Raw genomic sequence first — 72089 nt, 5'->3', positions numbered from 1 at the left:
TTGAATTCCATGAGTAGAACTTGTAATTCCTCTATTCAGGGTTGGCTTTTCAAAAACATATTTGATCAAACCCAATCTAGACAAAATCTTGACTTGACATGCTAGAATATAATGTCTTAATTTTTGAGTTGCCCAAATATGAGTTACGTATATTTTCTCCAACCTATTATATTTCTTTTCATATTTCATAAAGGTTTTACTTATGTAATAGATGACATATTTTGTCTTCCCATCAACCTCGAATTGGGCAAGTAGACATCTTAGAGCTATCTCATTGATAGATAGGTATAAGAGCAATGGTTGGGGGTTTCAATACAAGAGGATTAGGATGTATTGCATGAGACTGTCGAAAGATTTATGACATTCCTTATCCCAAGCAAACTCAGCAGGAGCCTATTAAAGGGTTCACACCTCATGGCTAGGTTAGAAATATATCTCCTAATAGCCTTTTTTTGTATAGGCCCCTCAACTACTTGAGATTGGTGGGTGGATACATGTTCACAATGGCCTTGATCTTAGTAGGATCTATCTCAATACCACATTTGTTGACAATGAAGCCAAGAAGTTTACCTGACTAAACATTGAAGATGCACTTTTAGGGATTCATCCTGAATTTATATTTTCTAAGACATTCAAAAATCTTTCTTAATGACTTCAATTGATCTTCCCTAATCCTAGACTTGACCAAAAAATCATCTACATAGACCTCTATGAAATCATGGATTTGATCATTAAAGATAACAACCATGGTCCTCTGATAGGTTGCCTCAACATTCTTGAGACCGAAAGACCTGACAATACAACAAAAGGTGCCCCAAGGCATGACAAATAAGGTCTTGAGCTAGTCAACAATAGTCAACTTAATCTAGTTTTATCCTGAGAAACCATCCATGAATAACAACATTTCATGTCCAATGGTGCTATCTACATTGCGATCAATGTTAGGCAAGGGAAAGTCATCCATAGGTATAGCCTTATTTAGGTCCCTAAAGTCTATGTAGATTCTTACCTTATTGTTTGGTTTAAATACAACATCAATATTGGCAAACCATTCAGCATAGTCTATTGGTCTGATAAATTCTACTTTTAACATATCCTCTAGGCTCACTTTTACCTACAATTCTACCCTCTGGTCAATCTTTTTAAGCTTTTGTTTAATAGGCTTAGAGTTGGGATGCAGGATAAGGCGCCATTCAATAAATTTTGGATTTAAACCTGGCATGTCTTGGTATGACCATACAAACATGTTCTTATACTGGATTAGGAACTAAAGTAAGGTTTCACTCTCTATTGGACTCAATGAAGTTTCTATTCTAATAATTTGAGGGTTCTCTATTGTGCCTAGGTTGACTCTTATACATTCCTCTCGAACCATAGGAGAAGGGTTTTCTTGCTTTTAATTTTTTTTTTTAAACTTAGAGAGCTCTGTGATATCCTCCACAGGCTCTCCCTCATCCATGTAGTACTCATGAACAAAGTTATCTTCATGTTTATTTTAAAAGTGTTTTTCAGAAGTGTCAGTATCAGATTTTTCAAAATTTTGATTTTGAAAATATCCATTTTTTTTTAGATTTTTGAATAAGTGATAGAAACATTGACGAAAAGGGAGATTTGACACAAACTTACTGATTCCCATCCTCAAACATAGAAGAGTTCTGAAACAAGGAGGAAGATATGCCATCTCTAGATAAGAAAGCATAAAGATTTTTGGGTTTTTCAGTTTTATGATATAGTACAAAACCATGATCAGGATCACATACCTGAGGTTTGGGTATTGCTACCCAATTCTTTATCAGACTTATGGTTGTCTTCCTTGGAGCAAGGTTGTTCTTTGAATACAAAAAGAGAACTTGCATCAATAGAATGCCAGAGAACAAAACATCTAATTCTAAGGTTTCAAAATCTGAGTCCATAGCCATATTCTCTCCTAAGATTCTTGAGATTAAGAGCCTCTTAGTTACCATGGGGTTGTGATCCATTTTATTGGATGATTCAGGTAGAGTGGTGATGGATCTCATCCTTCAAAGAATTTGCTAAAATCTTCTTAAAGGGACATGGATTATATTCATATCAACTTGGAAGAGATCCCGCAATGCAAGTTAGACGACTCTGAGTCAAAGGGTCATGATTGATTTCTCTATAACTTTTTATATGAATTTTGGTGGACAAACCTACCAAATAGTGTTTCTTCGAAGACTGTGTACCTATATGACAATATTTCACTAAACTTAATGCATTCTTTTCAATGTCATTCAATTATTGTTATCAACCTTTAAAGCTCTTCTTTTAGGTTTATGCCCATCTTGAGTATATGTCTCTAGCACCATCCTTGAGTTTCTAAGTAGGCAAGGCAGTGATTTTTGGGTTTCAGAGGCTTTTAATTTAACTAGGTATCATCCAAATCAGGAGGAGAAAGATGAAACTTTCTGTTTTCCTTCTGCATGCAGTCCAATTCCCTCTGGATATGCTCTAGAGTTTTTGCTTTAGTGGAAAATCATGCCCTCTATTCTTTGACCCATTCTGCATACTTAGCTTGGATTTGAATTGCCTTATCTAGGTAACATGTCATCCCATATGTCTGGTATTTGTTTATGTCCCAGACACTGGCCGCATTGAAGAGGGGGGGTGTAATGCCTCAAGATTTTTAACCACTTGTAAACACATAAAAATTTAAAACTTTTTCTTTTATTGAATAATCATCAACGAAAACATTTTTAACTTTGGTTTAAAACCTCAGACGAGTTACATTCCACACAAGAACAATTAAATTAAATTTAATATGGATAACCTTTTGCATTCAAAATAATATAACCCAATAAACGATAACATTTTTAATAACATATATTCATAATTTAGTGCTCGAGAAAGGAAAATGATTGGCTCTTAATGCTGCGTCAGCATCCCGCATTTGCTACGCAGCTATACATCACCTGAAATCCCATAAAAAGGGTTAGACTCATGAAAGTTTGGTAAGTCTACACCAAAATACGTAGTGAATGTACAAAGCTAATACATATAACACATTAATGATAACATAATCCATTTAATTAGATATCCATGATATACATCAATCATGGTACACATACATGACATATTTCAATAAGGAAAACATAATGTATTCATTTGCAAAATAACTAAGTAAGCGTGATGTGCCATTCACTAACATGTTTAACATGTTCAATCATAATCTTATGTCAAGGTCCATAGTTGATAAGGGCATGAAACCTCAAGGACGCATGCAATATATCATACTAAACCTTCTATCATAATCAACATGAGTAATCACAAACATACATCCTTAATCTAGTATATCAGTATTTACTTTAAGTATTCATCCTCAAAGATTCACCATATCTTGAAAACAAGTTTAACTCAGAATCACCTGGTCTTGCAAATGTAAAACCTCACGAAGATTTTTTGCCCTAGTCTGATTACTTGGTTTTGGACAATGCACTTTATCATAAGGATCTTAAATCCTAGCGGGTTTCCTAATCTTGGATAATGTACCTCCTCATAGAGATTTACTACCCTAACTGAATCACCTGATCTTGGTCATGCACACCCTCACAGAGATTTCCTTTAGAACAGTTCCTCAATGGATCTATTGTCTTACATGCATAAACACAGTTAACCACTCACAAGGTCAATGACCACCAATTCAAGTATAAGCATGTATACATTCAATTAACCAAACACAAGATTATCGGCTACTACTTTGGGGACCAATACATATCAATTCAGATGACCATACAAAAGGTCAAGAGTCATCTGTCTGAGCTTGATCAACCAGTTGATCTCATGTCAAAAGTAATTGTTACATATTTCATTTCTATCATGATGTAATTCAATTATTTCATACATGCATCACATTAGATATCATATCATAACATTGTATTTTATATTATTCATATGTTTATAAATTGAACCTCGAAGCATGCATATTTAAATCTTGTAATTTCATGCATGCATATTCCATAATATGAAACATCTAAACTTCAAGCATATGTATTTTCTATGTACGTCATTCAAGTCATGCATACACAATTCAAAATATGTATTTTTAGTATTAAATATATATCTCTCTATATATATTTTCATCCTTTATGTACTTTTTACATAGTTTCAAATCTTGTATATACATATACATATATTTTAATATTATATAACTATAAAATCCTATACTACATGCATGAATTAGAATTTAACAAACACAAGAGTTAGTGTCGATTTTCTTTTATATCAAAATTTATGTAGTTTTACAACGAGCAAAAAAATCTAAAAATGACAAACTTCTTTAATAGTGATCTCCCACACTTGAGAGCTACCATAATTTTGTGGATTTAGAGAATGCCTAATTAGAGATCACTCCCAAAATCGTGAAAAAACTCTTTTACTCTAAAAAAATTGGCACGAAGGGGAGGAGAGAGAGAGTGAGATATGAAAAAGGGACAGAGTGAGAATCATTTTATAACCAAGAGAAGGGGTGAAAACCCATGGGAGGAAAGCCACGGGTTGTAAAACAAATGGTGAAAACCATGGGTTGTAAAACAATGAGTGAAAACCATGGGGTTTGGGCTTTGGATTTGGTGAGACCCATTCAGGTCTTATCAAATCCAACTCATTATATATATATATATATACTTATATATATATATATATTATACTTAACATGATTCTTTTGGGTTCCAAATAGACCTAAAATATTTTTACTTTAGTGAAATCCATTTGGGTCTAAAATAGATCCAAATCATCATTTAGTATTAGTGAAATCCATTTGGGTCTCATATGGATCCAAAGTCTTATTTACGAGATTTGTTTTGGTCTTTAGTAGATCAAAATCCTTAGCAAGACCTATTTGGGTCCCGAATGGATCCAAAATTTTTTTATATCCGATTTATACCTCAATATAGGTCTAAACCCTACCTAAACCCATTTAGGTTGACCCAAATCATTCAGAGATCCAAATCTGGATAACTTAAGATCCAGTGGATCCAATATGCTTATTCAGACAGTTCAAACTTGCGTTAGTGTGGGTTGATAATCTTGGATCTCTATTGAGATCCAGATCCAAATATCTTATACAGAACCTCATAAATCTTAATTAAATTTGCTAATTAATAATAATTTGTCATAAATAAGAATAACTCATTATATCATTGAAATTCATTAGTGTAGATCGATATCCAAATAGGTAAAACCCTTTATATTTTATTAAAATATTTGATAAATTTTTTGGATATTATAGGGTGAGGTTTAAAGAGAAGACCTTGGGATTCTTCCTTTGATTCCGCATTCGATGATTCTTCTTTAGGCTCCTTTGCCTTTTTCAAAACACCTCTATTCCAAGGATATGGGTTGTCCGACGAAGATCTGGAATTGATATCAAGGTGAGAGTCATTCTAGCAATATTATGCCCACCTTTTATGCTTGTACAATTCTTATTGGAAGAGTTCAGGTGACCCGTACCACTATTGATCATACTAGAGAGTGCTTCTGGGGCTATATCTCAGTGTCCACTTGTCCATTTTTGGCATGCCATATACCGTTGAAAAGATATTTTTATTTTTTATCTTTTTTGAATTCATGCATTTTTTGGGTAAAAAATCATTAGCAAAGTCTGCTAACTTGAATCATAATTCAATAAATCCCCTTTTTCAGATCATATTTTTTTCTTTTGGATCCTGGAACCTCGTTTCCTCAGACCCTTACTTGCATCCTGATTTTAAGTGTTGTTTGTGGCATTTGGACCGGGGTAGATCTTTTGGATAAGGTGTATATCCAGATCCAATATCCATTTTTTCGCGTAAAAACTATTTTGGATACAAAATCATAGTGTTTTCTTGTTTGTTTTCCTAGATAGAGACCATAGGTAGTCCGCTTGTTTACTTTCTTGTTATAGATCTAGGAAAAAATAACCTAGACAACCTTGTTAAAAAAATTTATGTCACAATTTTCTAGAAAAATATCGAACCTCCAACAAGTTAGAAAATCATTTGCTTAGGTAAATTCTTGTTTCACATTTGCTTTTCGATTTTTATTCTCATTTCTTAGGACTTTGATTGTAGAGCCTTTATTTAATTATGTGGATTTTCAAGACCCTTAACTTGTCCTAGCATTTTGGATCTATAGATTCTCTCACTAGTACCAAAAGTCATCAACTTGGGTATACCGATGGTAGACCAAGAAGACTGTAAAGCCGCTCGTAGTACCAGAAACCTTAGTTCAGGTATATCATGAAAGATTCGTTAAAAAGAAAAAACCATCCGATTAGAACCTATTTAGAGAGATAGATCCATGGAGCTTTCGAGGAGACCTAGGAAACCTGATTTTCAAAATCTTGATCTATGTATTATGTGATTTTGTTTGGAATCTTGTTTGTATTTAGATCCCAAACCATGGTTCAAAAGAAGGATTCCAATATGGATCCTCTTAAGAACCCAATCTCATTTGATCAGGGGTAGAGTTCTGAGAATCCTGAACCAAACCTACAAACTGAATCCTTATATAATGCTTGCAATTGGCTCCATCAAAGCTAGGACATATTCTTTCTCTTGACTGGGGATGAAGATGACTAATCTGTTGGGGATGGAGAGCTCATGGTAGGATTTTTGGTTTAAGCATCCAATGTATAACTAGCCTCTTACAAGTGAAACCCCCAACAACCCTTAGGAGGTTTTGACATGTATTGTTCTCTTAATTCATCCTTCTAGTACCTATAGTAGAATTTCATTAGATATTTTGTGTACGTGTTATCCAACAATTTGGGATACCGTCTCCAATGGACATAGATTTGGATTGTCACTTCAAGGTAGTGCCCACTTATGAGTGGTGATTCAGTGATACCTTGAAATTCAGCTAAGGTGAAAAATTGCAATCTTCTTCGGCAGTAGTTTTTCCAAGATGGTTAGGACACATCTCTATTGAAGTCCTTGATGGAAGCTAGCCACTATTGGAAGGCATATTCGATTTCTGCATCATGCTTCAGATCTTGACCCCAATCCTCAAATCTGACTCTTTTTGCAAAGAGAACCATCTCTATGTACGTTGGGATCAAACTTGACTTCTCTGGATATGAATGCACAACAAGAAAATCTAGGTTCATTTGCATGGGGTCCCCTTCTGACTCATTTTGAATCTTTGGGTGAAAGGCGGCTATCATGTTGTCTTGTAAACTGGTATTCTAAAACAAGGAAGTCAGACCTTCAATGCCCAATTCTTCAAACAACTCTTCTGCCTCTTCAAAGATGATTTCTGAAATGACCTCATTATTCAAAGTATAAAAAGACAAGGTTCCAATCTTTTCTCAGAAGTAACCTTCTTCTTTCTTTTCTTATCATATCATAGGTCTTCTCCTAAGTTGGGTTTAGAGGCTAGGATGGATACCTTGATCATATTTTTCCAGTCCTTTGAAAGGCTAGCATCCCATTCTCAATAACATTGGTCATCCCTTAGTAAATTTGGTGAATCCAGGTTATTCATCATATTTTTGAACTCAGAATCATCGAATCTTTCAGACAGTTTAAAGAACTTGGGCTACTTTGAACAATCAACATTGGCCACTTTAGATGTCTTCCTTGTGTGACTCTATGAGGAATGGCGAGGTTTCCCCTTTTTCCCAAATGAAGGGGAGATTTGTTATCTTGTCTGATCGTGGAATCATGGGTTGTGCTACCCTAATGGACAAGTCATTGACAAAGATGATGATAATCTGATCTTTTCAAGGAGATTTTTATGCACTGATGATATGTGAATGAAACCACCTTCATGTCATGGATCCATGGTCATGCCTAAAGTAGGTTATAGAAGGCGAGTATGTCCACTACGTGGAATAAAGTCTGATGAGATATGAGATCGATCTCCACATCCAATATTATTTTCCCTAAACTTACAATGACATTCTCATAACAAGCAGTAATTTGAATGCAGTGGTCTCCAAATTTTGAACTGTTAATGTTGAGTTTCTAGGTAATTATGTAGAGACAAATGTTCAAACCTCCACCACCATCCACTTAACAATTCGGAATGGAGAATCCCTTTATCTAGAAGTTGATGTGCAATGCCCTGGTATGGAAAAATATAGACTTTAGTGAGTCTTCTTCTGAGAAGGTTATGGGCACTTGGGTCCTGACTTAGGACACCAGTGCCACCAGTCTCTTTGGTTTTGTAGCTAGAGGAACCTTAACTTTGTTCAGAATGTCTTCTAATGCTTTTCGATGCTCTGCCAACACCTTAATTAGTTTCAGTATGGTGATAGGCGCAGTGATCTTGGACATATGATCTTTGATGTCGTATTATCCTTCCTTTAGAGAATCTATCCTGGCAGGAGCAAGTTGGGCTTTGGTTTCAGGTACTTGCTATGTATGAAATCACATCTGATGGGGAAGAAGAGGAGCCCCCTTTTATGGGTGCTTCGATTGGTATATCCGTCTGGATCGGGTGAGGTGGTTGACCCCTTTTGCTAAGGCCTAATCCGAGGAGATAGTGAGAGAGGGTAGTGTTTGCGATTCCTTTTGTTGGGCACTACTTTGTGTGGTTGGTTCAAAGATCTCCTCTGTGGACTGATCCAAGTAACATTGACTTTTTTTTAACTTTCCCGCTCCTTTAGTGCGGTTTGTCCCACCTTGGAACTGGTTGATATTAGTTTATGTCCTCATTGACAAAAAACTGAGGGAGCACCTATGATGGGAGGACTACTGTAAGTGTTCTCCTTGCTTGGTAATCTCGATTGCCTTGAGACTATTTGTTTGTTCATGGTTCATGAACAAGCTGATGTAAATCCCCAAGTCCTCATTTCTTGTGGCATGCTCATCTACTCCTATAAATTTGAGATATCTTTGATCCAGGAGGTCCTGGATGATGTGCCTCAAAGTGATACACCTCTTTGTATCATGTCCCATGGTCCAATGAAATTTACAGAACTTGGTGGGATCCTTTCCCTTAACTTGTGAAGGGTATATTAATGAGCTGACTAAAGAGGCAGAGCTGCCAATGGCTCCCTAAAAGAGAAAACCAAAGGTTCGTCTCGAGGTCAAAAGGTTCGTAGACACATTGGTTTACCTTTATTAAACTAACCATTCAGAATGTCAGGCCTTGGTGGAGACTGACTATTATCAATGAGAAAAAGAGACCTGGGCCCAATTCAATAATGATTTCATAGCCCTAGAACGAGAATTATACTTGGATAGTGCACTTAGGGGCTTAAAACTAGTTGGAGAGGAAGAATGTGAGCAAGGAAATGATAAGAATGTTTTGACATATCCAGAACAACGGACAACAGGGCATGGATAATTCAAACCTGAACCACTCATGCCCATCAATAATCAATGGGAAGATGACCCAAGCAGGAAAGCCTAGTCAACCAAGACTATGCAGAATGAGAAAGACATTAAAGAGCATACTGGGCTATAACGCCCCAAAAATTTTAACCTTAATTATTAATCAAATATTGAAATTTTGAGACCATTTTTTTATAATTATAAGTAAATCAGATCTTATAATGTATAAACAATTTTAAAAAATAGTTAAGACTTGAGCAAGGTTACACTAAAGATAACAATCAAATCAAAATGTATGGGATATACACATTTCAAACCATGTATAATATAAGACTGAAATACAGAGAGTTTTAATTTCATTTTCAATCAGAGTATAAAAACAACAATTCAGTTTATACATGATCAAATACTTAAAACAAAAAGATCATGTCCACCAAGATCATATGTAAGACCCACGAATTTTCTGAGAAAATTCAATGCATGATAAGAAATTTTAGATGAATGTTTTTGTATGTTTACGAGGGCCTTCACACACACACACACACACACACACACACACACACACACACACACACACATATATATATATATATATATATATATATATATAAATGAAACCCTAATATGAACATATATATATATACAAATTGAAACAAATGCAAAATTGTAATGCATTTTTCATCGAAACCTTAAGTTCTATTCAAATTTGCATAAGATCAATCAAATTGCACATTGAAGAATTTGATTGATTTAAAACCCCTTCATTTTTACGTAATTTGACAAAGAATATGTTTTAAAGAAGTACGGGTCTTAGCAAAATTTAAACAGAGCATTGTGGTTTTCACGAAGAATCATAATATAGAAAATTATATCAAATTTCTGAATCATAAATGAATTTTGTTGGGGTCGCACCTTCATAGGTGGGATGGGGTCCGACAAGGAGGTCGACCCTAGCCCAAGTTTGACCCCCCTTTGGACGTCAACTAGGCATGGAAGACCAGCTGGTCACATTGACTAGGCTGGGCAATGGCAATATGGTAAGTAAGGTGTAGGTTTTGAAAAAAGAAAGCATGGATTGGCCAAGTGGGAGGCATCCCATGGCATCCATATAATATCAACAAAATGTCATCATGGGAGGGGTGAGCTCATTAGGTGCATGGGGCGGCAGCCCCATGGCACTTTTGAAAATTTAGTAAAGCATTTTGAAAAGAGTTTGTTGAGTGGCTCACTTTGGGCGGCCATGCAAGGGTATTACACCCTTGCCACCGCCTAGAGGGGTGTGTGGAGCATCCCCAACTGTTGGATCTCCCTAGAAGATCCTAGCCATCCATCTTGCATGCATTGGTATAAAAACTTTTGAAAAAAAGAGAGAGCAAAAAACTAGACGTTTTTGGGCTCTCCCTCTCTCTCCTCTCTCTTGCTCTCCTCTCCTCTTCCTCTAGCTCCACCAAATTCTTCTCCTTGTGTGTGTGTGTGTGTGTTGTGTGGGGTGTGAACCGAAAACTTGGAAGCCCTCCATTTTCAAGTAACGAAGAAGCTTTTCATCTCCTCCTTCAATCGGGAAAAGGTGAGATTTTCGATCCGTATGGTATCCATTTTTGAGGTTTTTGCATTTCGATAATCATGAAGCCCAAAACCGTTTTGTATCCATTGTATGCAAGAGGTTTATCGGTGGATTAGTTGCTTTTCATTTGTTGCATGATTATTTAAGTATTAGAAATACATGTTCCTCTTCCATATTCGTCGTTTTTATTGGTGTGAATGTGTTGTTTCCTTCTTCGGTTTCCCCCTTTTTGCTTCATTTTACTTGTTCATCTTTCATGCATGTCACAGTTTTTCTCTTTTTGGGGGTGTGGGATGCTCGGTTGTAGTTGCCTCCCACGGTGGGGTATTTGGCAGCACGCTGCCTTGCTCCACCAGGGAGGGTTCGAGGAGCCGGGCTGGGCCTTTTCACAGCCAGTCGTCACCTCTTAACCCACCTCCTTCAAGCTATTAAAGCGTCGGTCTGACATGGTCTGAACCATTCATTGTTCAGACATGTCAGGTGGACACCCGGTCTGAGCACTAGGCTCAGACGAGGGTGTCCCTTGCCGAGTCATGACTAGCAACCAAATGCTTACAACATCGGTCAGTTGGGTGCGGGCATCCCAGCAGGTGATGTTGTCTGCATCGAGCCCTTCTGTCATGCGGTTATGGTCTGGTGCGGCTTGCACCAGGGTCGGTCTGGACACCCCAGTCCAGACTGTGGCTAAGGGCCCGAGCTGAGGCCTAGGTCTGAACCAGACCCATGCCATTCATGGCAGCACCTGAACCGAGTTTGGTTCAGATGTGCTGTCGGGTGTGGCAGTTGTGCCCAGGCTGGACCAGAGTGTCCAGACCGTGCGCACAGTTTGTGCACTCCCTGTCCAGCAGCACAGGTTTGGACACTTTACACAGCCTGTGCACGTCTAGACCTGTGGGTTGCTTGTCTCCAGGGCCGCAACCTGCACCTGTTTGGGTCGGCCTGGGATTGCTGCAAGTAGGTCACCTTCGACCGACTGCATTGGTCGGATAGTTGTGTTGGCCTCCGAGGCTTTGCCATGGCGCATCCTTGTTGTACTGTCCTGGCAGCAGGGTGGTGAGCAGCATGCTGCCCACTCCATTTGCTCATTTTCACAACACCTTTTCTTTTGGCCGTCTTAGCTTTAGGTTCTTAAATCGCCCTTAGCTCATTTCGCAATCGCGACAATGAACCTTACTAATGCTAACATAATTTTCACACGTATGTTAATGTTCTACTTTGCACACCATGGCACTTGTGTGTGTTGCTGTCACGGTTTTTGCATGCGAATGATTATGCTACAAATTTTACTTGGTAAATTATCACTATATATGGTGTCTTAAATGCGGTGCTTGGAATTTGGTAGTCTTGGCTCGTGTTCGATACGTGTAAATGGCACGTGCACAGAATGTTTCGCTAAACTGCCTTTTTTGATATAAATGCAAATTATGATGAATTTACCTATTATGATTCAGATATCGAATATGGATGTCAAATGATACACTCACTTGCACATATTCACATGTTGCAATGTGTTTGCATAGGTATGCGAAATTGCCATTAATTATGTTCGATACATGTGTGAATAATTGAAAATTTGTGTGGTATGGCTTCACACTTACACCTTGGCACACCATGACACATGTACGAACTATCCATTTCTTACCTCGAGTGTTATGTTGAGTATTGTGCACTATCTTATCGTAAAATGCACCATGTCACTACATTGTTGCATGTTGCACATTACACACTCGATGTAATAAGGGGTTGAGACTTAAACACCATAGGGTATTGGCACAAACACCTTTTGAGGTTTTGTGACTCTACTTAAGTCTTTGAACGATTGACCCACGTTAGTGAGTGAGCTCATGAGTCTTAAAACTCTTAAGACATAAATGATGTCATGTCGCCTCCACCGACAAAATGATCATCTTAACTTTTGTTGTTTTAAAGCACGTGATTGGGTGGGCTAGATCTTTGTACGTTGTTCGTGTTGCCCTGCGGGAAACACACAGTCAGATGGGCCTAAGTACCTTGGAAGGAGAGAATGTTGCTAGATAAGCATAATTATGATAACTGCCCGGTTGCCCATTTCACGATATGGTTTGCCTTAAAGAATCTAGATTGAATGCAAGTTTCTTTCGTGTGCCCGAAAGAGTAAGCAAGAAGAACATAATTACTAACCAATCACATGTTGACTTACTTAGATTAGTTATTTATTTTGTACATTAAAACTATAAAATGTGTTTCCTTTCTTGTTGTACATATTGTAGTTGTTTTGTCTTGGTTGTATGTTTCTTACTATCTCATCATGATGTTTATTGCTTGTATTGCTTTTTGCTAGTTCTCGTATTTGTCATACATTTCACATATATGTATGTTCACACACACATTTACTTTGGGTACCTATTGTTGACTGCTCTATCATGTTGGTCGTAGTTCTGTTGTTTACTTTTGTTTCATGTCATAACTGCTATCATGCTTCATGCTTTCCTTTAGAATGATATTATATGGATGATTTATCTCACCAACTCGCAAGAGTACTGACCCCGTGTTATGGGGATATAGGTGGTTGTCAGGTTGTGCGATGGGGCTCGATGTGCTACGAGGATTGGATCCCACACTTCTAAAGTTCTCGTGATTCTGATAGTTATTTGGGGAAATGTCCCATCCCTTCTAGAGACATTTTGTAAAGAAATAAATTATAGATATTCTGTCTCATTTGGTAAAATAATGACAATGTGTTGTTTCCCTTTTGTTGATTCCTCCTATAACCCGCTCAGAATTTCCAACTATTTTTTCTTTATGATTTTTTCCGCTTGTGCAATGGTTTAAAAAAAATTACTCTAAAAATCTATGGATTTTCCAACTTGGGATTTTGAGGCGTTACATCGTAGGGTAAAAGTGGACCCTCAAGTATGCAGCTCGACCAGTCTTTCACTTTAGGTAGTCATCATACTTTACCTACATTACCTGTCCCCCATAAAACAAGGCCAAACTTGCTAAAGTTTGGAAGAACAACCCAAACTCAAACTTAAAAAAAACATATCAAGCATTTAAAGGTAAAGACATGATATATTATTCATCAATCATCAAGTGACAGACAAGGGGAAAACATCCCATAAGTTATCCATTCAAGCATTTAAATATAAGGTATTTTAAAACATTTCATCACTTAATATTTTATTCAACATGAAGTCACATCATAAAGCATAATTCATATGCATTCAAGACATACAAGTCACGCTTGAATATATATATCTAAGACATTCAGGTCATTGCATCATTTTTACATGCATTTATAATTTTTATAAACAATAGGAAAAATCATATTTGACCATGCCAGCGTGAAATACACACATACTTTCTAAGTAAATCAATTAGATATTCATGATACACATCAATCATATTGCATAGGTGTGATATATTCAAACAAGATAATATAATGCAATTATTTGTAATAAAATTATGTAGGCGTGATGTGTCATTCACTTAATAAGTCAATCTAGTCATTTGTAGGCATGATGTTTCATGCACTTATACACTAACATAAACATCACAATCATAACCTCAATCAAGATCTAAAATCAATGAGGATCTGATTTTAACATATGAGTTCAACATATAATCATGCTACAATAAAAAAAGCCTAATCTATAAATCTATAATTGGCTATGCCAATCAACTTAGAAGATCATCACAATTCATCATAGCACTTCATTCAATCATAATAAAAATTTACAGGATCCGTGTCGGTTCACCTGGTCTGGAAAATGTACAACCTCGCAAGAAGTTATCGCCATAGATGAATGGTTTGCTTGGTATTGGACAATGCACTTCCTCACAGGAATATACCGTCTTGGCGAGATACCCACTCTTGGACAATACACTTCTTCACAGAGACTTACCACTCTAGCAAGATTACCTGATCTCGTCATACATAACCTCACAGAGAATCCTTTGGGAACAGTTATTCAACGGGTACCATATTCAATAAAAACTATTGTCATACATGCATCAATACAATTGACCATTTTCAGGGTTGATAGCCACCAACACGAGCACAAGCATATATACAATCAATAAGCATCTTATCATATATCACTTCATATGATATTAAAATCATAAAATTATATAATTAACCAAATAAGGTTCCATAAACCATAGTTCACTATTTAACTTAAACATTTATCGCATGCATTCATAATTTCATCATATGACATTTAAATCATATCATACAGAAGAATATTATCCTATGCATCATATCATCGCCACAAGGAACATTGAATTTCGTAAATTGAACCTCAAAGCATGCATAAACAAAAGACGAGTTTTATGCATGCATGTGTGAACATGCATAATTCATAATACAAAATAACTAAACCTCAACATACGTAGCTCTTACGTAGTTCGAGTTATATACGCAGGATTCAAGTCATACACACACACACACACATATATATATATATATATGTGTGTGTGTGTGTGTGTGTGTGTTACCACATGAATCGATATATTACCTTAGATATAATTGCATAAGAAAGGTAGGTCAAAATCTCATAGCCCATCCCACCATACATCATGCACACGTTTCTCAAGCAAACAAGACATACAAGTTCAAAATAATTTCTAACATTCAAAATATGCATCGAATATGACTTACACCTATCCATAGTAGTTATATGTACATCATGTATCAAATTCATAAAAACACACAAAATAACATAGTATGCGCAATCCAAAGTATGATGACACATTGCGTACATATTATACATTCATAAATGCAAGGACATTCAAACCCATACACAGTTGTACCTGCAGCAAACACACTCCATATTCTGCTAACTACAATCATGAGAAGCATGATCTCTGAACTACAATCACAAGAGACCTAGATATCCACAACTAAGTGAAGTGTATGAGCATGAAGGTGTTGTATATAATAAAATAAATTATTATGCGATGCATTTGCATCACGTATACTTACCACGTGTGTTTACCCGATTTGCTTTGCATTCAATATACACTGGCTTATAGCCGTTTTGATACTTAGCATAAGTACCCTATTTTTAGTATGTCCTGCACTCAAATCAGTTAAACATATAGACAATCATAGCACCCCTAGATATCCACAACTACGTATGGTGTATGTGCATAATTTATATTTATAATTCAGTTAAGAATTTAACACCACACATCATGCTTACAAGATAAATGCATAAACATGTTTTCTACAAGTCCAGTTACGATATCTTACCTTAATAATATGAAGAATAATGAATCGAAACCCAAAAGACCGAGGAGTTTTGAAATCCGCAAAGACCGCTACCCAAGCAATACAACGAACCCTTTGTGTGCGATCAAAATGCCAAAATAAATCCAAAAATATCAATTATACCAAAATTAGCCAAAAATGATAAATTACCCTATAAACCATTACCAAGAGCCACATAACGCACAAATACACTATAATAATTTATAAACACTATATAAAATATATTTAAATATAATTTATATATAAATAGTGATTTATTGGTTGATATAGTTCTATAAATGTAAATTATGCCCTTATTGGTCAGAAATGAACAAATAAACATGTAATATATCAATAAATGAAATTCAAAAGCTAGAAACACATTTCTAAATTGAGAATAAAAATGAATTCTTTATTTATTAATAATCCTTAAAAATTATAGATTTTATGTAGGCACAGAGCAGAATGAAGAAAGATTCAAAGCAGTTCCTAACAAAGTTCTCAACGAGCTCCGTCTTGAGCGATTGTGATACATATCACATAAGCTTTTTCGCCAAGACTTATACAGTCAAAAGAGGTGGATCAACTTTTGTCGGCACATATTCTAATTTGGATAGCCACCCCGACCTCTTTAGAAAACCCATATCCTTGGAGCACAACACTCCCAAAGAAGACCAAGGATCCAAAAGAGAAAACTGTTGATGACAATCCCTAAGAACTACCATTCAAGCTTGACCCTCTTACTAATGAGGCCAATGTTTGAGGCATTGACAAATATCAGTCTTATGGTCTTACTTTTTATCTAGATATAGCCCTCAAGATCCAAACAAAATATAAAGAATGGATAGAAGAACACAAAACACAATTTGTCAGAGGCAGAGCCCCAAAAGCACATCAAATAGGAATTGGATTGAATAGAGGAAAACAAAGAGATTGTTCTTCTCCCACCATATCCAAATGATACTTGGATAAGCGAGCAACCTCCAAAGCCCAGCGATCCTTGGAGAAAACTCACATATTCTCATATTTGGGAAGAAAATTGCATATGTGCATATTTGGGAGAAAATTCACATATTTGGAGGAAATTCATTTGTGTGAAGAGTAAAAAGTTATTTTAAAGCCAAGAAATTGCGAATGCGGACATGAAGGGATTTTGAACATTGTGGGGCATTTAAGAAAGCATGCCATTTTTGTCGTATAGTACAGTAGGATCATTTTTAGTGAACCATTTGTCTCATGTAAATGAATAATTGGAAAACACATATTTCTTGTTGTTTCAAGATGTGTATCTTGTGTACCAAAAGATCAAATTCTATCACAAAAATTCACTGCTATATCAACAATTCACTCCTAAGAAATCATAAATCTATTGCCATCGCTAAGGTGTAACATGTGACCTTCTCATCGTGCTCTCAAAGTAAGCCAAGCCCAGTCAAAATGGGCCTAGTTTTGGCCAGGTTAATATCAATCTTGCATGGACAAGTCGGGCACAGTATAAGGGCACGTCAAACCAATCCAAGGCCTTCTTTAACCTCTCACAACAGCAATTGCATTTACAACATTTCTAGTCTGTTTGGAAATAGGTAACTAGAGAGGGAACTGTGAATTTTATGTCATTCAGACAGTTTATAAAAACGGGTTTTGCAAAGTGCTGGCCGGATTTATGATGGTGCTCCCAAACAGGTAGGCGAGAAGTACCAAATCCACAGAATTTGTGGATTCCCTAGTTCCTTGGCCAGCTACGGCTTCTAGTTTTAAAAAAGGGCTCAAGTAATGCTAGCCCCACGCTTTTCCCAGGAGATATCACTTTTCATATGAAAATACTTTTCTATGTAGGCTGACGAAGCCTTTTTCCATCGAGAAAAGGCACGTGTACGTTTGAGCTGCGTGCCCTTTCACACGTTGCCAAATCCACGAGGACCATACTGACTGTTGGATTCCAGAGTTCCATCCCCAAACTACCGTCTCTCAATCAGAGCCTGGCTAATCCCCTCTGCCAGGAACATCACCTACCCTGAAAGCGTTCCTTTGGAAGAGATGAAGCTTCTGGTGGCCGTTAAGAGAGTTGTGGATTACGCCGTTAAAATCAGAGTCAAACCAGACAAGGTATGCAATTGGTCCACCACCACCACCACCACCATCTTAATCATTGATCACCACCACGACCACCGGACACTACCATAATCATCTTCATCAACACCATCAATTTCACCATCACCACCATAACCATCACGCTTTGATTGGTCATGGCAGACTGGCGTGGAGACCACCAACGTGAAAATGTCCATGAACCCCTTCTGTGAGATCGCCCTCGAGGAGGCCCTTCGCATCAAGGAGTCCGGCAACGCCTCCGAGGTGGTGATCGTGAGCATCGGAGACAAGCAGTGCGTGGACACCCTTAGGACGGGCCTGGCCATGGGGGCGGACCGAGCAATCCACGTCTCCGTCGATAAGCAGCCGCTCTTTCCACTCTCGGTGGCGAAGCTTCTCAGGGCAGTCGTCAGTGTCGAGAACCCCGGGCTGCTTCTCCTTGGAAAACAGGTCCTCCTCCACTTCCCCTTTCTTATTGCGATGATTTGACGTTTCAATATGGTGGTTTCCAGATGCTTGTAATGTATCATATTTGATTTCTTCTTTTCGAATGGATTTGGAATCACAATACCAATGTTCATCAGGAGTTGTATTGAATTGGGAATGATTTTTTGGGTAGATTGGCATCTAAATTTTTCATATTTGGGATGTCTTGAACTTGGAGTTTAGCAGAACTGGGTATTGAGTTGGCATTGGTAAGCTGGGAATAATAGATAGTGAACTTTGCGTGCTACGTTTGGCCTAATCCCAATGAGTTCAAATCTTCTTGTATGGCATGCATTTCTAATGAGATGGTATCATCTGAGAATTACTTAACCATAACCACAAATTGTGTCAGATTATCTATGTCATACAGGTACGAGTGTGGGTACCGGGTATGACCAAGGTTGCCAGACTAGGAAGCAAAAGCGGGAAACTATATGTGAAACGTAAGCAAGAAGCGAGACATTTTAAAATGGATAGGAAGCTAGAAGTGAAGAATGATTTGAAAGCAAAACATATATAAAAAAGAAAGGGATATGAGAATCAAATGGGAAGCGAAATAAGAATAAAAAAAAATGACACTAAATTTCATGATTTTTTAGTGTAAGAATTAGTTTTTTCTCAAAATCTAGAAGTAATGATACCCATTTAGAGAAAGCACATTGAAAGTAAGTGGATCATGAGAGGATGCACATGAAAAACATGAAAAGCAGTACGAAAGAAGCATATATGAAGCATGAATGAAGTGTGAGGGAAACATAAAAGAAGCATGAGAGAAACAAGATTCCCATCAAGTTTTGGTAGCCAGGAGTATTGCACTTCTGAAGCGAGCTTAAGGAAAGCACACTTTCCATCTAAGAAGCATCTAGCAACTTTGGGTATAACTCACATATAGAAAAATGCACAACTATGCTATAATTTACAAAAAGCTTTACACATAAAGTTGTATACAGTGAATACCTTTAGTATTGTGAGTGTTAACTACGCATTCATTGGATCATTAAAATGAAAATGGACTGAGTGAAGTTTGAAGCTCAGTTGACCTATAGCTGAAGTACCCAAGCATCAGCGTGAGTATGACACAGGTACATGGTGCTGTCAGAAGTACCCATATTACATGGCTAATTATCTACGATGCATATATTTGTGAAGCGTGTCATTTAATTTTGTTTGTAATTTTGAAAAGTTGCTCTTTTTTCCAAGGTTGTAAGTAGCATATCGTTACCCGTATCGGTCGAGCCAATAGTAACACCGTATCGTATCGTAAATGTATTGTAAATTTTTAATAAAAAAGTTTAAAAAATTCAAAAAAATCAAGAAAAATCAGAAGAAATTAGTAAAAATTCTAAAAAAATCGTATCACATCAAATAATGATGAATTGCACAGAATACAACCATAAAATCACATATGAAGTATGTATGTCTCTATGAGCTCGATAAGACATCATCAAATATCAACTATCTCACAAAAATAATGCAAAATATTAATTATCTTGCAATTAAGAACATGCCACAAGACTCATACTTTCATACTATATAAACAAAAATATTATGACAATAGTTGCACTCGATTTTCAATCAGTTTCTACTTATTACTTGAGTGCCCCATTGCTATACCGGATCATCTGATGCCATCTTTGTTGGAGTGTGGAGCCTAATTTCTACCTTAATATAAATTTTTAATTTTTGTGGATTCAACTTCGCGGTAAGTTGGCGAGAGGTTGTAATGAGCAGCGCCCCCGAGGCAAATTTTTTTTGGAGTAGCTTTGTAATTTTACTCATAATAAAGATTTTTTACCTTAACCTATTTTCTTGAGTGGAAAAATGGTGGAAATGCATTTTTTTTTATATTAAGCCATTTCTTTGGGTGAAAAAATAGTGGAAATGCATTTCTAATGGCCTCTAGACAAATGGAGAAGTTAGCCCTCAAAAGGCATTTAAAATCCAAAATGAAAAAAATTGATTTTTGGCATTTTTAAAGTGCACCAAAGGTGTATCATATGTTACGTATCGTATGATACAACACGATATGGGGGTGTATCATACGATACACCCGATACGGATACGATATACACTCGTATCGTGATGCGAGTGTGTATCATATCGTAAACCCTAAAAGTAGCAATACGTATTGTACCGTAGCGTACGATACGGCACGATACAGACAACCTTGATATAAACTACAAAGGTGATGTCAGATCTAGATATAATAAAGTAAATCATACTCCCAACCAACTGCCTATATTACAATAGAGTCCTCAAGAAGCTCTCTCTGTCTGAGTGCTTTAATTTACAATTTGCCTCCATGAGAGTATCCAACCTTGCCTTGCTGATTAAGTTTGCTGTATATTTGTGCTCTGTCAACAGATATCCTCTCTTAGAATAGTCCACATCATGCAAAAAGAATCATTTCAGCTTCTCCACTTATTGCTTGTTGCCACATAACAACTTCAACATCAGTTTTAGGCTCAAGATACAAATGAATCAAGGCTAGAAAAACTTGGTGAGTAGTGGAGAAATATTCATATGAAACAAAGCGAGTTGGAGAATAGAAGGATGGGTATGTTAAAATGTATTGATATATATATATACATATATATTTAAACTGTTTTTTATTATAATTGGTTTTTCCCTTATAGGGGCATTTTAGTCCTTTTTGCAAATATGTAATAGGTACTGCCCATTAGGGGCAGTTTTGTCTTTGTATATTTTTTTAATTGTTTTTTTGTCTTTTCCCTCTTGTATGAGGGCATATTGGACAATGTCCAATATAGTCTTTGGGATCTCCCTAACGTCTATATTTATAGCTGTTGGGAGCACCCCAACGACTATATGGGTCCTTGTATAGCCTATATAAAGGACTTAAAATCTCTTGTTCTTTAATGCTTTTTCTTAAGCATTTAACACCTATGTCACATGGGTGCGGGTGCGGGTGCGGCGCAATTTCAAAAATTTTGGACACGGGGACTCGGCTATATATATATATATATATATATATATATATATATATATATATATATATATATATATATATATATATATATATATATATAAGCAATAACATAGCAACAGAAAAAAATTATTAGCAATTTCATTGTCATTTATCAGTACATGAATATATAAAAATATCAAGTTTTTCAGTAGAGAAAATATGACTTTCATATTAAAATATACATCTTACAGGAAGATGGCACATTCATGTTTCAGTTACCTTTGCTCTGGCTAAATCCTGGTTGTATTGTATTTATATTCCTTTAAATTGATAAATTGAAAGATATTTCAAGAATATAAAATTATGCATATACAACTACTAAGTATTGGTCCTGAACACTAAGAAGCAATTTCTAGTAGGCAGCTCACCCTTCGTTGGAGGAATCACGCTTCCCCTTAAAGATCACACATCCCCAATCAAATGGACTGCAGTTGCATAGACTGTGCAATGCAGTCTGTGACTGTGCACAGTCACAGACTGTGCAGTTGCAGTTGCACAGTCTGTGACTGTGCAATTGCATTGTAGTCTGGTTATATATATATATTTTTTTAAAAAAAGTTATATAAAAATTGATTTTTTTTGTTTTTCGTCTTAAAAATGGACATTTTTGGACTCGGTCAAAGTTGACCGAGTCCAAAATGTGGACGGACTCGGCCTCGACTCTTTGACCGAGTCCGACTCGGCGTTGACCGAGTCTGGGCCGAGTCCGAAGCCGCACCCGTGTCCGCACCCGTGTCGGGGCGTGTCGACTCGGGTGCGGCGCCTCCCTAGCCGAGTCCGTGTGACATAGTTTAACACTAATAAAAATCCTATTTTTATGTTCTTGTGATTGCCCTTAGTGGCTATTGTATGCACTTGTGCTCTTCTCTGTGTGCCATTGATTGGCTTTTTGTGTTTCCTCTTTGTGGACTTGTGGTTGTTCTTTTTGCTCTTTGTATGCCTTTAGAGGCTTTATTACTTTTGTTTGTTTGATTACATGGTATAGAGCCTTGGGCTCTTGAAGTGTGTTGATTCAAGTTTGTGTTCGTGATTAAAGAGCCTTGGTGATCTTAAAGTGAAGTTGCTTAGTAAACAAGATTGCTTGGAGGTGGATCATGTGATTAGGGATTCTCTTTCTTTGGAAAGCTTGCCGCCAACTCTCTTATCCATCTAGCTTCTTCTCTTTTCTCTTTCCCACTTATCCTCTTCTACTATCTTATATCTTCTCTATTTTTCTCTAAAAAGATGGGTGAAATAGAACCCATGACGGTGGTCACATTCAAACTCAATGATTCAAATTATCTAATGTGGGCCGTTGCCATGAAAAACCATCTTAAAGGTAAAAAGCTATGTCACATGGGTGCGGGTACGGGTGTGACACGGGTGCGGCGTAATTTCAAAATTTTTGGACACGGGGACTCAACTATATATATGTATATATATTTAAAAAAAAAATATATATATATATATAACAATAATAAGACTCGGTCAAAGTTATGCCCATTAGGGGACACGGCTATATATATATATATATAACAATAATAAGACTCGACTATATATATATATATACATTTAAAAAATATATATAAAAAAATTGATTTTTTTTAGTTTTTTGCCCTAAAAAATGGACAAAAAATAGACTCGGTCAAAGTTGACCGAGTCCAAAATGTGGACGGACTCAGTCCCGGTGCGTTGACCGTGTCCGAAGCCGCACCTGTGTCCGCACCCGTGTCGGGGCTTGTCGACGCAGGTGCGTCCACCCCCTAGCCGAGTCCGTGTGACATAGGTAAAAAGCTATCGTGGTATGTAAGTGGAACTACATATGAGCCACAACTCATACTTTCCAAAAAAGATGGTGACCAAATTAAAGCCCTTGATGGTGAAGAAAAAGAAAAAGCCCTAAAAGAATATCATATTAATGTGGAGGATTGGAAAGCAGATAACACTCAAATCCTATTTTGGTTCCTAAATATCATGGAACTTAAGATAGCCACCAACATTGTTAAATTTAAGAAAGCGATGCATGAGTCTTTTTAAAGCATATGTTCTTGCAAAAAGACTTGGCAAGACAATATTTCCTTCAAGAGAAGGTTCCAACAACAAAATAAGGTGATAAGAGTGTGAGAGATTACTTTAAGGGGGATACAATAGACGAACAAACAAAAGGCATGAATGACTTGGTGAGATACAACCATAAAAAAAGGGCATGATACACCAAGGGGGAGATTGAACTGCAAAAAATGTATACTGACATGCATTGGAGAGTTTAAGTAGTCATGACCTGCCGCCAGGCGTGTATTGTACTAGAAATGTATCATTAAGTTTCATTTTTCATTTTTCATTTTTTAATTAGTGTGACTTGGTTGGGATATTCTCTTGGAAACTGACAATGGTTATTGGGGAGATTTTTTTCTTTTGAGAAATAAAAGAAACCAAAGTCAAAGCTATTGAGTGGATAAAACTTATGTATCATCCTATTGCTTTGCTTCAAAAAGGTTCTTGGCCTTTAGACACTTAACCTAAAGTTCACTTTTTTATTGTTCTTTTTAATGTTTTCCTATGAACAAGAATCTATTTCAGCGCCTTGACAGTTGAATCACTGTACTAAGTAGTTGAAATAATTAATTGTCATTGTGGGGCTTCTTGGGATCTTGACTATCAAAAAGAAAAAGGGATGAAAAAATGGATCACTCATAAGCAACAATTCTACATGATTTTAGCCCGTGAGGCTTGCTCTTCTGGTTAGGGAGTGGGTTGTTGCATCCCAAGTTGAAGGATGCCACGAGTCTGATACCTGGAGTCTGCATTTCTCACTGCAAGGCTGAAGCTGGGTGTACTTCCTGGTCAACTGATTGTACCTTCTGGCGAACAGAAAAGCAGTTGTTTTATCCCTGACTATCTAAAAAAATTCCTACATGATTTTTACCATATACGCACCATCTAGATGTTTGTCTATGGTGCCATTTTTGACTGTTGTATAATCCATATTTTGGTTTTATTGCAGGCAATTGATGATGATTGCAATCAGACCGGACAGATGGTAGCTGGGCTGCTGGATTGGCCACAAGGAACCTTTGCATCAAAGGTGAAGTCATGTCAGATGGATGTTAATAAAAGAGTACTGCATATTGTTTATTTTATTTTAGTGTTCTTTATGTCTAAAGTTTCTCATTGAATTGTACATTGGAATAGCTCAGTTATTGTATTCGTGTGGCCATTTTGTTTTAACTAGTATGTTTTATTTGTGCCTAGTAGCATTTTGATATATTAGTTTCTGAAAAGTGTGAACCATTAGGCCCTTGTATCTCTTGTCTTGTTTTCATATGAACTTGATGGTAACAGGGGTCCTTGAAAAAGCTGGCCTCAATATACATTAAGAAAAAAGAAAGAAAAGAAAATAAGTTCATGCCTTCATGGCCTGATTATGGTACAAAATACGCCACCTGCTTCACAACGAGACACTGTAGCGATAAGCATGCAAAAGTGCTTAAGAATACTATGCATATCTGTAATCTTTGCTTTACACTTTTCCGCATGAATGTTGGCTGAACACATTTTTTTCTTTACGGTTATGACACTAGAGAATTTAGGAAAAGGCATCTCACACAATGTTTTCTGTTGTTTAATAGTAATTTATCATTTCTTTAAATAATTCAAAATCCTGATACCATAAGTTTAAAACTAAACTTCTTTGAGGGAGAAAACTGGTGAGAAAAAAAAAGATAATAAGGGGAAAAGAAAAGTAATAAAGGAAAATGAGAATATGACATTGACATCCTTTTTATTTTTTATGGCTGTGGACATTTCCTTTAAAGAGGAAATCATAAACTGGTTGAGCTTCTATTGGCTGTTACAGATTCTCGGCTCTTAGAAAATCATGATATCGATAAGTAAATCTCCTGGCAAATACATTGAAAGTATCATAGACAAGTATCAAAAGTATGGTCAAGGAGATTGCTTGTGGTTTGGTTGTATCATGTGAACAGCCAAATTAACTTCAATCAATGCACATCATGGAACTCACATGCAGGATTTTAATGTATTGGACTCTATAGCATGGTTAGGAGGATTAGAGAAAGAAGCATGAAAGAGAAGAGGAAGAATAGGAAAGAGACGTACTATTTTAGACAAGAACAAGACTGTAAAGGCCAACTATACTAAGATATGCCCCCCAAATTACAAATAACATTAGCTTCATTGATTTTCAGCTGTTTATCGGAGATGCTAGAGTGTGTACCAGTTTGCAGTCTGTTATCCAGCTTCAATTCAGCAAATGAGTGATATACTTCATTGCATTATGTAATCAATCCTATTGATGTCTATGTCCTGAAAATAGTTAAGGTGCTCAAGAAAACTTGCCTCTTAACAAGTTTTTCACTTCTTTATTTGACTTGATGCAATAACAGTAATCTTCATCCAAAAGAGAAATGTTGTTGCCTTGAATCACCAGGATTGATGAATACTGAGTACTCAAGTGGACTTCAATCAAATCTATATGATTTAGAGGCTTGCTAGGAATGTACTGGATTCTGTGCATTTTATTAGTCTACATTCAATTGTATTAGGCCTTTGGTGATGTTATTATTTGGCTCAAAATTATACCCATTTTGAACCAAGGTCTTTGGCAAAATGACCCTTTCTTTGCATAGATTTTTGAGAACGCATTTTGGAGGGAAAAGCCCAATTTATGAAAAGTGTTTAGTCCCACATTTATCATCTTTGAAAAGTATATTGAGTTTAAAATTTGTAGAGTTGCCTTAGAGGGCAAGGTCCTCAAGGGGCTGGTCAATTAAACTTTAAACTTTGGGCATTGGACTTGAATTTGGCTTTGGCTTTGGATTTGAATTCAGATTCGGATCCGGCTCGGTTCAGGCTGGTTTAGTTTGGTCCTGGTTTGGCTTTGACCAAACTTTTTCACTTAGTTTAGACAAATTTGTACCTCATAAAACCACTTAATAAGTTTTTATTTCCTTAAATGTTTTGATGGTTGACCAAGGCAATGAAACGTCATTAGCGACCTTATTGGGGGGGTGACACCTAGCGTTAACGGCTAGCCTCAATGTATCGAAGAATGTTGGGACGTTAGTGGGTGCAGGCAGCCCGTTGTAGGTGGCCGTTTGAGCCATAATGGGTGCATGTTGGCCGTTAAGTGCATGCTACCAGTTTGGTCCATAATGTGCCTTTATGGACCATGCATATTGGGGTCTGTATAAACTCCAGCTGCCTCAAGTCAGTTCATAAGCTAATTTCAATTTCTCAAGCTCTCTCTGTTTTTTGTGTGAGGTTGTTCTGGGTAGCTGTGTCGTGGTGACTAGCCTACTCAGTGCTAGGAGTAGCTTGTATTTCACTGGAGGTGTAAACTTGATTGTCTCCCAAAAGCAAGGTTGTGTTCAACCTTACTGCACCCAAGTTCAACCCTGGTGGGGCAACTGTCGCTTTTAAGAAAGTGTCATTGTTGCACGCCTCCAAGTTTTGGTCCCACTGATTACTGCATAAAAGTTTCAAAATTTTCAATAATTTAAAAGCTACAATCTAGCTCCATGACATCAACTGTGAAGTCTGGGAACCAGGAGATTCCTAACTCTCCCAACTCGATGGGACTAATTTCAAGCGCTGGAATAATAAAATAATGATCTTCCTTACCATTGCCAAGGTGGTGTACGTGGAAACTGAACCCTGTCCTCTAGAATGAGAAGAAACCATTACTGAGAACAGGAAGCGTTGCAAATGGAAGGAAGTGCTACGTGTGTACTTTAAATAGGGGTATTTTAGTCTTTCAAGTTATATCAGGATATGTTTGTACATGTTGTATATGTTCAAGAGTATTTTTGTACATCTAAAATATATTAATATAAAAAGAGAACTTTAATCATTGTGGGATGTCCTCTCGTTCTTGGCTGCCATTCTATTGCATCTAGTACTCCAGGTTGCACGAGTTTCAAGGCTTCTTCTTAGAAAGATGACTATGTGTGCTGAGGGCACATTCTAAATGCCCTGTCCGACCCGTTGTTTGATCTCTACTTTGAAGTAGACTCTGTACAAAACCTCTGGGAAGCTCTTCAGAATAAATACAACACAGAAGACACAGGAAACCGTAAGCTCCTTCTTAGCAAATATATGGATTTCAAGCTTTTTGAATACAAAACACTTCTGCTTCAAATTAATGAAATGCAATTGCTGGCTCACCAACTTAAGGTAGAAGACATGAACCTTGATGAGTCCTTCCAAGTGGCTGCAATAATTGAAAAATTACCCAATTCAATAAAAGACTACCATAGCATGTTAAAACATGAAATGAAGATTTCACTTTAGAGCAACTTTTTTCTCATCTTTGAATTAGAGAAGAATCTCGTCATAGAGATAAAAAAGTGGAAGTTAAAAAAGTTAGCTCCAAAGTGAATATGATGGATTGCAAGCAATGTTCAAGCCGAGATTGAAGTCTAAAAACAAGAAACCCAATATTTTAGGAAATCCAAACGTGAGATTATTTCATGCTATGTATGTGGCAAACCTGAGCACTATGAGAGAGAGTACCGTCACTGCAAAAGAGAAAACACCAAGGCAAAAGCTCTTAAAGAGAACCTAGTGGTTGTAGTAAGCTCTATTTTTATGGTTTAAATGGACAAAGGGTGGTATCTGGATTCAGGGTCTACAATTCACAAGGCAGAAGCTCCCGAAGAGAACCTAATAGTTGTAGTAAGCTCTATTTTTATGGTTTAAATGGACAAAGGGTGGTATGTGGATTCATAATCTACAATTCACACTTGTAATGACCAAAGTATGTTTAAAACATACGATGTCGTGGGGGAAGACAATCGAGTCTATATGGGAGACTTATCCTACAAGGGTTGAAGGAAAAAGGACTGTGAAACTCCAATTCACATAAAAAAAATGTCTTACTCTCATGAATGTGTATCATGTATCCATCATGACTAAGAACCTCGTATCAACTTTCCTACTAACAACACATAGCTTTATGCTTGTGTTTGAATTCGACAATTTAATATTATCGAAGAACCATATGTTTATTAGAAAAGACTTTATTTCTGATTGTAAGAAAATAGAACCCCAAACAGAACTTCAAAAAGAAGCTCACAAAAGATCTTTCTCAATGAACACAAAGGTTCATTCAACACACTCACACGAACCGAAATACTCAAAAGAGTGCACACACAAGAGAGAAAAATTTATCTCATTAAGATGGCATTGGGCTTATAAATTATAATCAAACAAGTAAAAGCCCATATTTATAGGGCTGAAAAGAAGCTAGAGAGGGGGAGTCATTGGGCTCCCAACAACTCTAATTAGAGTCGGCTGATATTTTGAGAGGGGGAGTCATTTGTCTAAGAGAAAATGGAACCGGGGAGCAACAAAGGGTTTGGTAAAGAAATCGGCTAGCTGATATTCTGACGAGACATATGGGAGATCAATAGTGCCGCTAGAAATTCCTCTCGTACATAGTGACAATCCCTCTTTATATGCTTCGCTCGTTTGTGGAATGTCCGATTGCTAGCAATGTAAATAGAGCATTTGTTGTCGCAACATAGTTGTGATGGTGCTGTAGCCATAACCCCCATGTCTTGAATTAGTCGTCCTAACCATACTATTTTCATAGCGGTTGTAGCCATGACTTTGTACTCAGCTTCAGTTGATGAAAGAGAAACCTTTTGTTGCTTCTTGCACCGCCAAGAAATCAAAGATTTTCTTAAAAACACACAAAGACCAGTAGTTGAGTGTCGATCATTGGGATCACCCTCCCAATCTGTATCAGTATAAGCAATTCGTTATAACGAAGAAGTAGACAAAAAAAGTCATCTACAAATGGAGGTTTTAAGATATCTAATAATTCGTAGTAGTGCTTCCATATGCACAGTAGTGGAAGCATGCTGGAATTGACTTGCGGTGTGGACAACATGTGCGATGTCATGTCGTGTGATGGAAAGGTAAGACAATGCCTCAACAAGCTGTCTGTAGGGTGTTGGATTCTCAAGCGGTTCTCCATCATCAATCTTCATTTTGGTATTTACGACTTCAGGAGTGTCAACATGTTTTTCATCTGTGATTCCGGATCTGTCAATAATATCAATAGCAAATTTTGATTGAGTTAGTAAATAACCTCTAGGGGAATATGCCACTTCGATTCCAAGAATTTTTTTTAAGAAACCCAAGTCACTTATTTCAAAGTTAGTTTTTAGAAATTCTTTAATGTTGACAACTCTTTGTTTATCTCTTCCTGTGATGATTGTCGTTTACGTAAAGTAGAAGAATAATAATACCTGCATTAGATTTCTTAATAAGCAAAGTTGTGTCACTAAGACAAAATTGAAAACTAAAAGTCAACATAACTTGACTAAATTTGTCATACCAAGCCTTTGGGGCTTGTTTAAGTCCATACAAGGCTTATGTAAACAAATAACTTTTCCTTGAGGAATCTTAATACCAAGAAGTGGTTCCATATAAACCTCTTCAGCTAGACTACCATTAAGGAACACATTCTTGACATCCATCTGAAAGATATGCCATTTCTTTATAGAGGCAAGAGCAATTAAAGTTCTTACAGTGGTCATTCGAGCGACTGGTGCAAAAGTTTCCTCAGAGTCTATTCCATATTCTTGAGAATAGCCTTTAGCGACTAGCCGAACTTTAAAACGTTCAAGAGTGCCATCACTCTTGGTTTTGACTTTGTATATACCCAACAACATCCTATAGGTTTCTTTCCTGGTGGGATATCTTGAATAGTCCACGTATTTGCCTTTTCTAAGGCACTTAACTCTGCTGACATAACTTTAACCCATTCAGAATGTTATTTTGCAATATCATCATTAGAAGGTTCTATGTAGAAATGTAATAGGGAATATATGCTTGGTACTTTGTCGAAAAAGACTCATAAGATACAAAATTTTCAGGTACTTTTGATACCCTAGATGATCTTGTTTCTATATGATCTTGTGTTTTAGTATATTTTTCTAGAGCACAAGGTTGCTCTAGGTTACCCCGTCTGAAGTATTAAATGCATTCTGGATGAGATGATTCAGTACTTATTACATTTTGTTCTTTTTGATCAATATCTTCCTCATTAATCTCTGGAACTAAGTCCGGTAAGAAAGAATATTCATCAATTTCAGTAGAGTTTTTAATTTCAAAAAAACTTTCATTTTCTAAGAAGGATACGTTTCGTGACACATATATTTTTCTGGTTTTAAGATCAAGGCATCTATAACCTTTTTGATTGCTTGCATAACCAAGAAACACACATGGAATAACACGAGGTGAAAATTTGTCATTTTTGTTGAAGAAAACAAAACATTTACAACCAAATACCCTTAACCTTGAATAATCTGGGATTTGTTTGAAGAGTTTTTCAACAGGAGAAATATTGCTTAACAAAGATGATGGCATTCTATTAATGAGATATACCACATTTAGAGTGTCTTCGGCCCAATTTTTTTTTGGTACTAGATGAGTAACGAGTAGGGTTCTTGTTGTTTCTATAATATGCCTATGTTTTCTTTTTGTCATACCATTTTGTTGTGGGGTATATGGGCATGATCTTTGATGTGAAATACCATGTAAATTTAAGTAATCATTAAATTATTTAGACAAAAACTCTCCTCCTGAATCAGTACAAAAAATAGATATATCATTATTAAATTGATTCTTAACCAGTTTATGAAATATTTGAAAATAAAAAATACTTCGGATTTATGTTTGAGAAAATAAATCCAAGTATGCCTTGTAAAATCATCTACAAAAATGACATAATATGAAAACCCCTTCGGATATAACAAGAGCAAGACCCTATACATCCGAATGCACTAACTCAAAAGGCCGAGAGGAAACAAATTTTTTTTTCTTGAAAGGGTAATCTCTTCATTTTTTTCAGAATACATTTTTCACATTTAAATGTTTCAGAATTACAAAAGTTTTTCATATTTGAAAAAAAATGAATTTTGGACATGCTAGGATGACCAAGTCTCCTGTGCCATAGATTCAAGTTCATTTTCTGAACATTACAACAAAGCGTATTATTGAGAGTTTTCAAAAACTCCATGTAGTATAAGCCTCATTCTCTATGGCCTTCCCCAATCAGCTTTCCTGACTGGTGATCCTGCACTCGACAACCACGAGAGGAGAATGAAACGTTATATCCATGGTCAGATAGTTGAGAAATAGACAAGAGATTGAGATTTAATTTGGGAATATATCTAATTTGTGGAATATGAAATCCTTTTAGGTTTTGAGAAACTTTTTCAAAATTTTCTATTGCTTCGATTTCTAGTGATGTTCCATCGACAGTAAAAACATTAGATCCATTTGAGTTATGACATTCAGATAATATTTCAATATTTGGAGTCATGTGAAAAGAAACAACTGAGTTTTTCCTAGATCAGAGGTGCTCATAGAAGAAACTGTTGCTCCCTTAGATGAAGATGCTTCCTTGAGTAGTGGTCCGAGTGCTTCCACCAATTGTGCAAGAGACATGCTCCCAATAAAAGTTTCGCTTGATTTTTGAGGTGGTCTGACGGCGGCAACCTTTTTCTCATAGGGTCTCTTTAATTTTGGACAGTGAGTTTTCATATATCCAGGTTCACGGCAATAATAGCAAATGATTTTCCTTCTCTCAAAATCATTCCCTTGTTTTTCATCATTTCCTCTTCCATAGTTGGGAAATTTGTAAGTCCTGACAAAGTTTTTAGGTTTCGAGACGGCTAGAACTAAGTCGTCATTGCTCTTGGAAATTCTACTTTTTAATCTATTTTCTTTCATACTCAACTCCTCTATTGTATCTTCTATTGACAACATTTTTCCACGATGGAGAAGAATATACTTAGTGGATTCAAATTTCGATCTTAATCCACTAATAAAATGAAAAAAATGCTCCGCATTGATTCGGTTTTGGCGAAGTTCAATATCTTGTGGACAATGCCACTTTGGTTCAAGAAGAGCTAACTCTTCCCATATTTCCGACAAGCCATTATAGTACTTTTTAATGCTCTTGTCTCCTTGAACCATATTCCGAACTTTAATTTGTAAATTGCACACATGTACAATATTCTTAAGAGAATACATTCTCTTAAGGTAATCCCACGCATCATTAGCATGCTCGAATTTTGCAAGACTCGAGTATTTATTTATGTCAACACTTGTGATAAGCCAAGACATAATCTTGGCATGACCCATTTTCCATTCATTCCACTTTTCTTCATAAGTGGAGATGACCTTAATCCTTTCTACTTCCGTGAGAGGTATTTCTTTCTCTCCTTCATCCTTGGTTGGATTAGTGTAGGTTCCATATCGGTCTCGTCTACTAATCCCCATAATCCCTTTCCCCGTATAAGATGCTTCATGATTGAAGCCTATGTGACATAATTGGAATCGTTGAGTTTGATGGACTTAACGGTGATATTATCATTATCATCAATTTCACAATTTTTGGAAAAGAAGAGATAAAACGAAGTTGAATAAGGAAAGAACAAGAAGAAAAATAAATAAGAGGATACTCTACCACAAACGGTGAATATAAGTATTCCTCTAAGCTCTTAAGTCTTTACACGATCACAACTTCAAAGGAACTTTACTTTCTTTAAAAAAAAACTTGGGTGGCACGCTTCCCAATGCACCGAAGGAACTTAGCTTGATCGCTTCAACCGTTAGCTTTGATACTATGTAAGAAAATAGAACTCCAAACATAACTTCAAAAAGAAGCTCACAAAAGATCTTTCTCAATGAACACAAAGGTTCATTCACCACACTCACAAGAATCGAAATACTCAAAAGAGTGCACACACCAAGAGAGAAAAATTTATCTCATTAAGATGGGATAAACCCACCAAAAATTATAATCAAACAAGAAGTAGAAGCCCATATTTATAGGGCTGAAAAGAAGCTAGAGAGGGGGAGTCATTGGGCTCCCAACAACTCTAATTAGAGCCGATGGGAGTCCAACGGCTCCTATTGTTGCTTTATGCTTTATTGATTGAAAAGTCAATAAAGGCATTAAGCCTACTTGAATGTCCATAAAAAAAGTTGCTTTATTCTTTATTGACTGAAAATTTAATAAAGGCATTGAGCCTATTTGAATGTCCAAAAAATAGAAAGTTATTCTAACTAAACTAAGAAACTAAATTAAAAAAAATAAGATTACATATGATGGAGATATCTCGCATATGAGATTAACAATGGGATTACAATTTTTAACACTGATGGCCTATTCAAATTGAATGTGATCAATAAGAATGCCTTTGTTTCTGCTTACTTGCTTGCTCTCTTGAAGTATGGCATGCTAGACTTGTTCATGTGTATTTTGGTTCTATTAAAAAAATGTTAAATTATGATTAATTCTTGTTTGCAAGCATGATCATTATAATAAATGTGATGCGTGTATTCAAGCAATTTTTTTTAAAAAACCTTTTTATGGAGTGGAAAAAAGTTCTAAAATTCATGAATTTATAGTGATGTTTGTGATTTGAAAAACACTCCAACTCGTGGGGGTAATCTGTATTTCATAACTTTCATTGATGACTTTTCAAAATTTGTTTATGTTTATCTTATGAAAAGAAAAGATGAGTCCTTAAAAAAATTCAAGATTTTTAAGGCTAAAGTTGAGATTTTTCACAATTGAAAAAATATTTGTCTTGTGATTTTATCAAATTTAGGAAGAACATGGCATACACAAACAAAACTTTGCACCTTACACTCCTGAGCATAATGGTGTTGCAGAACAAAAAAGTAAAACTTTATTTGATATGGTAAATGCAATGCTTATTAGTTTTGGCCGTGATTTTAATTTATGGGGAGGAGCTTTACTTAGTGTATGTTATATATTATAGATCGTGTACCTTACTCGAAATTAGATGTTACTCTTTATGAATTATGGAAAAATAGAAAACCAAATTTAAGTAAATTTAAGGTTGAGGTTGTATTGCTTATGTTAGATTGAATTTACCTAAACAAACTAAGTCTTTCTGTAATTTGGTCTCATGGTTACTCTCTATTTAAGAAGAGATTAACCCTAATATGAAAACACAATTTCTATTCTTCTTCTTCTTCTCTCTCTCTCTCTCTTGTTTACTTGAAAACCCTTGCCGCCGACTTCAACATGGTATCAAAGCGGGTTGCAGATCTGGGCGTGTGATCCGATCAAGTTCCTCCTCGAATAGGCCACAACTACCTAGTTGCTCAACTCATCTGTAGCAACTAGGTTTTGTAATGAAATATGCGGAAAAGAAATGTATGTCCTACAATGAACATTCACACATAGAAATCAAAGAACAAGTCCAAAAGAGGACATACACAAAAGCCAATAATGGCTAGAAAGCATAAAATCTTATAAAGGCACTAAGAGGCTTGAAGAAGCCACACATTACAAAGGGGGAGACCCCACTTATTTATAGGCAAGAGAAGAGTGAGGGAGAGTTAGAGAAAAGAGAGAGAGAGGGACCATTGGGAGTCCCAACAAGGAGTCGTTGGGCTCCCCAATGGCTGTGCATTTAATGCACAAAAAGTACACAAAAAAGAAAAAAAGAAAAAAGAAAAAATAGAAAAGGAAAAAGAAGAAAAGAGAAAAAGTCTATAATGCCCCTATTGGGCGAGTTTACAGAACTACCCCTTATCGGGTAGTGTGTGATATATATATATATATATTGATTACATATATTTTAACACCCTCTCTCAAGCTTTACGGGGATACAACCGAAAGCTTGTTGAGAATAAACATGAAACGAGGAGCAACAAGGGATTTGGTGAAGAAGTCCGCCAACTGGTGCTCGGATGTGACGTAGGGCAGCGCTATGGTTCCTTTTAGGTATTCATCTTGAACATAGTGGCAATCCATCTCTATATGTTTAGTACGCTCATGGAAGGTGTGATTGCTTGCAATATAGATAACACTCTTGTTATCGCAACACATCTTCGAAGGAATTGAGATGACGATGCTCATATCACAGAGGAGACTTCTAGGCCACACAAGCTCCATGGTTGTAGTGGCCATTGCACGATACTCCGCTTCTGTTGAGGATAATGACACTTTGTGTTGCTTCTTGCATATCCAAGAAATCATAGAGTCACCTAAGAAAACACAAAAACCAGTGGTTGAGACTCTATCATTGGGATTTCCTCCCCAATCAACATCCGTATAAGCAATTAAATCAAGAGATGATGAAGAGGAAAGAAAAACTCCCTTAGTTATGGTGTTTTTAATATATCTGACAATCCTTAAGACTGCACTCATGTGCACAGTTGTAGGTGCATGTTGAAACTGACTGACGGAGTGAACTGCATGAGCTATGTCTGGCCGAGTGATGGATAAGTATGTCAGAGACCCAACGAGTTGACGGTTGGGAGTAGGATTCTCGAGAAGTGTCCTATCTTCCAGCCTTAGCTTTGCATTGATAACCTCAGGGGTTTCTGTCTTCTTATCATCCGAAATTCCAGACTTGGAACAAATGTCAGCGACAAGTTTCATCTGAGAGAGTATACCCTCGGGGAGAATATGCAACTTCAATACCTAGAAAATATCTTAAGAAACCAAGGTCAGACATGTCAAAATTTTCTTTTAAAATTTTCTTAATATTATGGATTCCTTGCTCATCACTTCCAGTGATGATCATATCATCAACATATAGTAGTAGAATAACTACAGAGGACCCTGCACTTTTCACAAACAACGCAGTGTCAGTATAACATGAACGAAAATTTAAGCTAGTCATTACATTGCTAAATCTGTTATGCCAAGCCTTTGGAGCTTGTTTTAACCCATATAGTGCCTTTTTCAGTTTAAGAATTTTATTTTCACCAATAGATACTCCTGATGGAGGATCCATATAGACCTCTTCACTTAGTTCGCCATTAAGAAATGCGTTCTTAACATCCAATTGATAGATAGGCCATTTTTTAACGGATGCAACCGCAATAAGAGTCCTAACACTAGTCATTCTAGCTACGGGAGCGAAGGTTTCTTCATAGTCTATTCCGTACTCTTGAGCATATCCTTTGGCTACCAACCTAGCTTTATAACGTTCTAATGACCCATCACTTTTAGTTTTTATTTTGAAGACCCATCTACATCCAATAAACTTCTTTCCAGTGGGTAATGAAGTTATTTCCCAAGTTTTAGCCCTTTCAAGGGTACTAAGTTCTAGTTTCATGGCTTCAACCCATTGAGGAATGTTTTTGGCTTCATTATAGTGTGATGGTTCATGATAAGAGTGTAATGCAATTAGGCATGCCCTATATTTAGGTGTTAGAGACTCATAGGAAACAAACCTATTAGGAGGATTGGAGATTCGGCTAGATCTCCTTAAAGAGGTTTCTTCTATGTTGGAATTTTGAGAATATTTTTCTAAAGCACTTATGGGAGTTTCTTGACCACGCCTAGCATAGGTTTGAATTGACCTATTCTCAAAATTATTACTTCTATTTTTAACATTACTAAGAGGAGTATCCTCTAAATCATTAGGAACTTCCTCTTCGTGAGGAGTCACATGATCAAATAAGAAAGCATATTCGCTTTCATCAATATCTTTATTTTTCTCAAAGCCGTTCTCATTTTCTAAAAAGGTAACATCTTTGGATATATATAGTTTGTTGCTTTTGGGGTCGAAGCACCTAAAACCTTTTTGATTTTCTCCGTATTCTAAGAACACACATTCGATAGCTTTTGGAGATAACTTATCTCTTTTATGTGTAAGGACAAAACACTTACACCCAAAAATTCTTAATCTATTAAAATCAGGTGTTCTTTCAAAGAGTTTTTCATATGGAGATATATTTTGTAAGGATGAGGATATCATTCTATTTATCAAATAAGTGAAAGTTAAGGCGGCTTCGGCCCAATAGCACTTTGGAATTTCTTTGGAAATGAGAAGAGTCCTAGTGGTTTCCACAATGTGTCTATGCTTTCTTTCGGCTAGACCGTTTTGTTGGGGAGTCCTAGGACATGACCTTTGATGACAAATGCCATTGGTTTCCAAGTATTCTTGAAATTCATTTGATAGATATTCTCCACCGGAATCGGATCGAAGAATGAAGATATTACTTGAAAATTGATTTTTGACAATCATATGAATTTTTTTAAAGAAATTAAAAACTTCGGATTTTAGATTGAGAAAATAGATCCACACATATTGAGTGTAATCATCAATGAAAGTAACATAATATGAGTATCCTCCTTTTGATATGACCGGAGAAGGACCCCAAACATCCGAATGGACTAATTCAAAGGGTCTTTTGGACACAAATGTTCTTTTTGGAAAAGGGGTAGATTTCATTTTTCCAAAAATACAACTGTTGCAAACAAAATGTTTCTCATTACAAAATTTCTTTCCAAAAGGAAAGGAGTACATTTTTGAGAAGCTTGGATGTCCAAGTCTTTGATGCCAAGTTTCAATATTTTTATCTTGGACATGATTACAAAATGAGTTAGTGGGAAGTTTCAAATTGTTTATGTAGTAGAGATCTCCCCTCCTATGGCCTTGCCCAATCTGCTTCCCAGAGTGAAGATCCTGTATAGAGCAATCCTTGGTTGAGAAGGAGATTTCACATCCATGATCACATATTTGAGAAACAGATAAAAGATTTAAATTAGGCTGAGGTACTACCTTTACGTTTGGCACAAAAAAATCTTTTGAAAAGTCTAAAGTTCCAAAACTTTTAACTTGTAAAGAGGCACCATCGACGGTGGAAACAAAAGAATTTTTGGAGTTGCTATATACATTGGATAGTCCATTTTCAATAGGGGTCATATGAAAAGATGCTCCAGAATCAAGAATCCAAGAAGGCGTACCTGGAGGAGAAGAAGAGGCAATGGCGACTCTCAAAGTTGACGGCGATTTGAGTAGAATTTGAAGTGCTTTGGATAGTTGAGCAAGGGAAAATGACTCTTTCCCTTTCATTGGCTCCTCCTTCTTTTGTGAGATTTCTTCAATAATAGCAACTTTACCTTTTGGAGGTTCATTTATCTTCGGACAATTAGGTCTTATATGACCCGGTTTTTGACAATGATGGCAAATGACTTTCCTATAATTGCCATTATAGTTATTTTGCCTCCCAAAGTGTGGAGGCTTATAAGCTTTCATATGATTGCCGGGTTTAGACACGGCTAGAACTTCATCTTCTCCTTTAATCATGCCAAGACCCGTTTCTTTTTGGCATATTTCGGCTATGGCATCTTCCAATGGAAACGGTTTAGATCTATGAAGAAGGGAGGACCTAACTTGTTCATATTTGGGCCTAAGCCCATGTAAAAATTGGAAAAAGTGTTCTTTTTCCATTTGTTCTCTTCTCATTTCCACATCTTCACTAGATACCCATTTGGGTTCAAGAAGGGATAGCTCATCCCATAAAGGTCCAAGAGTGCTATAGTAATCTCTTACACTCATTTCACCTTGCTTAATGGTACAAATTTTTTCTTGGATAAAGAATTGACGAGCAAGGTCTTTTTGGGTATACATACCTTTCATAAAGAACCATGCTTCATTTGCTAGGCGGAATTTAGCAATGTTGGCGCAAATCTTTAGCTCCACGTTGTTCATGAACTATGCAAGAATTTTTGCATGCTTACTTTCTCAATCTTCTACCTTGGATTGGTGATCTTCAATAGCCTTCATGCGAGCATTTCCTTCTAGAGCTTTTTCTTGATCACCATCCATTTTCATAAGTTGAAGTTGAGGCTCCCTAATGGTGCCCATAATATATCCCCAAAGCTTTTTACCTTTGAGGTTGTTCTCCTTGGTGGCGGCCCACATCATGTAGTTAGTACCATTAAGCTTGAAGGAGAGATCAATCTTTTGTTCTCCTTCCATCATATAATCAAGAATGGAGGACAAACCAAGAGAGAGGTAAAACTAGTCAACTAGCTATATGAATCAAGAGCACAACCAAGACTTTGATACCATGTAATGAAATATGCGGAAAAGAAATGTATGTCTTACAATGAACATTCACACATAGAAATCAAAGAACAAGTCCAGAAGAGGACATACACAAAAGCCAATAATGACTAGAAAGCATAAAATCTTATAAAGGCACTAAGAGGCTTGAAGAAGCCGCACATTACAAAGGGGGAGACCCCACTTATTTATAGGCAAGAGAGGAGTGAGGGAGAGTTAGAGAAAAGAGAGAGAGAGGGACCATTGGGAGTCCCAACAAGGAGTCGTTGGGCTCCCAACGGTCACAATTGTGACCGTTGGGGGCCCAACGACTCTTTGTTGGGGCCCCCAATGGCTGTGCATTTAATGCACAAAAAGTACACAAAAAAGAAAAAAAGAAAAAAGAAAAAATAGAAAAAGAAAAAGGAAAAAGAAGAAAAGAGAAAAAGTCTATAATGCCCCTATTGGGCGAGTTTACAAAACTACCCCTTATCGGGTAGTGTGTGATAAAAATATATATATATATATATATAAATATATTGATTACATATATTTTAACAGGTTTACGCATCAGAGTGGAGGCCAGTCGATGGATGCAAGCATGTGATTTCTGTGTCGTGGCCATCGGGTATGTAAACAAAAAAAAAAACAAAAAAAAAACAAATATTAAACCAAGATTGCAGTTGCTGATTGGAGTCGATCTGGTGTGGTATGATATAGTTTTTAATTATGCGTTCAGATCTGGGTGTCGATCTGAGGTTGAATGACAATTTTTTTTATGATTCAAGTCTGCGTTCAGCTTTGGGTGATTATAATCTTCTTGTCGTGGTTGTGGGTTTCATGCTGCGTGTCACAACTTCCCCTTTGTGATCTAAATCAGATCTGTTAGGTCGATTGAAGTGTTTGTGGGTGGTGTTTTAAATAAGACAATTGAAGTTGCTGATCGGTGTGGAAAACCAAATCTGATCAACGTCTCTTAAATTTGATCAGATCATCACGCTCGTGGATTCTGCTGTAGATTTAAAAAAAAAAGGGTTGTTTGGTGTTGTGACCGTAACTGTGGTGCGGTGAGCGTGGATTCTGCTGTGGCTGACTGTGGAAAGTTACTGCAAGTGTCGTGAAAACGTGGATGGAAACAATCAGATCAGGTGGAGATCTGATTCTTTGGTCAATGCTGGTGACACAGATCTGGAGTCAGATCTGACAGATGTTGCAGGGATCTGTCAAGCGTTGAAAATCCAAATCTGAAATCAGATTTTACATGAGAAAATCTGTGGAAATCTGATCAGTGTAGGTCAAAATCAAATGGTCGCGGATACAGGTATGAGTTTTGTGTTGAAGTTGTGAGGTGGGTAAGAGATTAAATCCATATTTTAGTCGGGGACATGCATAATTTTGGTTTGGGTCGTTCAAATCTGGTTGTCTTGAAGAAATATTTATATCAAATAGTCATGGATCTGAATTTTTTTTGAAGATCTGATCACAGATCCGAGTGTGGTGAATATTAATTTTTTTTTTGTGAACCTGCATACTACTATTTTGGTCTGCTCATATCTGGTTGTCGTGAAAAATTGTTTATATTAAATTATCGTGGTAGTGGCTGATTCACAAAAAAGGGAGCAGAAAGCATATGGGTCGTCAGATTATAAAGCATTCGCTAATCTCTTGGCTCAAGTGGTTAAACCAGGTACAGATTATTCCAATGATATTGTTACTCTTAGCAGGGCTGAATATGACGAGCTTCTAGCATTACGCCTATCTACATCGAATTCTCCTGAGGCCAAGGTTGCGTACTCGGCAGGTGATGACCTATTTGGCCAAGGTGGTAGGTGGATCATTGATTCAGGAGCATCTAGACACTTGTGTGAAAATTCGTGTAACTTTTTAAGTTTAAAACCTGTACCTGATCATAAATGCGTAATTCTTACTGATGGGAGCTCTTGCCCAATTGTAGGGCAGGGAAGCATGTCTATTTCCCCCACTCTTCAATTGTCAAATGTTCTTCATGCTCCTTCTTTTCCACAAAATCTATTATCTGTCAATCAAATGACAAAAGAGCTGAATTGTATGGTGATTTTTGATCTTATGGGTTGCACTTTTCAGGACTTGCTGACGGGGAAGAGAATTGGTGGAGGCTATGAGGAAGGTGGTGTGTATTATCTACATCAACCAGTGGGTTCGGTCCATTCTGCTGTTACATCATCCTCAAGTCCTCTATTGTGGCTGTAAAGAAACGACTTTGAATATATTAGGTTCAATAATGAACCAATAAACGTGTACATGAAGTGCGAATACACACACTCACTAATGGATAAACAAAAGCACGTAATGTGCCAACACATAAACTCACGAAGGGGAAAAGCCACAAAGGCTACAAAATATACATCTTCATTATGTGAAAGGGCCCCTTATTCTACAAGAGGGTGAGCCCTCAAATATAGAGGGAGAACAAATGAGAGAGGGGCCATTGGGGCTCCCTTCTAATCGTTGGGAGCCCCAACGACTAGAAGGGTGGGCCCCCCAATGGTCCTTCTATTTTGTAATAAAAAGAGAAAAAAAGAAAGAAATAAAAAGAAGAAAAATAAAATGTAAAAAATACAACCATATTTCAATTGAAATATGTGTAAAAGGAAAAAAGACCAAAGTACCCTTATCGGGTTTTACAATGATATGTCAATATATATATTTGTATATGTATAGAGATATATATGTACATACATATCTCTATCTCTCTCCCTCTATATATATATATATATATAAGTTACATTTTAACACCCCCCCCTCAATCTTTGCGTGGGGAAACAAAAAGATTGACGAATACACGAGGAAAAATCTTCAAGGCTTCAAGAATCTTCAGTAAGGATGCCATGGAGATTTGCAAATATCTTCTTCTAATTGACTTTAATGGAGAACATCTTTTATGATCTATCCAAGGTACTTCTTTTCATCTTATCTTCAAGATCCTGTGGAACAAACCAAAAAAAGGTCCAAGTAAAAGATATCTTTGCACTTTAATCAAGTGAAATATTTCAAACAAGATGAATTAACCAAAAACCATATCATATGATTCATCCAAAAGTAACGGTGCAAAAAGATATTCTATGCATAGTAAAAACACAATTAATTTATTTGAAGCACAGGATTTGACAGAACAAGATAATTATAATGCCATTAAAGGCCAAAAAACACACAGAAAGGTGTGTATAAACACCTCTTGTCTACATGTAATAATATTTGAAATGAGTGTATCAACGACAAGAATAAGAGAATACACGCCAATATGGATCAAAAGCATCTCGTCTTCATAAAAAGACACTCAAAATCAAGTATGTTCAGCTACTAGAACAAGAGTATCAAGCCAACCATGGGCTAAAACACAATACATCTCTTGTCTACATAAAATGACACTTGAAATGAGTGAAAGAAGCCAACCATGGACATACATCTTAGTGACTAGAACAAGAACACAAATGCCAACATGGACTAAAATCACACACCATGGTGTGAATCAACGTGCCTTGTCTACATATAATAACACTCAAGACAAGTGTGTTCAACTACTAGACCAAGAGAACAAAGCCAACAGAGGGCTACCAACACACAAAAGTGTAATAAAAATCTTGTCTACATATGATTACACTTAGATAAGAGTTATAACAGGAGAAGACTTTTGAGGCAATAAGACTTGTAATGACAAACATATAACAAATAAAACATTGATTTTAATATACCTTAAAACATTTAATGTTTTAACAATCATATATCCATCACAGGTTCACATAATTAAGAGCATTCATAAAAACAATGACCAAAAATAAATGAGTGACACACTCATAATTAGAGATTACATAACAAGTCATTTTAGGGTCAAATTAGAAGTTGACAACCTAAAATGACATAACACGAGGTGCCCATAACTCACCTCAACAAACATTTCTAAAAAAACAATAATAAGGCCAAACAAATGATGCATCAAAAAAGCAACCTGTGATGAATAAATATAAATGCCATAAAAAGGCAAAAAAACACTTTAAGGAAACATTTTTCAAATAAAGATCCAACATAATCAATCACAATAATAATTTTGCATAAACACGAATTATGCTTAATCATGATCAAATCTTAAAAAAGAAGTCATTTATATCAAAAGACTTATTTATGCCACAAACACAACATAAAATATTAAGCGTCATGTGCAAGAACCGATTTGGAATAATCCAAGAATCAAATCAAGCCTTTAACTATGATAGATATAAAGTGCAATTATATGCACATCAAATGATAATAGATGCATTTTTACGCAATACAAGATGTCGAATGACAATAATCTTAATATGAGCAAATAACAAATTTAGGACAACATAAGCATTCATAAAGATGGTAAGATTATGAAGTTTGAAAATCTCATGAAAACCACTATTTTAACTTTAAAAATGATGTTCACAACCAATCTTCTCACAACAACCATGAAATCTTCACAAAGAGTATATACTCATAAGAAGATTACAAGGACTGAAAGGCCTCTCAAAGAGAGTTCAAATACATAATCCAAAAAACTTCATTAAAGTGGGAGAAATCCCAACAAAGAAGAATAATAAGATTGCACTATGGCATAAATCAAACATTTATTGATGAGGAGAAATTCATAATTTTATTAAAAACATATGACTTAATAGGTTATAACCAACTCCTAATGCAATAAGTATGCATCAAACATTAATGAAGACCACAAATTTTATAATGAAACACACTCATGAAATTAAATTGAGGAATCTTTTAAGAGTAAAAAGATGCAAAGAGAATAACCATATTTCATAAGATCATTTTAAAAACTTAATTCAACCGGTATTATAAGATGCATTCTTAGTCAAATATTGCTCATATGAAAAGGACACATTAGGTAGGGGAATCAAAACTTAATTAGGATTTTTTCATAGATAATATATGTCTACTTAGTTAAGAATACCTTTTCAAAGACACACACGATATTATGAGAAGCCTCATATAGGACTTTTTAGTGGATAAACACATACCTTCAATACGAACCAATCAACTATGATGAGAGAGTATGTGATCAATAGTTTTACACTACAAATCTCATAAACATTTTAACATAACTTTCTTAAAGACTTACCTTTCATATAAAAGGTATTCTTATAAACAAAATTAGGTATAAAATATAAGTTCAAAACTCCAATGGTCATAAATTTTTACCAACCCATTAAAGCATGTTTTGAGCAATCATATATTTAATTTTTCGAAAAAAACAAGTTCACCGGTTTTAAAAATTTTCAAAGAAAGACATACGAAAAGGTTCTAATATATGAAAAGAATTCAATGGAATGTTAAGAATCCAAACTCATAAAGACAAAGAGAACACATATGCAAAACATATCTAATTCTTCATAATGCACGACACTTAAAGGAATGAAATGCATACCGAATAACTTTAAGAAAGAAAAGAGTAGGAGAAATGAAAACTTCACCATTTTTCTTTAAAATTTCTTGAATAGCACGCTTCCCGATGTAACAAAGAACAACTCGATCCCAACCGAGCTCTGATACCATGTAAGGAAACAACTTTGAATACATTAGGTTCAATAATGAACCAATAAACGTGTACATGAAGTGCGAATACACACACCTACTAATGGATAAACAAAAGCACGTAATGTGCCAACACATAAACCCACGAAGGGGCAAAGCCACAAAGGCTACAAAATATACATCTTCATTATGTGGAAGGGGGTAAAAACCCCTTATTCTATAAGAGGGAGAGCCCTCAGATATAGAGGGAGAACAAATGAGAGAGGGGCCATTGGGGCTCCCTTCTAGTCGTTGGGAGCCCCAACAGTCATATTAATGACCGTTGGGGCCCCAACGACTAGAAGGGTGGCCCCCCCAATGGTCCTTCTATTTTGTAATAAAAAGAGAAAAAAAGAAAGAAATAAAAAGAAGAAAAATAAAATGTAAAAATTACAACCATATTTCAATTGAAATATGTGTAAAAGGAAAAAAAGACCAAAGTACCCTTATTGGGTTTTACAATGATATGTCAATATATATATTTGTATATGTATAGAGATATATATATATATTTGTATATGTATAGAGATATATATGTACATACATCTCTCTCTCTCTCTCTCTCTCTATATATATATATATATATATATATATATATATATAAGTTACATTTTAACAGTGGCATCATCGTCTGGGTCACCTTCCAGTGCTAAAACTTCCTCATGTCATTCCTCATATACCTCCTTCAGTTTCTTTTCAGTGTGAAACATGTCAATTGGGAAAACATTGCCGAAGCTCTTTTTCCTCTAGTCAGAGTCCGTCGAGTCAAAGATTGTTTGAGCTTCTTCATGTCGATGTATGGGGTCCGAGTAGGATTCCTAGTAGGACTCAGTGTCGTTATTATTTGGTTATTGTTGATGACTTCTCAAAGTTATCGTGGGTGTTCCTGTTAAAAAAACGGTCTCAAGGCCCTGTCATTCTTAAATCTTTAATTGTGAAATAAAGACTCAATTTGACGTGTGTGTTAAAATTGTTCGCACTGATAATGCTCTTGAGTTCAAATCCAAAGACTTGCTTCAATTCTATTCTGCTAAAGGGATTCAACCTCAGTTTACATGTCTCCATACATCCCAACAAAATGGTGTGGCTGAGAGGAAACACAGACAAATCATTAATGTCGCTCGGTGCCTAATGATTCAATCCAATATGCCTGCATCATACTGGGGCGATGCGGTTTTGACTGCCGGTTTTCTTATAAATCGCATGCATTCAAGTTCTGTAGAAGACCAGATTCCAATTCAAATTCTCTATCCAGAGGTTCCTCTCTTTCCTATCCCCCCTAAAGTTTTTGGATGTGCGTGTTTTGTGCATAAGCTGGGTTCTGATCGCGATAAACTCGCTTCGCAGTCTATTAAATGTGTTTTCCTTGGGTATCCTAAGAATAAAAAAGGATATCGTTGCTATGACCCTATATCCCATAAAGAGTATGTCAGTGCGGACGTTACGTTCTTTGAGTCTATTCCATATTTTTCGAGTACTACTCCAAGGTTACAGGAGAGCCATGACGATGTCCTTCCTCTGCCAATTTCTCCTTTTTTGTTAGAGTCGTTTTCTCCACAGTCTTTGGCTTCATCCTTTGGTGAGTCTCGCTACCAAAACCCTCCTATAGTATACACTCACAGGTTACCACCTACCTCCATGCCCCCATTATCTCCTTCTCCTGAGGTAAGAATCTCTGAGCATCCTGAAGTTTCTGCTTTTGATGATGATCTTCCTATTGCTCTGCGCAAAGGAAAAAGACAGTACACCATTCATCTTATTTCTCAGTTTGTTTTAGAAGTTAATCTTGGGGCATCTATGAAGAATTTTATTTCGGCTCTGTTTGCCTCCTCTATTCCGCTTCATCACAGTCAAGCTCTATTCGACCCCAAATGGATGCAGGCTATGCAGGATGAGATGGATGCCCTATGCTCTTGGGGTACTTGGGACTTGGTTGATCTTCCTACTGATGCAGATATTGTTGGCTGCAAATGGGTATATACCATTAAATATAACTCGGATGGGTCAATTGAACGATACAAAGCCCGGTTGGTTGCAAAAGGGTATACTCAAACTTATGGTGTTGACTTCTTTGAAACTTTTTTCCCGGTTGCTCGACTTGGCACTATTCGTCTCGTTCTTTCTGTCGTTGTGCACTATGGATGACCCTTATTTCAGTTGGATGTCAAGAATGCCTTTTTGTACGGGGATTTGCACGAAACAATCTACATGCAACAACCCCCAGGCTTTGAGATTTAGGGGGAGTGTCAGAAGGTATGCAGGTTGAAGAAGGCTATTTATGGCCTGAAGCAGAGCCCTCGGGCATGGTTTCATAAATTATTTGAGGTAATGTCAGTTTTTGGCTTTGTCAGGTCAGCCTTTGACCACTCCTTGTTTATCAAGAAAACTAGTGTTGAAATTGTTGTTATGGTGGTATATGTCGATGACATCATATTGACAGGGAGTCGTGCCCAAGATATTTCTGCAACAAAGGATCATCTTTAGAAACATTTTGTTACTAAAGATCTTGGTTCTCTTCGATATTTTCTGGGTATCGAGGTTGCAAGAAACAAAGAGGGCTTAGTTTTGTCACAAAGAAAGTATGTGTTGGATTTATTAAAAGAGACTGAAATGCTAGGAGCGAAGCCAACTAACATTCCGATGGATCCCAAAACTCATATGTTCGATGAGAAGTCTGAATATGTGGATAGTGCAAGTTTTAGATCCTTGGTGGGTAAGTTGTTATATGTGACCGTTACTAGACCTGATATTTCATTAGCCATGAGTAAAATAAGTCAGTTCATGGATAAACCTACCAGAGTTCATTGGGATGCAGCTATGATGGTTCTCAGGTACTTAAATTGATCTCCTGGTAAATGACTGTTGTTTAAACAAAATTTCTCACGTTGTTGCTTACACTGACGCAGATTATGTGGGGTCTATTGAAGATAGAAAATCAACTGGATTTTGTGTTTTTGTGGGAGGAAATCTCGTTGCCTGGAGGAGTAAGAAACAAACTGTTGTAGCCAGGTCGAGTGCTGAATCGAAATACCGAGCTATGGCTCAGACCGCAACTGAGATTATGTGGGTAAAATCAGTTTTGACCGACCTTTAGGTGAAAGTATCCTTACCTATGTTGATGGTGTGTGACAATAGGGCTGCTACATATATTGCCAACAACCCAGTTTTTCATGAAAGGCCTAAACATATTGAAGTTGACTGCCACTACATACGTGACTTGGTTCAGACTGGTTATATTTGCACAAATCATGTATCTTCCGAAGATCAAGTTGTTGATGTCTTCACCAAGGCTCTCGCGAGGCCTAGTTTCTCTCATTATTGTGACAAGCTGAGCATGATTGATATCTATGCTCCAGCTTGAGGGGGAGTGTTGAGACATGTTTATAAGGGTCTTGTGGTCTTTCGTATTAATGTCTATTTGGTATGGGTCTTTCTGTAATTTGGTCTCATGGTTACTCTCTATTTAAGAAGAGATTAACCCTAATATGAAAATACGATTTCTATTCTTCTTCTTCTCTCTCTCTCTTTCTCTATTGTTTACTTGAAAACCCTTGCCGCTGACTTCAACAGTTATAAAGCATATAGATTTATGAACTTAGAAACTAAAGTAATTCGTGAATCTATATAAACTGAAATTTAGAGAACTAACTATTAAAGATTTGCAAAATCTTTTTCCAGCTGTTTTTAGTAAACCTGTATCCAAAAAATGTGCTTTGAAACATGAAAATCTAAAAATTAGAAAAAGTAAGAGAATTAGAAAACGAAAGGATTTTGGAACAAATTTTCATCTCTACATGATTGATAGAGATCCATTAACCTTTTATGAAGCTATGTCTTCACCTGATGTTGCATCTTGAAAAAAAGTTATTTAAAGTGAAATTGATTCTATTTGAAAACAAAACATGGGTTTTAGCTGAATTACCACATGGTTTTAAACCACTTTAGTTGTAAATGGATTTTCAAAAGAAAATTTAGAGCAGATGGATCAATTGACAAATTTAAAGCTAGATTAGTAGCAAAAATCTTTAAACAAAAAACGGGGATTGATTATTTTGACATGTATGCTCCTGTCTCTAGAATCACTTTATAGTCTTAACTTTAATTTTCAAGATTAAAATTCATCAAATGGATGTTAAAATTGTTTTTCTAAATGATAATTTAGAATGGAGGTAGAGGAATCTCTTGATTGAGATTCTACTGGGTAGCAAAACCTTGCCTCCTGTAGCAATTCATTATGATAGCCAAACTACTATACATAAAGCAAGAAATAATGTATACAATGAGAAATCTAGACATATCAGTCTAAAGCTCAATATTGTGAATAATTACTCAAGCAAGGAGTAATTTTAGTAGAATATATGAAATCTTGCCAAAACTTGGTAGATCCTCTTACGAAAGGCCTTTCATGTAAAATCATTAAAAATACATATGAGAGAATGAGATTAAAACCTACTAAAGAAATTGTCCGTGATGGAAACCCAAGTGAAATTGAGTTTTTGGTTCAATGGGAAAAACAAGTCAACGGAGTAATTGGGTGAGCATTAAAGAATATATAAAGATAAAAAGTATCTTCAAGTCTCGTTTTGATGTAAGTGCTCGAAAACTTATTATATAAAGATGAGTCTCTTGACTCTTAATGAGATCTGTAGGCCAAATTGGCTAAAGTGGTTTAAACAGGTTTACACTTTTGAGAGACTCACCTATATGAGTGTGAAGGGGTTGTCTCTATAGAACTCATGAAGTGGGATACTGCATAGGACCCTAAATATATGCAGCTTTTATATATTGATGATACATACGGTTATCTGAAAAAAAATGTATTTTGATAAGCTTAAGAAGTCCACAAAAGAGACACTTCAAAGCTTATGTATTTAGTTTATGAGAGTGTCTGAATCTTGCTTACATTAAGTGAAGATTCAAACCCAAAAAGTATCTTCATTTATGCATATGACTTTCATGAATAACTTCGTGTTTTCTCTTTTATAATTTTGACTCACGTGGGGGATTGTTATTATTTGGCTCACAATTATACCCCTTTTGAACTAAGGTATTTGACAAAATAACCTTTTCTTTGCATAGTTTTTTTAGAATACATTTTGGAGGGAAAATCTCACTTTACGAAAAGGGTTTAGTCCCAATTTAATCATCTTTGAAAAACATATTGAGTTTAAAATGTATAGAGTTTCCTTAAAGGGCAAGGCCCTCAAGGGGCTTATCAATTAAACTTTAAACTTTGAGCATTAGACTTGACTTGGAATTGGATTTGGATTTGACTTTGGCTTTGGACTTGGATTCAGATTCAAATTCGAATTTGGCTCGATTCGGTCCGGTATGGTCTTGGTCCTGGTTTGACTTTGACCAAACTTTTTATCACTTATTTTGGACAAATTTATACCTCATAAAACCACTTAATAAGATTTTATTTTCTTAAATGTTTTGATGGATGTGTCCAAGAATGTTGGGACATTAGTGGGCACAGGCAACTCGTTGGTGGCACAGACAACCCATTGTGGGTAAGCCATTTGAGCCATAATGGGTGCATGCTACTTGTTTGGTCTATAATGAGCCTTTATGGACCCATGCATACTGGGTCTATATAAACCCCAGCTGCCTCAGGTTAGTCCATAAGCGAATTTCATCTTCTCAAGCTCTCTCTATGCCTTCTCTCTCTCTCTCTCTCTCTCTCTCTCTCTCTCTCTCTCTACAGTGAGGCAGTGAGGCTGTTCAGGGTAGTTGCGTCGTGGTGACTAGCCTACTCGGTGCTAAGAGTAGTTAGTATTGCGCGTGAGGTGCAGGCTTGGTTGTATCTCAGAAGTGAGGTTGTGTTCAACCCTACTGCACTGAGTTCAACTCCAGTGAAGCAACTGTCGCTTTTAAGAAAGAGCCATTGCTACACGCCTCCATGCTTCAGTCCCACCGATTACTGTAGAAAGTTCTGAATTTTTTAACACATGATTAGGGTGTATTTTTCAATATAAAGCATAATCTTGCATATGTTTAAAGGGTTTAACAGCTCCATGTAAAACTTCTCATTTTTGTGGTCTCATTTTCTTTTTTTCCTGCCATTTTATCCATTTCCTCCATTCTTCCTGCCAGATTAGTCTTGCCCTTAGATTCATGTTTTGGGTCCTATTCATTCTTTTTTTTAACCCTTTCTCAGCCATTTTACCCAAAAGATCTGTTTGATTGCTAGAGACAAACTGGTGTTTTTTCTACCTTGATAAATACTCCCTGAAGATTTTGTCCAGTAAAAAATTAGCATGTTTGATTGCTGTTGGAAAAAAATGGGTGACCTTTTTATCCTTTTTTTGCTAATACAGAAAAATAGAGAACCAGAGTACTAACTATCAGAACAGAGAGAACCACAGTGGAAGGGCTTTCTGGCGACCTCCTCCTGGGTACCGGCCATGCACGAGAGAGAGATGTGTCACCGGTGATGAAACGCCACAGGTGGGGGCAGGAGATGCCATCAATCGGAGAGATCCAGAGATGGGGGGCACTGGGATGGGAATACGTAGGAGATACCCTAGCTTGATATGCCCGATAGTTTTGTTTTTTTTGGTGATAAAGTTCACCAGGAGAAAAACTCTCTGGGTATATACCCCATGACTTTCCCCCCCTACTTTTTCAGATAAAAGTTCCATCCAAACCTGGGAGATCTTATCTCGCATTTGATGCATCCACGGACCCCACCCAATTTTCGGGGAAAAGGTCTCCAGCAACATTTTATGTCCACAATCAGTCACACCCATAATGTACACAATGAACAGTCTGATATGCTGATTTGTTATAGCTGAATGTGTGTGCAGAAGACTTGATACTTTGCATATTAATCAAACTAGATTTATTGATTTTGCTTGTTAAGCATCTTTATATGTACTTTGCATATTGCAGTTAGTTTGTGGATGAAGGCTTGTTTCATTATCGATATTAATTCTTAAGCATAACTTTGTCATTGCCATGTTCCTCAGATTGTGTTGGATAAAGAAAAGCAGACTGCAACAGTGGAAAGGGAAGTTGATGGTGGCCTTGAAACCCTATGTTTGGATCTTCCAGCGGTGATCACGTAAACACCTTGATATTTTCTCGTCATTGTTGGTAATCTATTTTTGCGAAAATGCTTGTCTTCATGTGGTAAGCTATTCATCTTTCCATGTCATAAGCTACATAATGGAAGACCTTGCTGTAATATGTGGTTCTAAATTCCAGTTATCATTATGGTAGCATGCTTCTTTCCAAAGGGATTTATAAGACCATGCAGAAGTAGGTGGAATGTTAAATGCCAACCTCTAATTGGAAGTTCCTATAATATAGGCTTTATCACAGCAGCATTTGATCTTTTAGTTAGCTTTCCATGGATACATGAAATTTGGTTGAGTTGGAATCCAGTTCCATGAAACATTTGTCAAGTACACGAGAAAAGAAGGAATTAGATACTAATTTCACCTAATTCCATGAATCCAAACACGTCATTACATTGTTTGTTAGCTTTGTGTGTGTAAATCTTTGTACTCCTTTTTCATGGTTATGGTAATTTTCCTTTCTGGCATCAAGAAAATACGTGCTTTATGTTAATTTCACTAGTTTGTCCTTGTATAGTACCATTTATTCCTTTATTTCATGTGGCTTTCTTGATATTAAACTTGTAATTATGGATTTATCTGCCTCTTTTGTTTTGATCGTGCTTCCAATTTTATGTGGGTATTGCAGTTCAGACCTGAGACTAAATCAGCCAAGGTATGCAACACTTCCTAACATAATGAAAGCAAAATCGAAAGTGATAAAAACACTTGCACCAGAACAGCTAAATGTGGAAATCAAGTCTGATTTGGAGCTTGTCGAAGTTACTGAGCCCCCGAAACGGAAAGCTGGTGTAATGGTCTCCTCTGTAGATGAACTCATAGACAAACTGAAAAATGAAGCTCATGTCTTGTAAAATAAATTAATGAAACCTTCTTTTATCTCAATCAATACTTTTATAGAACAATGTTTGCATATCCAAAATAGTTAAAATTCCTTGGTCAAACTTGTTTGATGTGGTGGTGGGCCTGTTATTTAACCTGATCTCGAACCTCCTTTGTTAGACATAAGTTGATGTATGGTCCCTGAAGAGATTAGAGCCGTGGTAATGATTTAGAATACAGTTTAACCTGGAGATGTGAGGAAATTGATTGATATACTGTCATAAATTTTCTCAGGCAATGTTTAGAGTGTATACACTATTTGGTGCTTTTACTACGCTGATTTTTTTTTGAGACATTTTGTCCCAATATTTTCTTTTTATATAGGCATATTGCACAAAAAGTTGAACGCCCCAGCCGTTGGTTAACATACTTGGTTGGTTGGAATAATTTAGTCTGTTTTGGAGCCGGTGTTGGAACGGAGACTAGAGGGTGATGGGAGTGAAGTTGTCAACTAGATTCTCGTGAGGATGTAGTTGAAATGGGGAGATGAGAAGCCATCTCCAACTCATCTCTCAAATAGAGGCTCCTAAATAATAGTGGGAGTAAGGAATTTAAGAAATGGAAAATGAATGCACTGTACAAGTAATTTGGCATGTTTCCCAAAATGCCTTATAATTTTCGATGTTCTTTCTATGTTCAAAATTGCAAATAGCCAGTTTTGGAATATTCTTTTTACCCTTCGCATCTGCGGAACTCACAAAGTTCATGCAAAATGTCGCTCCATTCATCGGGTGCTGCATACTTTCACTTAAAATAAGGTTCGCACATTTTTTTGTCGACTTCACGAAGTTCGTGTAATAATATGTGCAAACATCCTTTCAAACTCGAACGTCAAAACTTCACAAATGCTTGACTAAGTGCGCGCCCATGTACACACATATATATATAAAAGAAGTGCACAAAAATATTTGTGAACATCCAGTTAAACTCAAACCTCAAAACTTTGCAAATATCATACTAAGTGTGCGCGCACGCGCATACACACACACACATATATATATATATATAAGAAGTGAATATAAAAATATATACCAACATCCTGTTAAACTCAAATATCGATCGCAAATATTAGACTAAGTGTGCATATATCTCAGAAGTTTACAAATATCAGACTTTATAAGGGTGACCTTAGTGGATGACTCAGGCACCATCACTTTTTTTGTGACTAGACCAGAAACATTTTGAACTTGAATCTCACATTTGTGGTCTCGAGTGTAGGTAGGCTGTAGTGATTCAGACAACTGTGAAGCTCCTTTTGTCTGGCAAGTCACATTTTTTAGTTTCTATTCAAGGTTGTAGATCCGCTCCTTATACTCACTTTGTCAAGAATTTGTAGCTATGACTATTGGCATCACAGGTTCTGGGATCCGAATCAATTGGACCTTTCAGATCAACACCTTTTGAGCCTTACTTTTCTGATTATGCTTTTATCTTTGGAATTTTGTTTTATTCTCTAAGGTTTTTTGTTGAACTTCTTGCATTAGGATCTTGAGAGCGGCATTGGAGTTTTTCACATCTTTCAAAATGGATTTTCTCAAAAACTCCTTGGCTACACCTTTTCCTTGTTTTTGCATATTGGATCTCTTTATCTTCTTCTTCTTCTTTTGGTTTAGATGAATTTAGAACTTTCTCAATGGGTTCATTGATGAATATCTCACCTTATAGAAGTGATCTTAAATCTTGGAGTAGAATTTCGGCTAACAAAGCTTTTAACTCCTGAGTGCCTCTGGGTAGCTTTCCTCTATTCTTAGATAGATTTTGGGTCGCATACCTAGTTTGGAGAGTTGGGTTAGGGTTCTTAAAACCCTACCCTAACTCAAACTCAAATTAGTTTCTTGAAGGATCCATATAATCCTTTTATGGAACCATAGTTTAGGATCTAATATACACAATAGTCCAAACAAGTCAAACAACACACAAATCAAAATTTTGAAAAAGGGTTTTCCTATTTCTCCTCAAATGCACCATGAATATGTGAGGTCTGCTCCAAATAGGTTCTATTGGGATGAACTTTCTTAGCACTGAACCTTTCACGATATACCCAAACTAGGGTTGTTGATACTGTAGTAGATTACCGATCTCCTTGGTCCACTACCGATATACCCAAGTTGAAGGATTCTGGTACTAGTGGGAGGATCCAAAGATCCAAAATGATAGGATGAGTTGGAGGCTTTTGAAAATCCAAGCAGAAAACAGAATCTCTACAATCAAAGTCCTAATAAATAGGACAAAGCATTGAGAATACATGCGAAACAAACATTGTTTTCAATCAAAGTGATTTTCTATTTTTGTTGGAGGTTCGAATTTTTCTTAAGAAATTCTAAGTATCATGCAAATCTCTAACAAGTTTTTCTATATTATTTTCCTAATTCTAAAACAATAAAGCAAACACACAATCTACCTATTGGTTTTACCTAGGAAAAACAAAAAATGCACACAAGAAAACACTATGGTTTTATGTCCAAAACAATTTTCACACAAAAAAATATAATGGATCGAATCATTGGATCTGTATATGGGCCTTATTCTAAAGGTATATCCAGTCCAAACGTCACACACAACATATAATAACAGGATGCAAATATAATTCGAAGGAACCACGTGCTCCGAAACCCAAAGAAAACCAAATCCAATCCGAAAATGGTGTTTTTCCAAAAAAAAATTAAATTTAAGAAATAATAGGTGTTACGATTTTTGACTTTAGAAACGACAAAATTTGAAAAACTCTCAAAAGCAAAAAGAAAGCAAATAAAAATATTTTTTCAACGGCGTATAGCATGCTGAAAACTGACAGACGGGTGCCGAGATATGGCCCCAGAAGCGATCTTAAAATCATGTGTTGAAGTAGCATTGAGACGCCTATTCTAACTGTTCAAGCCTATTGTTTGGTTATCTGCACCAAAAATTCAAAAAAATGGCAGAAAGAATAGAGAAAGATGAGTGTTATATTTCAAATGCCATTGAAATTATAGTGATAGGATAAGTGGTTAGGGAGATAAGCCTCTAGGAATGCTAACTAGTTGATAGTTTCACAACCCAGGAAAAATACCAATACCTGATTTTGAATTAGGAAAACGAGCACATCAGAAGAGTTTTTGGCTCTGGCTCAAAACTAGACAAACTTATATCTGAGTCTCAACTTTCCAACGAACCTAAAAATGCGAGTTTCTGTTAAGGGACCGCTGAAATACAAATAAAACAATTATTTTTGGTAAAAAAAAAGTCATCAAAATGATTGTTTCTTAATGTTTATACTATTTTTCAGAGCTTGTAGAGACGAAATCTGAATATGATCCAAACATGTGAAACATAGCCACACTAGTCAACTTTTTGATGATCCTAAGTGCGCAAAAAAGAGAGCTACGAGCGCAGAGATATGCCTCTATCATCGTGCCAGTGCCAGAAATAGAAACAGGAAACAAAAAAAACATAATATGCATATTTGGATCCGAGGTGGATCCAGAAGTAAAAAACACACAAATGAGTACCATCCTTGGAACTCTATCCTGACAACTTCGATTCTCAGATCAGGCAAACGGTCCCACTATGATTGCCATTCTATGGATCCTGAGTTTTTAAAAACTAAAAACACAATTTCCCACCAAAAATTATTTAAAAAATGGATTTGAGAACCATTATTCAAGATCTTTCACATTTTCTTCTCCATTGAGCAAGGATCATCCGGATCAGGGACGTCAAATCATTGTTGTAGGAGCTTCATTGCAAAGAGAGAGCGTACTTCAAACACGAAAACCTAAAAAAAGTGAGTTTGGTGGTGAAAACCATCAAAACTCGAGAAAAACAAGAAAAAACAAATATAATAACATTAGAAAAATCTAAGATTATAAAAATGTATAAAATAATTAAAATAATAGAAAAAATATAGCCAAACTTACCATGAGCTTAGGTAGCCCTTTCTACGATGGTCGAGTGTGGGAGAACACATACGACATTTTGGCTTAGTTCAAACTCCAAAAGGAGGTAAGTTGGATGATCTGGACCCTAGGCTAAGCTAGATAGGCTACACTAGGCTAGGCCATAGAAGAATTCTTCTAGAGTAAGGTTGCTTAAGTTTTTTTTTTATTCTAGATCCTTTTGAAATAGGGAGAAGGCCCCTTATTTATAGGATTTGAGTGGATCCGAATATGTTTTTTATATGTCCAAGGTCCAAAGGTAAATCTAGGGTTGTGATAAAAAGAAATTAAATAAAAGGTTGAGATTTGATCTTCGGGAGGAGATTAGAGGATAAAATCTTGGTTTTAAGAGGGTCATTAAGTGAGGAAGACAACTTGGGCTGTCAAAAATGCTCTATGATGGGTTGAGACTTACATTTTTGAAGGCTACCGACATGAAATAACGTGTAACATTTCAAAAAAGTTTTAATGGCAATTGGGTGAATTATAATGACAAATGATTTATCGTTATAACTCTACTAACGACAAATGATTTATCGTTATATCTAGATATAACGACACATGTTGGAAAAAAGTTATAATGACACATTAATTATCGTTAGAAAATAAAACAAAACAAGCCCGATATGTTAACTTGTTTTGGTCATAACTTTATGTCCCAATGTCAATTTGAGGTGAATTTTGATGCGTTGAAAAGCTAACATCCTCAACTTTAATTCATCATTTGAGTGAAAAATTAAATTGGATGGTTTTGATGAAAAAAATATGCTCAAATTGGGACCAACATGAAAAATAAGTTCTTGCTAAACAAGTTACTTTGTTTTGGTTATAACTTTTTACTTTGATATTTATTTGATATGATTTTTGGCTTGATGGAAAGCTAGAAATTTCTAGTTTAATTTTTATTTTGGACAAAAATCTTGAGAATGTCATTTTAGAGACCAAAAATATAGTTGAATTTAACATAACTTTTAAATATGCCATAAACACTGGATTCTTGGTATGAAAAATATATTGGTCCAAAATTGGGTGTCTATAGATAGGCACCCAATAAAATAGGGCAGTACGATCCTGATGGTTGGAAAATAATGACAACTATTACTTATGTATAATTTTCAAACCAAGAAATTTCTTCACATTCTATCATCCTAGTGCTTATTCACCACTATGTTGGTAGCCAATCATAGAGTTGATAAGAGATTTTGGGGTGGAAATAAAGAAGGGTTGGTTATGGTGGAAATAGGTTGATGGATGTGACTTAGGAAGGAAGAAAGGAAAATTCTCATTAAAAAACCCTAATGCGCCTATATCGAGCAAAGAGCCAAATCCACTCTCTACTTAGGGAGGCCAAAAGAAAATAATTCTCATTAGAAGAGTAGGATTATGATGATACAAACCCAATCATGGGTATTTATGTAGCTCATACAACTCAAAGACCAAAATAACCCTTACTAAACCTCTACTAACCTCATACACCCTCCATGGATTCTTGGATCCAAAATACAACATATGAAGCGATCCAAAAGCAAAAAAGATTTGACCCAATCCCATCCATGATCCAGTATCCCTTATTTGGGCCTTAGATCCAATACATGATATGAGTAGTCTCAAAGTACCACTCAATTATCCGCTTAATAAAATGGCATGCTATCAGTCCCATCCTCTTGAAATTTGTCTGATTCTCAAGGCAATGCATGCCAATGTGGTTGGTCCTTTTTAGTTCACTTTTTTTACTTTTTAGATCTTCTTGCATCTTCTTGTTTGGATGTGCTTGTATCCTCATATGAGAAATATACTCTTTACATGTAACATCTCAAGTCCAAATTATATTTTATTTTCCATAATCTCTAACTATTACTAGCTGCATGTTTACAAAATGTAGTGGCTTCATTTTCTTTTTCAAGGAGAAAAGCCACAACAAGCATGAGAAAACACTTGTTCATCCTTCCATAGTGAGAATAGGCTGAGTTGTTGCTTTGTAGAGTCCTCTTTTTATGTCCATTCGTTTCCTACTTCTTACTTCCCTTGGTAGATAATTGGTAAATGTGCAACATGTGTAGTTCTTTAGAAACATAAGTCTTTGGCAATTGTGTTAACTTAGTTTTTCACAAATTGCTTGAATCCCAACCTCTTGATCCTTCATGTGAAACTTCATTTTCATATTTTTGAAATTCTAAGATGCATCTCTAACATCTTGGAGTCAATGGACTCCTAGCACCACATTAATCCCTTAAATTGGTTACTTTGAATGTCAAGGCTCACATTTTTGCATAAATAAGGGGTCGAGGACCATAATAACTCTAGGGTTGGCATCCAAATGCGAATAAAAGGTTGACAAACAAAACATCATTTACATGGAACAAAAAATTTGCAAGAAAAAAAAATTCACAATGCCCATGCGATACTCGTCATAATTTTGCAATATCAAACTTTTGCAACTTTTTCATAATTTTGCAATACCTCATGCAATACTCTTTTGAAATTTCGTAAGGTACGAACTTCCACAACACTTAAAATATTTTCACAACGTGCCTTGCGATACTCGTCATGAGTTTCACAAGTGTTTTAAAATTTCACAATCTTTTTTGAAATATCACAACCTCATATGTGATTTTGTAGACGAGTTTCATAGGTCCATCCACTTTTAGCGTTATGACCTGCAAAAATTGAGAATTCGTAGCTGCGAGAGGTAAAAACGTCCAAAAAAAGTAAGAACCTGCATAATTGTCTATTTGGCGAATTTGATACATTGCAGGGTATTTTTGAAAACATGTCATTTTTTTATATAGTACGGTCATTTTTGTCTGGCATTGCAGCCTTATATAAAATCCCAAGGGCTGCAAACAGATAGGATAAAGTTAGATATCTGATAAAAAAACAAACATAATATTTCTAGATTTGGATCCTTTAAGTAATGTCTGAATTCACATTATGATTGACTTCGAGTTTGCTTAATTGAATCATTCTCGGATTTTGATTGATTCATACAAGTATTTTAGATTGGATCTGATTATGGTTTGGATCAAAATCTGACCCAATTGTTGTTTGTTACATATAAGGAACCTGTTTGGGATATGTTTTTTACTAGATTCAACATTATCACATATAGTTCGAATTAGGATTTAAACTCAGATCATCTAATTTTTTTTCTCAGATTCAGACTCTGGTTCGGGTTCAGATTTAGACCATGCAGAAGCAGGCCCGTATTCGATCAATTTGATTGCTAGTTTGTTACAACCTTACAGGTAGGGGTGTCAATGGGCCTGGTTTACCTATACCCGACTTTGACCAAACCCTATAAGGTCTGGGTATGGTGACAAATAACAAAACCCAATTAAGAACTTGAAAGTCTGATTAATACATGAACCTAAGTATAGTTTGCGAAATTTTATACAAGACCCTAGCCCGACCTGAGTTTCGATTAAGATCGACAAATTTTCAATGTAAAAATGATAAAAAAATTATTATTTTATTAGGTATGGTTCGGGTTGTTGAGAACCTATGTTTTGATGATACATAATAAATATGATATGCTGTCATGATGCATATATATGATACATGATAAATACATGATATGCTTTCATGCGATATGATAAATATGATATGCTTTCATCTATGAAACTGAATATGTTATATTATGACTGGATATGATATGTCATATATTTAACAAGTATTTGATGCAAGGTTATTTCACCTAAGAAGAATGGAGACAACCTGATCAAGTGCAACTATTTGATGCAATCATACTACTCTAAAGAAAAAGCTTGATGAGCCATACATTCAAAAAGATTATCCAAGAAGATCGGCTACTTCAAGATGAAGATTTTTTTCTCCTTTATAGTCATATGTAACAGAACCTTCAGAAGCATGCATATTTCATATTAGACTATATGCTTTAAAATCATACAAGCCATTTATTTACAAAAGTTAAGCTTTCATAAAAAGATACGTTATGTATATTGTAGCATTTCAAAAACACCTTTTTGAAACAAATCATTGTACTTCCTACAAACATTTATGAAAAAGACATTTTGACAAGATATGATAGCTCATGATTTCAAAAGCATTAACTGTACCTTTTACAAGCATTTATGAAAAAGACAACTTGAAAAGATATAAAAGTTAATAATTTCAAGAGCTTTTATGAAAGAAAAAGACAAAATTCATTAACTCATAATACACAATCGTTCATCTTGAATTGACGATTTGAGAAAACAAATATTATTTTATACACAACTACTTATTGTTTAACAAGACAATTAAGTTTGAAAATGACCTTTTATTTATTTAATACTAAATCCACACTCAAGAATGTCGACTTATATTTAAAGTCATTATTCTTTTTGTAAACATTAAATGACACTTCAAAAAACATTCATTTGAGAAATGACCATTTATAAATAAAGTACTTAACAATCATTTATTGTACTTACATACATTTAACCAAAGAAGTGACGATTTGTAAGAAAACTATTAATATACTACAAATCATTAAATTGAGTAAAGACAAATTACATTATAAATTACACTTCAACGATCAATGTACTACAAAACATTTATTTTGAAAAAAGACCCATTATAAATTAAATATCATTTTTAATTACAACAACGTATAATGTACCTCAAATATTTAATTTATGAATGAGGACTTTTTGAAAAAGCAATATAGTACATATATCATTTCACACAAAGTTGTTTTGAGATGACCTGACACCTCACATCTCAAAAGGATAATTATTTCAAAAAGCAACGACTATTTTAAGACATATATATATACAAACAAAATAATTTTTTCAGAAGACACATGTGTGAGCTTTCAAAGAGAAAAATTCCTACTCGACATACTGAAAAAGAGCTTAGAAAAAGAAAGAGAAAAGAAAGAGAAAAAGATAAGAAAATCTCTCTGACAAAAGAATCAACTATGTCTGAAAAAGAAAAAGAACATTTTGTTCCTCTAACAGATTATTCTACCCATTTTTAAAAGAGAGAACAATCTAAGAATCTTCATACGTGCATTCATACTCTGCATATCATTCTAAAGGTTCTTTAGAAAAGTGTTGTAACTTTCTGTTATCTACTGTATCCCTTCTTTGTTGAGAGAAGTAGACCTTTGTGAAAGAGGGTGTTTTCCCTTCTCTGTTGAGAGAAGTAGACCTCTGAGAAAAAGAGTGTTATACTATTTATCCTGTAACACGGATTTTATAGTGAAAGGCTCAAGTGTTTTACTTGGGGACTGGATGTAGGTCAGTAACTCGATCGAACCAGTATAAATCCTGTGTTTATTGTGTTGTGCCTTATTGTCTTTAATTTTTATTTCATCGATCTGTATCGTATTTCACTATTCACCCCCTCTCTAGTGAAATTTCATTTGGTATCAGAGCAGGTTTTGCTGGTTTCGACGTAACAAGTCTTCCAACACAAATGACATCAACCTCTTATGCTTGTGACATCGAAGGTCAACACGCATCTCGCCCTCCTTTCTTTAATGGCACCAACTATGGATATTGGAAATGCAGGATGACCATATTCCTAAAATCTATAGAATTTGATGTATGGAAAAGCGTTGAATGTCCATACACATCCCCATCTTCAGACTATAGTTTATGGTCTGATCAAGAAAAGAAGATGACAAACCTAAATGAAAAAGCTATAAATTCTTTGTATTACGCCATTGATCAAAATGAATTTAACAGAATATCAGTCTGTGAATCTGCATATGATATTTGGCACTCTCTGGAGGTTATCCATGAAGGAACTAACAGAGTAAAAGAAGCTAAGATCTCATCTCTGGTTCGAAAATATGAGCTATTCAAAATGAATAAAGATGAGTCCATCACAGAGATGTTTACCAGATTCACCAACATCACCAATGATCTTAAATCTCTGAGAGAAACCAATTTCCAGACCGATAAGGTGAAAAAGATCTTGAGATCACTTACAACTGTCTGGGAGAAGAAGACCACAGCTAAAGAAGCCCAAGATCTATCCAAGCTTACTCTGGATGACTTAATAGGAAATCTCATGGCCTATGAAGTTCATATGAAAGAAAGAAGGGAAGATGAATAACCTACGAAAAGAAATCTAGCCTTCCCAGCCATTTTTGAGAATGAGGATTCAGAAAAGGAATATGAAATTGCAATGCTTACTTGAAAATTTCAGCACTTTATGAGAAAGAACAGACTATCAAATAAGCACAAGGAAAAGAAAGACTCTAAGGAAAATACCATGTGCTATCAATGCAATAAGTCAGGTCACGTAAGACGTGACTGTCCTCTTCTAAAAAGAAAATCCAAAATCGAGGAACCAAAGAAAAAGTTCTTCAAGAAAAAGGCTCTACATGCTCAATGGGATGATTCAGAACCATCCACCAGTGAAGAGTCAAGTGACGATGAAGCCAAAACTGCAAATATGTGCTTCATGGCAGAAGAAAGCTCTATAAGTGAATCTTCTGATTTTTCTTTTAAAGAACTTCTAAATGCATTTCAAGAACTTTTTGAAGAATCTAGGAAAATGATTCTAAAAAACAAAGTTTTAAAATCCGAGAATTTAGAGCTTTCCCAGAAAAATGAAAAACTCAATATTGAAAATTTTGAGTTGAAAAAGAAAAAATTTATTCTTATTCTTGAAATCAGTTCTACTAGTTTTAAGACTAAAAATCTTCAAGTAGAAATTTCAGAATTAAAAAGCAAAACTGAAAACCTTATGAAAATGGTTTTCAAGTTTACCAAAGGGAAAAAGAACCTGGAAAAACTCCTATCCTCTCAAAAATTCTCTTTTTACAAGAATGATATTGATTACTCTCATCTAAATAGACCTTCTTGTATGAATCAAAAGACTGCTTTTGTCAAAGGTTCTGTTGAACCTAAGCAGGAGTGTTACAACTTCAATTTTAATACCATGTACTCCTCTAAGCACCAAATCAAAATGGATATGGGTTCCAAAGTCTAACAAAAAGGGACTCGATCGGGTACCAAAAAGAAGTTTTACTTGATCTATTACAGGCACTGAAAAAGAAGAACAGATGAATACTAGACAGTGGATGTTCAAAGCATATGACAGGACATCCAGATCTTTTTGCTGTTCTTCATCATAAAGGAGGAATTGTCACCTTTGGAGATAATAACAAAGGATTAATAATTGAGATTGACAACATTGGTAACATCGATAAACCTCTTATTAAAGACGTTCTCCTTGTTAAAGGTTTAAAACATAACCTCTTAAGTATAAGTTAAATGTGTGACACATGATATAATGTTAGCTTCAAACATGATGCATGCCTCATAGCAGACACCAACAAAAATATTATTTTGAAAGATATAAGAAAAAATAATATATATGAATTACAACTAGAGAATATTACTGAACACTGTCTTATAGCTAATAATGACTCTTAAAATTTATGGCATATGAGAATGTGACATGTTAACTCTAAATATATGTCTAAATTAGCTAAAAATTAACTTGGTACGTGGGTTACCTAAAATATCATTTAAAAAGGACTATTTTTTTTATGCTTGTCAATTAGGAAAACTGTCAAAATCATCTTTCAAATCAAAAAATATTGTGTCAAGTAAAAGACCTTTAGAGCTTCTCCACCTGGATCTTTTTGGTCCTTCTAGGGTAGCTAGTCTTAATCATAATAAATATTCTTTTGTCATTGTTGATGATTACTCAAGATTCACTTAAGTAATATTTTTGAAAAATAAAAGTGATACGTTTTGTGAATTTGAAATTTTATATAAAAAATTACAAAATGAAAAATCCTCTACAATTGCTAAAATTTGTAGTGACCATGGAGGAGAATTTGATAATGATCTTTTTGTAAATTTTTGTAACTTGCATGGTATCTCTCATAACTTTGCCTTTTCTAGAGCTGCACCTCAAAATGGTGTAGTAGAAAGAAAGAATAGAACCCTTCAAGAATCTGCTAGAACTATGCTCCAACATAATAATCTTGCTAAATATTTTTGAGTTGAAGCTGTTAACACTGCATGCTATATCTCAAATAGAGTTCTTATCAGGCCCTTATTAAATAAAACTCCCTATGAACTATTCTATGACCGAACTCCGAGAATAGACTACTTCAAAGTCTTTGGCTGTAAATGCTTTATCCTAAACACAAAAGATAACCTTGATAAATTTGATGCTAAATCTGTTGAAGGCATATTCTTAGGATATTCAAGTCATAGTAAAGCATACAGAGTTTTTAATAAGAGTACTAATACTATTGAAGAATCTATGGATGTCAGTTTTTATGAATCTGTTGACCAATTTGTTCATAAGCAGACTAACGATGATGATCTTGAAAGTACAGATTTTTTCTTAGATAACACAGCTAAATCTAATGAAGATGATCATCAAAGAATATTTGCTGAAATCAGAGATCATCCTCAAAAGTAGATTTTAGGAGACCTGACCAAGGAGGTTCAAACAAGAGCTCAACTGGAACGTATTGCAAATATGACTTTCATTTCTCAACTTGAACCTAAGAAGATTGATAAAGCCATCATTGACGAGTTCTGGATGCTAGCCATGACTGAAGAACTTAACCAGTTCCAAAGAAATGATGTGTGGGATCTTGTACCAAAATCAAAAGATCATCAAATCATTGGGACAAGAAGGATCTTCAGAAAAACAAGCTGGATGAATCGGGTAATGTTATAAGAAACAAGGCAAGGCTAGTGGCTCAAGGATACAATCAGGAGGAGGGTATTGATTTTGATGAAACATTTGCTCTTGTTGCTAGACTTGAATTTATAAGAATGTTTTTGGCATATGCAAGTTATATGGATTTCAAACTATACCAAATGGATGTTAAAAGTGCTTTTCTAAATGAAGAAGTTTATGTAAAATAACCTTCAGGTTTTGAAAATGAACAATTTCCTGATCATGTTTTTAAACTAAAACATGCTTTATATGGTTTAAAACAAGCACCTCGTGCTTGGTATGATAGACTTAAAACTTTTCTATTAAAAACCAGATTTTCTGTAGGCAAAGCAGACTCAACTTTATTTGTAAAAATAGTGGATAATCATACCTTAATCGTACAAGTATATGTGGACGATATCATCTTTGGATCTACTAGCAATGGTCTTTGTGAAAACTTTTCTAAGTCCATGCAGAAAGAATTTGAAATGAGTATGATGGGAGAACTCACCTACTTTCTTGGGCTGCATATTAAGCAAATCAAGGATGGAGTCTTCATCAATCAGTCTAAATATGCTCATGAACTTCTGAAGAGGTTCAACATGAACTCAACTGCTTCAAAGAATACCCCTATGGGCACAACCACTGTATTGGACAAAGATGAAGATGGTAAGACTGTATATACAAAGTTATTCAGAGGTATGATAGGATCACTACTATATTTAACTGCTAGCCGTCCAAATATCATGTTCAGTGTTTGCTTGTGTGCTAGATTTCAATCAAATCCAAAGGAATCACATCTTAAAGCTGTAAAAAGAATAATAAGATATCTAAAAGGAATAATTGATTTTGAGTTATTTTATTCAAAATCATCTACATTTTATTTAATCTCATACAGTGATGCTGATTTTGCTGGTAGTAAATCTGACAGAAAAAGCATAAGTAGAACATGTCATATGCTAGGGCACTCACTAGTTTCATGGTTTAGTAAAAAACAAAATTGCGTATCATTATCAAATACTGAAGCTGAATATATTGCTGTATGCCTAGCATGCACACAAGTCATCTGGATGAAACAAACATTAAAAGACTTAGGTTTAAATTTTGAAAACACAACTATTTTGTGTGATAATACAAGTGCAATCAATTTATCTAAAAATCATATTCTTCACTCACGTACAAAGCACATTTAAATTCGACACCACTTCTTAAGAGAACAAGTTTTAAACAACATAATCAAACTTGAATTTATACCCACTAATCAACAATTAGCAGATATCTTCACTAAACCTTTAAAAAATGAAGATTTTATACGAATTAGAAGAGAACTAGGAATCTGTAAACTAAGTGACTTATAATTAATCACACTTATTTGTATTTTTTTTACTTAGATAAAACTTTGCAATATCTTGTGATTTTTTTAATTATATATATATATATATATTTTCCTGACTCTTTCTTGTCTATTCTTATTTCTTTTTCATCTGTCATGTACTCTTATCATTTTTTTTCGAATATATTTTCAACTTTTCGTGTCTCATCATCTCTCTTACCATTATTCCAAGTCAAAGTGAGTCATTCTCATATTCACGTACACTCATAAAAACCACAAGTTTTAAAATACAAAACAAATACTTTATGTCACTCATTTCTTTCAAAAATGTCATATCTTTCAAAGTACACATCACATGATGACCCATCTCCTTTCACGCCTATCCATAAAAACCACTTTTACATTAAATAAGCTATGATAACATTCTCTCATAACTCTCTCTTGTCTTTTTCTCAAAGCCTCCCTTACGAAAATTGAGTCTATCTCCTTTAAATTAAATCAAATATTTTGACCCATGATATACCAACTTGTTGTTTGTTTTATTAGGCCATTATTAAACTCTCTATTTCACACTATCCTATCACTTTATATCATTCATACATTCATCTCTTCTCACGATATTTTTTATTTTTTTTCCTCATTCCAAGACTCTTTATGTCTCATCACCTCTATAATCGGATTCTTCAAAATCCGTGGGTCATTATTTACATCGTGCAATACACTTCTTTGTTTCTATTCATCCCTTCTATCTTGTCCATCCTTATCACACATAAAAAGCTTATTCCAAAGAGCACACCATTCTCAAACCATGACTACTCTCTCAATTCAATGGACTCTCCTATATCCAGTTTTCCTTATAATGAAAAATAATTTTTGAAACTATATTTTTTTTGTCATCTAACATAATATAATAAATTCTCATCCACACACTCTTCCAAAGAGTGATTTGATCTTTCATTCACGAGTGCCTTAAGATATACTATTCACTCTTTACGAATTCATCACCTATTCGAAAACTTCTATCAACTTACATCCTCTCTAAGTTTATTTCTTATTTTCTCAAGTTACTCGCCATGGCCTCCTCTTCCAAATCCTTCTCTGATGATGTCAACATGATTGAATCTTCAGAACTGAGATATTCAGATCTCATTCACCACTACAACTACGTAAGCTCACTTCCCATTCAAACAGGTAGGTTAGTCCACTTCGAAGATTTCACCTCCTTTGATCTTGAAACTTCCCTCCAAGACTTTGTTCAAATTTTAGGACCATCAAACCCTGCTTCGTACTATCCCAATCTCATCAAGATTTTTTATACCAACCTCTCGGTAAATCATGATCAAACTGCTGTCACCACCATGGTTCATGGTAAAATAATTTCCTTTGACATTCACTCCTTAGGATGCATTCTGAACCTTCCATCCTATGACATCGATCTCCCAAACATAGTACCTATCGATCATACTGTGTTTAAAAAGGTGCTTCACTCCACACGATCCACCCACTTTTCGTGGCACGTGAGCAATCTGAAACCTCATGCTCAGCTTCTATCATAAATTCTATCGCACAATGTCTTTCCCAAACAACTGTCCAAGGGATTCATATCAAACAAAATCTCTCTCTTAATCTATGTGAATTTTTGTTCCTTCCCCATCAACTGGTCGATCATCATTTTTAACAACATGATTAATTTTCGTGTCTTTCGTTCACTTCCATTTGGATGTTTTATCACTCCCATTCTTCAATACTTCAATGTGCCACTTCACAATGATGTCGTCTACTATTCTACACATGCGTTTGATGATACCTACTTCTCTGAAGAAGGGTCACCCCCACAACATACTGACGACGAAGGATCTGGTGAGGCAGATCCTGCTCCGACATCTGAACTTGATATATTATCTGCTCTCGTAGATGTCCACAACACACAGGATCTCCTGCTGAAGAATCAAGCCTCTCTGCAGCAAGCCTTTCACTCACTGAAGATTGGCCAAGATGCTCTCCTTCACAAATTTCATCCCTTGTCTAATTCTGAATGAACTATATTTTTGGGTCTGTAATATTAATTTTCCTACTCTGATCCCTCCTTTTTGTCAATGACAAAGGGGGAGAAAAACCTATCTCTCCTATGTAGGAGAAATTCGATTTCTTGAACTTAAACCTTTACTTATTTTTTATATACTATCGTCCTATGCATTTTTTTTTATGTATGATATCATATTCAAATTATCATTATGCATATGACTTATTGATAGAGGGAGCATATATTGTCATCATAAAAAGGAGGAGAATGTTGAAAACCTATGTTTTGATGATACATAATAAATATGATATGATGTCATGATGCATATATATGATACATGATAAATACATGATATGCTTTCATGCGATATGATAAATATGATATGCTTTCATCTATGAAACTGAATATGTTATATTATGACTGGATATGATGTGTCATATATTTAACAAGTATTTGATGCAAGGTTATTTCACCTAAGAAGAATGGAGACAACCTGATCAAGTGCAACTATTTGATGCAATCATACTACTCTAAAGAAAAAGCTTGATGAGCCATACATTCAGAAAGATTATCCAAGAAGATCGGCTACTTCAAGATGAAGATTTTTTTCTTCTTTAGAGTCATATGTAACAGAACTTTCAGAAGCATGCATATTTCATATTAGACTATATGCTTTAAAATCATACAAGCCATTTATTTACAAAAGTTAAGCTTTCATAAAAAGATACGTTATGTATATTGTAGCATTTCAAAAACACCTTTTTGAAACAAATCATTGTACTTCCTACAAGCATTTATGAAAAAGACATTTTGACAAGATATAATAGCTCATGATTTCAAAAGCATTAATTGTACCTTTTACAAGCATTTATGAAAAAGACAACTTGAAAAGATATAAAAGTTAATGATTTCAAGAGCTTTTATGAAAGAAAAAGACAAAATGCATTAACTCATAATACACGATCGTTCATCTTGAATTGATAATTTGAGAAAACAAATATTATTTTATACACAACTACTTATTGTTTAACAAGACAATTAAGTTTGAAAATGACCTTTATTTATTTAATACTAAATCCACACTCAAGAATGACGACTTATATTTAAAGTCATTATTCTTTTTGTAAACATTAAATGGCACTTCAAAAAGCATTCATTTGAGAAATGACCATTTATAAATAAAATACTTAACAAACATTTATTGTACTTACATACATTTAACCAAAGAAGTGACGATTTGTAACAACAACAACAACAACAACTACGCCTTCATCCCAAAACAATTGGGGTCAGTGATATGAACCAAAAAAGAAATTCATTTTGGGTCTTCCACATGAATCCTTTTCCTCCAATCATTTCTATCCAACGCCATGTCCTCGGTGAGGTTCAAAGCATTCATATCCTTTCCTATCATCTCCATCCAAGTCTTCCTAGGCCTACCCCGACCTCTTTTAACTAATATATTTTCCCATTTCTCCAACCTTCTAACTGGAGCATCATTAGGCCTTCGCCGAATATGTCCAAACCACCGTAAACGATTCTCTCGCATCTTATTTTCAATGGGTGCAACACCTACCTTCTTACGTATCTCTTCGTTCCAAATCTTATCTTTTATTGTATTTCCACACATCCATCTAAGCATCCGCATCTCAGCTACACTCATTTTTTGAATATGATGTCTCTTGGCAGCCCAACATTCCGTACCATATAGTAAAGCGGGTCTAATAGTCGTCCTATAAAACTTTCCATTCAACCGCAATGGCATTCTACGATCGCACAGCACTCCAGTAGCACTTTTCCATTTCATCCACCCAACCTTTATCCTATGATTTACATCTCCATCAATTTCTCCATACTTTTGAATGATGGATCCCAAATATTTGAAATAATCATTCACCGGTATATCTTGCTCACCAAGCTTCACTACACTCCCATCACTACTTCGTTGCTTACTAAACCAACATTCCATATATTCAGTCTTACTCTTACTCAACTTAAAACCTCTAGCTTCCAATGTCTGTCTCCATAATTCTAACTTAGCATTAACCCCAGCTCTAGACTCATCAATCAAAACAATATCATCAGCAAACAACATACACCACGGTACATTTTCTTGAATTGATCTCGTAAGCTCATCCATCACTATCGCAAATAGGAAAGGGCTTAAAGCAGATCCTTGATGTAACCCAACCGTTATCGGAAAATTGGTTGTCACCCCTCCACAAGTGCGGACATTGGTTACTACTCCTTCATACATATCTTTAATTATACTAATGTACTTGAGAGAAACACCTTTCTTCATCATTGTCCACCAGAGAACGTCCCTAGGTACTCTATCGTATGCCTTCTCTAAATCAATAAAAACCATATGCAAATCTTTGTTCCTCTCTCTATATCTTTCAATAAGTTGTCTAAGAAGATGTATAGCTTCCATAGTTGATCTTTCAGGCATAAAACCAAATTGATTCTCCGATATCATGACAACCTTCCTCAACCTAGACTCAATCACCCTCTCCCAAAGTTTGATAGTATGACTCATGAGTTTTATACCACGATAGTTTGTGCAATCTTGTATATCACCCTTATTCTTATATAAAGGCACCAAAGTACTCTTCCTCCACTCATTAGGCATCTTATTTGTTCGCCAAATCAAGTTAAAAAGATTTGTCAACCATTCTAAACCTTTCTCTCCCAAGCATTTCCAAGCCTCGATAGGTATACCATCTGGGCCAACTGCCCTTCTTGATTTCATTTTCTTCAAAGCCTCTGCAATTTCTTTCTTTTGAATCTTGCGCATGAAGTCACGATTTATCTCATGAAAAGGAATGCAGAAGTCTCCAAGATCTTGAGCATGACTATCATTAAATAGCTTATCAAAATAATCTTTCCATCTCTCCTTAATCTCCTCATCTTTGACTAAAACCCTTTGCGTTTCATCTTTGATACATCTAACCATACCCAAATCCTTCAATTTCCTATCTCTCATCTTTGCAAGCCTATAAATATCCTTCTCGCCTTCTTTGGTATCCAACTTGTCATAAACCTCCTTATATACCTTAGCCCTCGCGTTTCGAACAACTTTTTTAGCTTCCTTCTTTGCTATCATATACTTCTCTAAATTCTCATTATCACGACTCTTACT

The 72089-nt window shown here is 35.7% G+C and overlaps 1 protein-coding gene across 1 annotated transcript; it reads left to right on the top strand.

The window, feature by feature from the left end:
- The first annotated feature begins 18017 nt into the window (after nt 1-18017).
- ETFBETA (electron transfer flavoprotein beta) lies at nt 18018-53044 on the top strand. The gene is made up of 5 exons (XM_089980767.1): nt 18018-18175; nt 18323-18610; nt 24619-24699; nt 52039-52133; nt 52778-53044. The coding sequence occupies exons 1-5, from the start codon at nt 18107-18109 to the stop codon at nt 53001-53003; spliced, it is 759 nt and encodes a 252-aa protein (XP_089836893.1). The 5' UTR covers nt 18018-18106; the 3' UTR covers nt 53004-53044.
- Nucleotides 53045-72089: the final 19045 nt, after the last annotated feature.

Source organism: Nuphar pumila, chromosome 11 (assembly GCF_984573655.1).
Source record: "Nuphar pumila chromosome 11, dmNupPumi1.hap1.1, whole genome shotgun sequence".
Lineage (NCBI taxonomy): Eukaryota > Viridiplantae > Streptophyta > Magnoliopsida > Nymphaeales > Nymphaeaceae > Nuphar > Nuphar pumila.
Note: the sequence above shows the minus strand (reverse complement) of the source record. Positions and strands in the feature narration are given on the sequence as shown.

Bases quoted from the DNA above. Each gene is read 5' to 3' on its own strand.
- ETFBETA (XM_089980767.1), top strand. From the start codon at position 18,107: ATGAAGCTTCTGGTGGCCGTTAAGAGAGTTGTGGATTACGCCGTTAAA. The intron at 18,176-18,322 runs GTATGCAATTGG...TGGTCATGGCAG, and splicing joins TCAGAGTCAAACCAGACAAG to ACTGGCGTGGAGACCACCAA. The intron at 24,700-52,038 runs GTGAAGTCATGT...CATGTTCCTCAG, and splicing joins AAGGAACCTTTGCATCAAAG to ATTGTGTTGGATAAAGAAAA.